At 43.3% G+C, this 60,948-nt stretch overlaps 4 non-coding genes across 4 annotated transcripts; all 4 read right to left on the bottom strand.

Annotated features, from left to right (window-relative positions):
- Positions 1-6,058: 6,058 nt before the first annotated feature.
- TRNAA-UGC (transfer RNA alanine (anticodon UGC)) lies at positions 6,059-6,130 on the bottom strand. The gene has a single exon. It is a non-coding gene; the product is annotated as a tRNA-Ala (tRNA).
- Positions 6,131-8,692: 2,562 nt separating this feature from the next.
- On the bottom strand, positions 8,693-8,764 carry TRNAA-UGC (transfer RNA alanine (anticodon UGC)). The gene has a single exon. It is a non-coding gene; the product is annotated as a tRNA-Ala (tRNA).
- Positions 8,765-21,114: 12,350 nt separating this feature from the next.
- On the bottom strand, positions 21,115-21,186 carry TRNAA-UGC (transfer RNA alanine (anticodon UGC)). The gene has a single exon. It is a non-coding gene; the product is annotated as a tRNA-Ala (tRNA).
- Positions 21,187-21,537: 351 nt separating this feature from the next.
- On the bottom strand, positions 21,538-21,609 carry TRNAA-UGC (transfer RNA alanine (anticodon UGC)). Its single transcript has one exon. It is a non-coding gene; the product is annotated as a tRNA-Ala (tRNA).
- Between the last annotated feature and the right edge of the window lie 39,339 nt (positions 21,610-60,948).

Raw genomic sequence — 60,948 nt, 5'->3', positions numbered from 1 at the left:
AGTGATATAAACACGTTACGACGTGAGCTTTTGTCAGCATCAAGTGAGGACAGTGATGAAGAATCCAATAAGAGAACGTACAAAGACAAGATTGATTTTCATAACCTCACTTCGACGGAAATTCGCGAGTGATTTCGTATTAGCCCAACACAGGCTGACTATATTCTTGAAATGATCGGTCATTTATTGAAACATGCAACAAAAAAAGAAAACAATTCCCTTCCGAAAAAGAACAAATTCTTATAAGTAGAGCCCGGATTTCCATGCAAATGCATGTTTTTAAATAAGCTGTTTACACTTCTCAAACTTTGAAAATATTCGTTTTATGACTTAATGATTCCCAATAACCGTTCTTTTTCCGTGCATATTTGCATGTTTTGATCGTTTTAGGAGAAAATGTATCCATAATGCATATTTTGAAGATTTTGGATTTAATGGCGAATATGTGGACGTTTATATTGCATAATATGGCTTTTCTTCTGTTTTGGCGCATATATAATGTTAAGTTACGCGATAGTGTCCTTTATTAATGTTGATTTTCAAAATTTGGGACCATTTTTCCACGTTACATGTCTATTATTGAGATACGGATAGAAATAGAATGTATTCATTACATCCTACATGACAACCAAAGTTAGTACATACCGTACAGATCCTATAATCCAATTTACCATCAATGAACTTAATGACACTGATTAGGCGTAATATCACTTAGTTGAATTAATTTTTCCTGTTTTAGGTCATAGACAGTGTTCCAGTAGATGCGCAAGTGGAATTCAGCAAAAATCATGAGCAGTAAGACTTAAAGTATAAAGTAAAAAAATAAAATTTTGGGAAATTGCCTGCTGCGATAACAAAGTTGGAAGCTACAGGTCTACCCCTTTTCGAATATTTATCTGTTATTGAAGACATTCAAACGTGTCTACAAGCATCGCATGGAGAAGTAGCTGCGCAGCTAGAGATAAGCTGAACAAAGTGATCCATTTTGATTTCGTCAAGTTCATAAAAGACATTTTGTGTGGTGAAAACGCAAAAGATGTACAATTTGACCTCACATTGTTCCAAATGTTTTCATTTAAGTATGGACCTGTCACTTGTGACGTAGAAAGATCAGTTTTTCTGTGTTTAAGGATGTACTGACAGATAAACGGATGAGCTAAAGTCAAGACAATTTGGAAAAATGAGTTGTTGTTCAATGTTTTAATAGGAACTGAAAATGTAACCATGTTGAACTGAATTTTGATACTGCACGTTATTGTGCATGTTTTGCTATATGATAGTGCATGAATGCATGCATATTTCGAGATTTGTTAGTGCATGGAAGTCCGGGCTCTACTTATATGCTTACATTGGGTAGTAAATGGTGCCCAGCTGCACGGTGTAGCAGCAAGGCATGGAACATCAGAATCAATTATTTGCAGAACTGTTACCAAAGTCGTAGATGTTATAATAAATTTAATATTTCCTAACAGTACGTTGGCCTAATAATCCACATAATATAGCGGCGGGATTTCTAATGAAGGGTGAATTTCCTTGTGTGTGTGGATATGTTGACGGTACTCTTGTTAATATTTATGTTTGTCATCATTTGAGAGGGTTTTTTTAAAGTTGCCAAAAAGGATGTCACGTTTCTCCTTGACAATTTCCAGCACAGCCAGCTTCTTGTAATAACCTTTCTTTCCCATGACAAGAACTTTAACGGAACCACAATTATACCGTCAAGTTCGCCGCGAAAATAAAGCATTAAAATCATAAAGTACCGTATTAGGGCTATACAGTTTGCTCATGGAATAAACTCGATCGGATCTCTCATTCGCAAAGACTTTTCACTTTGCGAAGAAATTGACAAGTACAACCTAGATCATGGTGGAACAGAAAGACTTTGCACTTTGCAAGAATTGTAAAGTGCAAAGTTGAAAAATTTGCAAAGTTCGTTTGTGGAACAGGCCCCTGGTGTAGCAGTGGTTACTAGTAAGACAGCAAATAGTGTCAGTATTCTATGCATTGTTGGGAAAATATCACTGTCGCAAAATGTTAAGGGCAGCAAAGAAGTCCATTGGTTCAGGATGATTGCCTTTCGAAGAAAAATACATATTTATTTATTAATGGAAGCATCAACACATTCTTGGCAAATACGTAGTTCAAAATAAAACCAAAACAATGAGCTACCGGTACCTAAAATCATCATTTATCCCCACCCCCCGCTCTGCGTACGCCCCTGGTTACAATCAGGAAACGGATTACTATGTAAATTCATATTTGTTTAGGAAACTAAAATTAATGGTATTTTGAATTATCTTTACGCATCATGACGTGTGGGGTTGAAAAACGCTGTTGTTGTTTTCCATATTTTTCCATATTTTGGAGTTAAGCACATATGTTCCATATCCTTAGTCATTAAAATCAATAGAGTGCATATTTCGGCTAAAAATATTAAACTCAATTAAATTAACAACAGTCCTATCAATAATGGAAAAACACGTTAACATTTAAACATTCAATATTTTAACTTGTGAGCGGATCAACAATCAGCAGTGTTCCAGTGGTTTTCCGATTATTTCGTAATTTAGGCATTCAATTTCATTCCTTTATCGGCCCTATTAAGTACGTTCCGCATGGCACTGATTCTAAGATCCAGCTCCAATTAAAGGTGCAAAAACAAGTCGTCTGTGACACAAGTGTGAGGAATGACTTAAATTACATTTATCATAACATTCTATTCATCACAAAACGACTCAAACGGCTTCAAACCATGCGTGTGACATTTTCGGAAAGTTTCGAAAATATGAATAATATTGTGGACACGTAGTGGCGATTACGGGGGTGGGGGGGGGAGCAGGGGGCAATCCCCCCCACTTTATGAAGAAAATATTACATTTTTATTCCATTTTTGCCGGCAGAAACTAGGAATTATTAAAAAAGCAATTTGTGTGTGAGCCCTGTTGTCTTATCACCTATTTTTTTCCTTTATATTCTGTAATCATTAACAAAATTATTAGAGGAAATTCGCACAAAATGTCCTTCGTGCCTTCTAACCAGTTTGTATAGCGCCACAGCGAGTAGTGGAGACCTTGCCAGTGCTATGAAGAAGTATAACAAGGCTATCTTTTGTTTCTAAAGTGATGGACGCTAAGGTGTTTCACACCCTTGCCGCACGCATTCGTCAGCCTGGCAGTCCCTTTAGTGTCGGTTAGTTTTTTGGTATATAGTCAAATTCTAAATGATTCTAATTGTATAATCACCGCGTTGTCCGCCTCTGTGGTGTAGTGGTTAGTGTGATTAGCTGCCAACCCCGGAGGTCCGGGCTCGATTCCCGGCTCTGCCACGAAATTTGAAAAGTTGTACGAGGGCTGGAGCGGAGTCCACTCAGCCTAGGGAGGTCAACTGAGTAGAGGTGGGTTCGATTCCCACCTCAGCTATCCTGGAAGTGGTTTTCCGTGTTTTCCCAATTCTCCTCCAGGCAAATGCCGGGATGGTACCTAACTTAAGGCCACGGCCGCTTCCTTCCCACTTCCTTGTCTATCCCTTCCTATCTTCCCCATCCCCCCACAAGGCCCCTGTTCAGCATAGCAGGCGAGGCCGCCTGGGCGGGGTACTGGTCATCCTCCCCAATTGTATCCCCCGACCCAGAGTCTGAAGCTCCAGGACACTGCCCTTGCGGCGGTAGAGGTGGGATCTCTCGCTGAATCCGAGGGAAAAACTGACCCTGGAAGGTAAACAGATTACGATATGATAATCACCGTGTTTCTTCTTTAATAAATGTGTGATGTTACTTCGGTGAAAATTTGATTGTATAGTATTGAATCAAAATCACAAAAACTAGCATTACCGCACTTAAGTTGGTAAACTGTCAATCTTTACCTCTCTATCGAAATTCGCTCAGAGAGCATTAAAGTACACTGACTGACAGAGCAAATGCAACACCAAGAAGGAGAGGTTCGAAAGGGATGAAAGTTGGGGAAAAAACAGAGACGGCACGGACGAATAATTGATGTTTATTTCAAACCGATATGCAGGTTACACAATGCGCACGGCATCGGCTCAGTAGGATGTAGGACCACCGCGAGCGGCGATGCACGCAGAAACACGTCGAGGTACAGAGTCAATAAGAGTGCGGATGGTGTCCTGAGGGATGGTTCTCCATTCTCTGTCAACCATTTGCCACAGCTGGTTGTCTGTACGAGGCTGGGGCAGAGTTTGCAAACGGCGTCCAATGAGATCCCACACGTGTTCGATTGGTGAGAGATCCGGAGAGTACGCTGGCCACGGAAGCATCTGTACACCTCGTAGAGCCTGTTGTGAGATGCGAGCAGTGTGTGGGCGGGCATTATCCTGCTGAAACAGAGCATTGGGCAGCCCCTGAAGGTACGGGAGTGCCACAGGCCGCAGCACATGCTGCACGTAGCGGTGGGCATTTAACGTGCCTTGAATACGCACTAGAGGTGACGTGGAATCATACGCAATAGCGCCCCAAACCATGATGCCGCGTTGTCTAGCGGTAGGGCGCTCCACAGTTACTGCCGGATTTGACCTTTCTCCATGCCGACGCCACACTCGTCTGCGGTGACTATCACTGACAGAACAGAAGCGTGACTCATCGGAGAACACGACGTTCCGCCATTCCCTCATCCAAGTCGCTCTAGCCCGGTACCATGCCAGGCGTGCACGTCTATGCTGTGGAGTCAATGGTAGTCTTCTGAGCGGACGCCGGGAGTGCAGGCCTCCTTCAACCAATCGACGGGAAATTGTTCTGGTCGATATTGGAACAGCCAGGGTGTCTTGCACATGCTGAAGAATGGCGGTTGACGTGGCGTGCGGGGCTGCCACCGCTTGGCGGCGGATGCGACGATCCTCGCGTGCTGACGTCACTCGGGCTGCGCCTGGACCCCTCGCACGTGCCACATGTCCCTGCGCCAACCATCTTCGCCACAGGCGCTGCACCGTGGACACATCCCTATGGGTATCGGCTGCGATTTGACGAAGCGACCAACCTGCCCTTCTCAGCCCGATCACCATACCCCTCGTAAAGTCGTCTGTCTGCTGGAAATGCCTCCGTTGACGGCGGCCTGGCATTCTTAGCTATACACGTGTCCTGTGGCACACGACAACACGTTCTACAATGACTGTCGGTTGAGAAATCACGGTACGAAGTGGGCCATTCGCCAACGCCGTGTCCCATTTATCATTCGCTACGTGCCCAGCACAGCGGCGCATTTCACATCATGAGCATACCTCAGTGACGTCAGTCTACCCTGCAATTGGCATAGAGTTCTGACCACTCCTTCTTGGTGTTGCATTTGCTCTGTCAGTCAGTGTAATTTACCATTTTGTGACCTTTTAATAAAGTTTAGATGTATATAACCATCCCCCCGCCCCACACGGTATATCCCACAAACCCAGGTACTGTTGTTGCATGTATTATTTTGCCCCGCAGTTTTAATTCCCAATTGCCGCTACTGGTTGCGGAAGGGGGGGGGGGTCGGAAGATTGGAAGGGACAGACAAGGAAGATTGAAGGAACCGGCCGTGACCTAATGTTAGGTACCATCCCGGCAATTGCCTGGAAGTGGGAAACCACGGAAACCACTTCGAGGATGGCTGAGGTGGACATCCCAACACCCCAATTCTCAGTTGACCTCTCGAGTCTCAGTGGACGCCGTTCCAGTCCTCGTACGACTTTTCAAATTTCGTGGCAGAGCTGGGATTCGAACCCGAGACTCCGGGTTTCCCCACTTCTCTTCCTGGGAAAAGCCGGGATGATTTCTAATTCAAGGCCACGGCCGCTTCTTTCCTCTTCCTTGACTATCCCTTCCAATCTTCCCATCACCCTTCAAAGGCCCGTGTTCAACATAGCAGGTAAGGCCACCTGGGTGTGGTACTGGTAATCACCACCAGATGTATCCCCCGGATACTGCACGCGAGGAGGTAGATGTGAGATTCCTCGCTGAGTCTGAGAGATAAATCAAGTCTGGATTGTGTACGGATTAAGAAAGAAATTTACTTAGACGCTTGAAGATTCCTTCCATGTGCTTTATGCACTCTGTAACATTTAAAATTCGTGGAGATGCCGGGGATCGAACCAGGGGCCTTTCACATGCAAAGCGAACGCTCTACCACTGAGCTACACCCCCTCACATCATACGAACCAATACTACAAGTCTGTAAACACAAGATAATTATCCCCATTACGTGCAATGTTTTCCAGCTTAGCCAATGAGTTCCGGGTATCGGACAGGCGTTTCTTCTTCTTCTTAATCTGGTTACCCTCCAGGGTCGGTTTTTCCCTCGGACTCAGAGAGGGATCCCACCTCTACTGCCTCATGGGCAGTGTCCTGGAGCTTTAGACTCTGGGTCGGGGGATACAACTGGGGAGATTGACCAGTACTTCGCCCAGGCGGCCTACCCTGCTATGCTGAACAGGGACCTTGTGGGGAGGGGGGGGGAGATTGGAAGGCCTTGGCCTTAAGTTAGGTACCATCCCGGCATTTGCCTGGAGGAGAACTGGGAAAGAACGTAAAACCACTTCCAGGATGGTTGAGGTGGGAATCGAACCCACCTCTACTCAGTTGACCTCCCGAGGCTGAGTGGACCCCGTTCCAGCCTTCGTACCACTTTTGAAATTTTGTGGCAGAGCCGGGAATCGAACCCGGTCCTCCGGGGTTGGCAGTTAATCACACTAATCACTACACAACAGAGGAGGACATTTACAGAAGTAAATTGAATAAGGTCCGCCTGTGTGGTGTAGTGGTTAGTGAGATAGCTGCCACGAAATTTGAAAATTGGTAGGAGGTGCGTGGACGCTAGGTCGCTGGTACCCCTGGCGAGGAGGACCCGTACCTCGGCCAGGCGGCCTCACCTGTTATGCTGAACTGTGGCCTTTGGTGATTGGGGGCGGGGGGATATAAATTGGAAGGTACAGACAAGGATGATGAAAAGAAGCGGCCGTGAAGTTAAGTTAGGAACCATCCCGGCAATTGACTGGAAGAGAAGTGGGATACAATGGAAAACCCCTTCTAGGATGGCTGAGGTGGGCATCCGAACACACCTCTGCTCAGTTGACTTCTCAAGGTTGAGTGGACGCCGTTCCAGTCCGCGTAACTTTCTTTCTTTCTTTCTTTCTTTCTTTCTTAATCTGTTTACCCTCCAGGGCTGGTCTTTCCCTCGGACTCAGCGAGGAATCGCGCCTCTACCGCCTCAAGGGCAGTGTCCTGTAGCATCAGACGTCCGGGCGCGGATACAACTAGGGAGGATTACCAGTACCTCGCCCACACGGCCTCACCTGCTATGCTCAACAGGGACATTGTGGGGGATGGGAAGATTGGAAGGGATAGAGAAGGAAGAAGGAAGGAATGGCAGTGGCATTAATTTAGGTAGGCGGAGTGAAAACCACGGAAATCCACTTCGAGGGTAGCTGAGGTGAAAATCGAACCCACATCTACTCAGTTGACCTCTCGAGGCAGAGTGGACCCCATTTCAGCCCTGGTACCGCTTTTCAAATTTCGTGGTACAGCGAGGAATCGAACCCGGGTACCGGAGATGGCAGGAAATAACACTAACCAATACATGACAAAGGCGTACACTCTTCGTATCTTCTTCTTCTGCTTTATATGTTTACCCACCTGGGTCGGTTTTTCCCTCGGACTCAGCGAGGGATCCCACCTCTACCGCCTCAAGGGCAGTGTCCTGGAGCTTCAGACTCTGGGTCGGGGAATACAACTGGGGAGGATTACCAGTACCTAGCCCAGGCGGCCTCGCCTGCAATGCTGAACAGGGGCCTTTGTGACTGGGGGGTGGGGGATTAGATATTGGAAGGTACAGACAAGGAAGGTGGAAGGAAGCGGCCGTGACGTTAAGTACCATGCCGGCAATTGCCAGGAAGAGAAGTGGGATACAACGGGAAACATCTCTAGGTTGGCTGAGGTGGGCATCCAAACACACCTCTGCCCAGTTGACCTCGCGAGGCTGAGTGGACGCCGTTCCAGACCGCGTAACTTTCTTTCTTTCTTTCTTTCTTTCTTTCTTTCTTAATCTGTTTACCCTCCAGGGTTGGTCTTTCCTTCGGACTCAGCGAGGGATCGCATCTCAACCACCTCAAGGGCAGTGTCCTGGAGCGTCAGACGTCGGGGCGCGTATACAACTAGGAAGCATTACCAGTACCCCGCCCACGCGGCCTCACCTGCTATCTAGAACAGGGACATTGTGGGTGAATAGAAAGATTGGAAGGGATAGAGAAGGAAGAGGGAAGGAAATGGCCGTGGCATTAATTTAGGTAGGAGGAGTGAGAAACCGCGGACAACCACATCGAGGAAGGCTGAGGTGGAAATTGAACCCACCTCTACTCAGTTGAACTCCCGAGGCTGAGTGGACGCCCTTTCGGCCCTCGAACCACTTTTCATATTTCGTGGCAGAGCGGGGAATCGAACCCGGGCCTCCGGAGGTGCCAGCTAATAACGCTAACCACTACACCATAAATGCGGACAGAACTCGTATCACTTTTCAAAATTCGTGGTAGAGCCGGCATTCGAACACGGCCTCCGCCGACCCACAGTCTCACGCTACAGGACACTGCTCTTGAGCCGGGATTCTTCGCTGAATCTGAGAAAAAAATCAACCGTGGAGTGTGAACGGATTAAGAAAGAAACACTTTTTTTGACGCTTGAAGTTTCCTGAAACTCCGTAATATTTAAAATTGTTGGAGATGCCGGGGATCGAACCCGGGGCCTTTCACATGCAAAGCGAACGCTCTACCACTGAGCTACATCCCCATACATGCAGTCTGTTAATACTACAATGTCCTTTTATCCCCGTTACGTGCAACGTTTTCTAGCACAGCCAATGATTTCCCTATATTGGACCGACATTTAGGGAAGTACATTTAATAATGTCCGCCTGTGTGATGTAGTGTTTAGTCAGACTATCTGCCATCGCCGGAGACCCTGGTCTGCCACGAAATTTGAAAACTGGTTCGAGGGCACAGAGAGGTATCAAACCTCTCACTCCTCAAGAGCAGCGTCCTGGTGCGTGAGACTGTGGGTCGGCGGTACAGCTGGGGAGGAGGACCCGTACCTCGGCCAGGCGGTCTCACCTGTTATGCTGAACAGGGGCGTTTTGTTACGGGCATTAGCGGCTATTAGGTTTTGCGAGGGGAGGGTGCACTCGCCCCCCACTTTCTGAAGAAAATATTACTTTTTATTCCATTATAAGAATTAGGAATTATTTAAAAAGTAATTTGTACAGGCCTTTTTTCTTCTTCTTCGTTTTCTCTTCTCAATCTGTTTACCCTCCAGGGTCGGCTTTTCCCTCGGACTCAGCGAGGGATCCCACCTCCACCGCCTCAAGGGCAGTGTCATGGAGCTTCAGACTCTGGGTCCGGGGATTAAAAAGGGGAGGATGACCAGTACCTCGCCAAGGCGGCCTCACCTGCTATGCTGAACAGGAGCCTTGCGAGGGGATGGGAAGATTGGAAGAGATAGACAAGGAAGAGGGAAGGAAGCGGCCGTGACATAAAGTTAGGTACCATCCCGGCAATTGCCTGGAGGAAAAGTGGGAAACCACGGAAAACCACTTCGAGGATGGCTCTTCTCAGTGGACCTCTCGAGTCTTAGTGGACGTCGTTGCAGTCCTCGTACCACTTTTCAAATTTCGTGACAGAGCTGGGATTCGAACCCGAGCCTCCGGGTTTCCCGACTTCTCTTCCTGGGAAAAGCCGGGATGATTTCTAACTGAAGGCCGCGGCCGCTTCTTTCGTCTTCCTTGACTATCCCTTCCAATCTTCCCATCCTCCTTCAAAGGCCCGTGTTCAACATTGCAGGTAAGGCCACCTGTGCGAGGTACTGGTCCTCACCTCCAGACGTATCCCCCCGGACGCAAAGTCTCACGCACCAGGAATATGCACGCGAGGCGGTAGAGTTGGGATTCCTCGCTGAGTCTGAGAGATAAATGAACTCTGGATGGTGAACGGATTAAGAAAGAAAGAAATTTACTTAGACGCTTGAAGATTCCTTCCATGTGCTTTATGCACTCTGTAACATATAAAATTCTTCGAGATACCAGGGATCGAACGAGGGGTCTTTCGCATGCAAAGCGAACGCTCTACCACTGAGCTACACCCCCGCACGTCTCAAGCCCCAATACTATAAGTCTGTAAATCAAGATAATTTTCCCCGTTACGTGCAATGTTTTCCAGCTTAGCCAATGAGTTCCGGGTATCGGACGGGCATTTCTTCTTCTTCTTAATCTGGTTACCCTCCAGGGTCGGTTTTTGCCTCGGACTCAGCGAGGGATCACACTTCCAACGCCTCAAGGGCAGTGTCCTGGAGCTTCAGACTCTGGGTCGGGGGGATAAAACTGGGGAGGATGACCAGTACCTCGCCCAGGCGGCCTCCCCTGCAATGCTGAATAGGGGCCTTGTGGGGAGATGGGAAGTTTAGAAGGGATAGATAAGGAAGTTTGAAGGAAGCGGCCGTGGCCTTGAGTTAGGTACCATCCCGGCATTTGCCTGTAGGAGAAGTGGAAAACCACGCAAAACCACTTCCAGGATTGTTGAGGTGGGAATCGAACCCACCTCTACTCAGTTGACCTCCCGAGGCTGAGTGGACCCCGTTCCAGCCCTCGAACCACTTTTCACATTTCATGGCAGATCTTGGAATCGAACCCGGGCCTCCGGAGTTGGCAGCTGATAACGCTAACCCCTACACCATAAATGCGAACAGCCCTCGTATCACTTTTCAAAATTCGTGTCAGTGCCGGGATTCGAACACGGCCTCCGCCGATCCACAGTCTCACACTCCATGTCACTGCACTTGAGGCGGGATTCTTCGCTGAGTCTGGGAGAAAAATCAACCCTGGAGGGTGAACGGATTAAGAAAGACATGTTTTTGACGCTTGAAGTTTCCTTCAATGGGTCTTATACTCTCTGTAATATTTAAAATTGTTGGAGATGCCGGGGATCGAACCCGGGGCCTTTCACGTGCTGAACCATTCTGTTCATGGCAGAAGAATATTGATTTTAGCATAAATTACAGAAATTGCATGAGACCACCCTGAAAGCGCTTTGTATAGCATTTTATTGTGTAAGAGTATCTGAGGGCGCGCGTTTTTCGTGGGAAAGTGGCATCAGAAGCGAGATGAAGCTTCTAGAGACTCATAAAGAATTTATTACCCAAGCGAAGCCTCTTCACCGGTAGCGTTGGACGCACACCGCTTCGTGCAATCTCGCGGGAATTTTTTATCTTGGAGGGAACAGGAAATTAATTATTATTTCATGTTGCATTAGGAATGCACAGGATTTGATACAAGAACTGCAACCAGGACAAATTCCCGAAAATTTTGATATGCGGCACGACTATAGCTGTAATCGGAAATGATAATCGAGATACTTGACACACATATTGCGGGAGAAATTTCCATACGCGGGCGTGCCAAGGAGAGCCCACCCACGCAGCGCGTGGTAGCGAGGACGCGAGCCTGATTATATATATATGGCTGCCAAACGTGCCAGACTCATTCATCGGGTGTATCGCTGCTACACGAAGGTTGTCACGCCGCCACTCAGCGAAGGGAAGACTGTCTTTATCTACGAGCTGCGTACTCAAAGGTCAACTGAGTCTTGGGAAAACTTTCCCCTACATCATGATTGGACGAGACACTGCTCATCTGTTACGCTGGAGCGGTAACTGGAACTGAAGCTGACAAGCAGTCTCCACGGAATCGAGGGTCGACCCAGGACCATCGGTGACTTCTACTCAGCACGACATCGAAGCGGCGATCATCCAGCCACTGGAACGAGCCACAAGGAACACTACCGCCAGCCAGGATGTCTCCAGACGTCAAACCATGTGTACCACCAGCATCTAAAGTCATCATGATGCAGTAAATCAGAAATGTCCGCAAGGGGAGCTGTTCAGATATGTTCACGGATACAGGTCAGAGCTGTCCATTGTATAAACATGCAGCGCCATAACTGATTCAGAAACAGTAGAGAAATTTGGCCATCAGCCAACATGTAGATAAATTAGGGTAATATAGTCGTGTATATATATATATATATATATATATCTATGCCCCAGGGCTCGAACTCAGTTAGGCTAGCATAGTCGCATGTTGTTAGTTTTTCTTAAGTTTGGTGTTGTCATTCTTGCCTGTGTTATTGCCATGATTGCGAACTTTACTACGTGTATTTCATGTATCGTACCAATACGGGCTCAACGCAGGAACTAAGGCAGGCACTCATGTATTCCCCAGGTGCATGTGTCAGGTTTATCGTAATTATTTGTTGTGTTATGCAGGATGTCTAAGATCTTCAATAATCCCTTAAACTACTCGTGTTGCCATATCATGTTGAACGAGTCACATCCTAAGAGGCCTATAAGAATTCTCTAACAAGCTTACTGTGCTCAAAGAAGTAATATGAGGCCCTATCGAGTATTTATGACAATGATGTATGCATGGCCTATAAGATGGCCAGACTAGGAATGTGCTATAGATAGCACCAATCCTAAATGATGTATAAGACTGTTGTATGTAGCGGGTCTGCGAAAGTATGTTGAATTGGTAATGTAATATGTATTATGGCCTGTGGCCAGTAGATTATAATGATGGCAATAGGCGGGCCAGATTTAAGGGTCGAAGAAGCAGAGAAACACTCCTTTCCCTGTCTGTGTTTACACTACGTCAGCTGGAGAGTTTTCTTTATAGCCAAGGGAAATGGCCGCTCACTTGTTACAAACACGAGGGTTTGAGGGACGATAAGTTTGTGACGTCATGACACGGATGTCTGAAAGTTAAAAGCTGGGTGTTGTCTGTCAAGAATACAGTAGAACAACGACCTTTTATATTACGGTCCTAAAAGATGTTATGTGTCTCGGATTGTAAATGTTATTCATAGAGACCAGCTACTAGTTTGATATATCGGCAGGACACTATATTTGAGTTCCCGTTATTTTAATAATGTTATTCTGCACGTGTTGTTCTTGGTAGGTCTAGGGATCGATTCCCCCGACAGTGGAGTGTAAATAGCATGTTTGTTCGTATTTGTAGGATGTTTTAGAGCACTGAGGCATAGATCTGTGTAGATAAAAGGATGTTAGGGATAGACGTGACTTGCCCATTGTGCAGATTCATGTTTAAATATTCGTTTTATTTACAAAAAATTTGTGATGGTTGTTGCAGTGCTGGAAGTTGTTTGGACGATGATGTCTCCTCGACGTATAGGTCATAAAAAACGACGTCAACAAGACACATTATGAATTATGATTGTCATATCCATCATAATGCCTTGGACATTTGTTCATTATAAAATCCGTATATATTGTAATAAATCTGATTGTTAAAATTGAATGCAGCTAAATTTTGAGTTATTTTTGGTTAGTGTTGGTTCACACCTTGCATTCTTATCAATTTTTTATTATCCTCTTCATTAAAATTCATTGTTGTATCCTTATCTATAACCCAATATCCCTGTTTGATGCTGTTATGCCGGAGCTAATGGAGAGGATACTATTTGCAAGTAAGTTATGTGCCATATTTATTCACTTCTTGTGGCTGTATTGTTCACTATGATGCACTTAGTTCAATCTCGGCATTAGCCTGACGGGAACTAAGACATTATAGAGCACAATGCAAAGCGAACGCTCTACCACTGAGCTACATCCCCACACATGCTGGCTGTTAATACTACATAGTCCTTTTATCCCCATTGCGTGCAACGTTTTCTAGCATAGCCAATGAGTTCCCGATATTGGACTGACATTTAGGGAAGTACATTAATTAATGCCCGCCTGTGTGGTGTAGTGTTCAGTCAGATTATCTGCCATCGCCGGAGACCCTGCTCTGCCACGAAATTTGAAAACTGGTACGAGGGCACAGCGAGGGATCCCACCTCTAATTCCTCAAGAGCAGCGTCCTGGTGCGTGAGCGGCTATTAATATTTGCGAGGGAGGCGGGCACTCGCCCCCCCCCCCCACTTTCTGAAGAAAATATTACATTTTTATTCCATTATAGCGGGCAGGGGGTCCAAGGCAGATGGATGCGCAACAAATAGCCTCTCCAATTGCAAAAGTCAACCTCAACTTCCCGTGGTGCTCCCTGTTATCACAGACGAGGCTCTGGCGACCGAATATATGGCGGAATAACCATATCACAATTAAGGATGTAGTAAATGGCATCCTTTCCACCCGTAACATCTGAGGGGGGAGCAAGTGTCAAGCCTTAAAGGTGGCAGCACCGCCATACACTCGGTGAATGTGGGCTAATAACTCGCAGTCGCTTAAAACTAACTTATTAAAGTAACTAAGAAAAGCAGCCGAACGGAACCTAAGACGATGGCCTTTTGCTTGAAACAGGACATGAAAATTGGATTTTGGAACGTCAGAACACTGTATCAGACTGGGAAACTAACACAACTTGCTACCGAGGCAGAGAGGTATAGACTGGGTATCTTAGGAGTTATTGAAGTAAGGTGGAATACATTTGGAGAGTTAAGAACGTTGATGGGATAAACATTCCTCTACTCTGGTAAGCCAAATAAAGACGACCCACATCAGGAAGGAGTGGGATTTCTTATAAACAAGAGATCAAAGAACAGTCTGATGGATTGGAAACCCATCTCACCAAGGATTATCACCGCAAAGTTCAAGGGGAAGATCAGGAATGTTTCGATTGTCCAATGCTACGCACCCACAGAAGAAGCGGAAGCAGATGATATGGCTACGTTTTATTCAGGACTACAGAGTACCATTCAGGCAATAAAGAAAGGGACTTTGGGATTGTTATGGGAGACTTCAATGCCAAGGTGGGTTCTGAAAATCAGGGTCTTGAACAAGTAACGGGGCGACATGGACTTGGTACTAGGAATGAGAATGGAGAACTTTTGGTAGACTTCTGCGCGAGCAATGAACTTGTTATCGGTGGAACACTATTCCCTCATAAAGAATGCCATAAAGTGACTTGGATTTCACCAGACCAGCGAACTCAAAACCTGATCGATCACCTGGCAATTAGCAGAAGCTGGAGAAGGTCTCTTTTGGATGTCAGAAATCGAAGAGGTAAAGATATAGGCAGCGACCACCATCTAGTGACTGCCAACATCCGAATTAAGACTGAAACTGCAAAGAGGCGATTTGAGCAACAAAAAGTAAAATATTTGATGTTGGAAAGCTAGAGGATGATAGAAGTAAGGAACAGTTCAAGCTTGTCCTCAGTAACAGGTTTACAGCACTACAGTTAGATGAAGATGATGTTGAAGAACACTGGAAAAAAATTAAAACCACTTTGACAGACACAGCAGAGGAGGTACTTGGCTTCATGAACATCTGGAGGAAAGATTGGATGACATCAAATACTTGGGATTGTATTGAACAACGTAGGGATCTGAAACTAAAGGTGAATAATTGCAGGACACGAACCCAGAAGGTTGAACTCCAAGCGGTATACCATGATAAAAATCGGGAAGTTAAGAAGAGTGCGAAAGCAGACCGGAAAAAATGGGTATCAGACCTTGCTGAATTAGCGGAGACTGTAGTAAGAGACAGAAATATGAAAGGCTTGTATGACATCACAAGGAAACTTGCCAAGAAGAAATTTAAACAAAGTAGACCCATCAAGAACAAACAAAGATATACTGTATGCTCACTAGTGATGAAGCTAAGTTGAATAGATGGCGAGAACACTTCATGGAGGTGTTGAACAGAGAAAATGTAGAGAAAGATAGACAAATGGTAGAGGTGAACGAAGTTTGTGAAACTGATGGTATCAGCACTGAACCATCCTCAAGAAATGAGAGAAAAGAAGCGATCAGCCAAATAAAGAATCGGAAGGCCCCAGGAGTGGATAATGTAGCACCTGAGCTTCTAACTGTGTACCCCGATATGACAGCCGATCTGTTGCATCCACTGTTGACAAAAATTTGGAATAAGGAAAGAATGCCAAAGGAATGGAGAGGACTCCTTGTGAAATTACCAAAGAAAGGTGACATGACCAATTGTCACAACTGGAGAGGTATCACCTTGCTCCCGATTCCCAGTAGAGTGATGGCACAGGTGATCCTGAACAGGATAAAAGCAAGGATAGAAAACCAACTGTGCAATGAACAAGCAGGTTTCAGGAATGACCGCTCATGCATAGACCAAATAAACACTCTACTAATTATTATTGAACAGTTTAATGAACACAGTTCTGGCCTATATCTTCTGCTTGTGGACTGCAAGAAGGTTTTCGATTAACTGAAAAGGAACACGATGTGGAGAACGCTAGAGGAGTACTACGTACCAACTAAAATCAGCAAAATCATCAAAGAGACAACGACTTCACGTGCAAAGTAATCCACGAAGGGAAGCTTGCGGAGCCTTTCTCCATAAATTCTGGTGTGCGGCAGGGCTGTGTCCTTTCTGCAACTATCTTTCTCCTTGTTCTGGATGACGTCATGAGGAAAGTTACGGAGGGAAGGTAAAGAGGCACCCAACGGGGATTGTGTGACAGATTGGAGGCTTTGGAGTATGCCGATGACTTACGCATGTTAACTCAAAAACATACTGATATGGAGGGAAATATACAGTATCTGGAGAGAGAGACGGGAGCAGTGGCCCTCAGGATAAATGCCCAGAAAACAAAAGCAATGAATATGAACGTGAAGAGCAAACGGAAATTTAGAGTCAGTGATGAAGACATTAATGAATTCGAAGCGTTTACATATCTTGGAAGTGTGGTTACGCAGGATGGAGGAGCAGCTGCTGATGTCAAAATGAGAATCCACAAAGCAAATGCGGAATTCATACAACTCTATCCGATATGGAAGGCCAGAGAAATATCAATGAAAACCAAACTTCGCATTTTCCGAACAAATGTAAAAAGAGTACTGTTGTATGGTTGTGAAACCTGGAAAGTTACCTCAGAATTTACTCACAAACTACAGGTATTCATAAACCGATGTTTAAGGAGAATTAAAGGTATTTTCTGGCCAAAAGTAATTTCAAACGAAGTTCTTTGAAAAAACCAGAAGAAGAGCCCATTGGCATACAAATAAAGCGGAGGAAGTGGAAATGGATCAGCCACACACTGCGGAAGCAGCAGGATGCAGTGGAGAGAAAGGCTGTGTTTTGGAACCCCCAAGGACAACGGAAGACAGGTAGACCAAGGAAGTCATGGAGACGCAGTGTGATGGAGGAGGCAAAACAAGAAGGGAAGACCTCTGGAGAACTCAAGACCATGGCTCAAAATAGGATACGCTGGCGCTGCTTTGTCGAAGCCCTATGCCCTGCAAAATAGTAGAAGGAAATAAGTCAAGTAAGTCATAGCGGGCAGGAACTAGGAATTATTAAAAAAGCCATTTGTATAAGCCCTGTTGTCTTCTTCCTCTTCTTCATCTTCTCCTTCTTAATATGTTTACCTTCCAGGGTCGTTTTTTCCCTCGGACTCAGCGAGGGGTCCCACATCTACCACCTCAAGGGCAGTGTCCTGTAGCATCAGACGTCGGGGCGCGGATACAACTAGCGAGGATTACCTGTACATCGCCCGCGTGGCCTCACCTGCTATGCTGAACAGAAACATTGTAGGGGGATGGGAAGATTGGAAGGGATAGAGAAGGAAGAGGGAAGGAAATGGCCGTGACATTAATTTAGGTAGGAGAAGCAAGAAACCGCGGAAAACCACTTCGAGGATGGCTGAGGTGGAAATCGAACCCACCTCTACTCAGTTGAACTCCCGAGGCTGGGTGGACCACCTTTCAGCCCTCGAACCACTTTTTACATTTCATGGCAGAGCGCGGAATCGAACCCAGGTCTCCGGAGGTGGCAGCTAATAACGCCAACCTCTACACCATAAATGCGGACAGCCCTCGTATCACTTTTCAAAATTCGTGGCAGAGCCGGGATTCGAACACGGCCTCCGCCGACCCACAGTTCCACGCTCTTGGACACTGCGCTTTAGAGATGGGGAGATTCTGAACGAGTGATTCATAATGAACGAATCATTGCACTGAACGACTGAATCATGATTCAGTGAACGAAATGAATCGACTCGTTTTTGAATCGAAATCTGAATCGAGAGATGGCTGCCACAACTCGTTCCCTGGTTCCTCGTTCCTCGTTCGTTCTGATTCATATCGCCATTCGCCAAATCGGGAATCCATCATTTTTGAATCAATGACAACATGTGAAGAACGACTCTGTTACTTCTTATTTAACCAGAACTAAAAGTCCGGTTCACAAGTCAAACACACCTAACCTAACCTTATAGGATATTTTTTTAAAAATAAGAAGTTATGACGTCGTTTCAAGTCACACACTTCACGGAACTGTATACACTCAACTTGCAGGTCGTTGCGAAATTTTAGGTTAAGTTTACTTCAAGGTTCCCGTTCTCGTTCTCATGAACTACTGTGAACTAACTTGTGGAACATGGAAGCCTCCCCGTTCTCGTTCTCAGCCCTTAGTAAGAATCGATATTGTTTTTAAATCTTGCCATGTCATGAAGTGTATATGCAAGTTGAGGTGAAACAGCTAACCATGATTTCTTTGTAGTATGTAGGCAATACAAGACTATTAAGGTACGAAGGGAGCATATAAAGCAAGGCATAAATCCTGCAAGTGATAGATTCTTCTGAATGTGATATGTAAACCAGCTACTATCTGACACATAACCTCAAGTATTTTTGAGGCATTTTCGTAAATTGTTCCATATTTCCCCCTTTGGCGTTCGCCTTTCTGGTTTCTATGGTTACTCTGAGGAGCGGCAGAATATTAAGGGGCAACCGTACTAATAAAAAAGGACAAGTCACCGAGAAAGTGGCTGTACGGTTTGGTTCACGTACCTGTCAGCTTGCACTCGGGAGATAGTGAGTTTTAATTCCACTGTCGGCAGCCCTGCTTCCTTCCTATTCCTAGCCCTTTCCTATCCCATTGTCGCCATAAGACCTACCTGTGTCGGTGCGACGTAAAGAAGACTGTATTTTTTTAAAGACAGTCAGATGCTTTACTTCGATAATGCAATGCCTTATTGACGGTAATGCACTATTTAATAATAATGTTATTAGCGTTACGTCCCACAAACTACTTTTTCGGTTTTCGGAGACGCCGAGGTACCGGAATTTTGTCCCGCAGGAGTTCTTTCACGAGCCAGTAAAACGACCGACACGAAGCTGATATATTTGAGCACCTTCAAATTCCACCGGACTGAGCTGGATCGAACCTGACAAGTTGGGGTCAGAAGGCCAGCACCTCTACCGTCTGAGCCGCTCAGCCCGGCATAGTCTTCCGGTATTTACTGTTTATGAACCGTTAATCTTGTCAATTTGACCATGATCCATTTGAGGATGACATTACATCCATGTGGGCACAGATTTGTTTCCTGTTATTTCACTGCCTACTACAGAGAGTTGCCTGAAGTTGCTATCTCGTGAGTATAGCTTGCGAACATAATGAAAATTGTAAGGAATGTTAAGAATAATCGAAGTTCAAAAAACCGTAACTTAGCTGTTGTTTTGTCACGGTTGATTATTTCAGTCAGGTCATCTCGTTTTCATTTGGTTTCATCTTTCTTTCTTCTTTCTTTATCCGTTTACCCTCCAGGGTTGGCTTTTCCCTCGGACTCAGCGAGGGATCCCACCTCTAGCGCGAAAAGGGCAGTGTCCTGGAGCTTCAGACTCTGGGTCGGGGGATACAACTGGGGAGGATGACCAGTGTCTCGTCCAGGCGGCCTCACCTGCTGTGCTGAACAGGAGCCTTGCGGGGGCATAGGAAGACTGGAAGGGATAGACAAGGAAGAGGGAAGGAAGCGACCGTGGCCTTAAGTTAGGTACCGGTACCATCCCGGCATTTGCCTGGAGGAGAAGTGGAAAACCACGGAAAACCACTTCCAGGATGGCTGAGGTGAGAATCGAACTCACCTCTACTCAGTTGACCTCTCGAGGCTGAGTGGACCCCGTTCCAGCCCTCGTACCACTTTTCAAATTTCGTGGCAGAGCCGGGAATCGAACCCGAGCCTCCGGGGTGGCAGCTAATCACACTAACCACTACACCACATATATTTTAAAAATTTTTTTTCAGTAAAAAAATAATTAAAAGTAAAGAACTGATGGTGAGCTGCTGTCAATATCCACTTTCGAATTGCCACAAAAATGTTCATATATCTACTATAAATTCCAATTCGATTGTCGTATAATTTCGTATGGTAGCTTTTTAAGTGTCCGCCTCTGTGGTGTAGTGGTTCGCGTGATTAGCTGCCATCCCCGGAGGTCCGGGTTCGATTCCCGGCTCTGCCGCGAAATTTGAAAAGTGGTACGAGGGCTGGAACGGGGTCCATTCAGCCTCGTGAGGTCAACTGAGTAGAGGTGGGTTCGATTCCCACCTCAGCCATCCTGGAAGTGGTTTTCCGTGGTTTCCCACTTCTCCTCCAGGCAAATGCCGGGATGGTACCTCACTTAAGGCCACGGCCGCTTCCTTCCCTCTTCCTTGCCTGTCCCATCCAATCGCCCCATCCCTCCACAAGGCCCCTGTTCAGCATAGCAGGTGAGGCCGCCTGGGCGAGGTACTGGTCATTCTCCCCAGTTGTATCCCCGACCCAAAGTCTGAAACTCCAGGACACTGCCCTTGAGGCGGTAGAGGTGGGATCCCTCGCTTAGTCCGAGAGAAAAACCGACCCTGGAGGATAAACAGATTAAGAAGAAGAAGAAGCTTCTTAAGTTTGGAAAGGATTAGTCGGACAGCAGCTTAGCATTTTTCGACTGCAACCTCCAAAAAGGATATTACTCTAGTTAAAATACTAGCGATTACCTACATTTCACTTCTTTTAACTTGTAAAGCAGTAGCAATTATAAATAACATAACGGAATGGTTCATCTGAGTCCATAGTTTCGCTTTCGGCTCTCGGTCACGTGGTAATGGAATGAACGAATCAAATGAACGAATCAAATGAACGAATCATTTTTGTGAATCGATTCAAAAGAATCGGCTCTTCAAAATTAATCAGATTCCCCATCTCTACTGCGCTTGAGGCGGGATTCTTCGCTGAGTCTGAGAGAAAAATCAACCCTGGAGGGTGAACGGATTAAGAAAGAAAGACTTTTATTGACACTTGAAGTTTCCTAAAGGGGTTTCATACACTCTGTAATACTTAAAATTATTGAAGATGCCAGGGATCGAACCCGGGGCCTTTCACATGCAACGCGAATGCTCTACCACTGAGCTACATCCCCATACATGCAGGCTGTTAATACTACAATGTCCTTTTATCCCCGTAAATAAATAACATAACGGAATGGTTCATCTGAGTCCATAGTTTCGCTTTCGGCTCTCGGTCACATGGTAATGGAATGAACGATCAAATGAACGAATCAAATGAACGAATCATTTTTGTGAATCGATTCAAAAGAATCGGCTCTTCAAAATTAATCAGATTCCCCATCTCTACTGCGCTTGAGGCGGGATTCTTCGCTGAGTCTGAGAGAAAAATCAACCCTGGAGGGTGAACGGATTAAAAAAGAACGACTTTTTTGACGCTTGAAGTTTCCTAAAGGGGTTATACACTCTGTAATATTTAAAATTATTGGAGATGCCGGGGATCGAACCCGGGGCCTTTCACATGCAAAGCGAACGCTCTACCACTGAGCTACATCCCCATACATGCAAGCTGTTAATACTACAATGTCCTTTTATCCCCATTATGTGCAACGTTTATGGGAGTGCATTTAATATTGTCCACCTGTGTGGTGTAGTGTTTAGTCAGATTATCTGCCATCGCCGAAGACCCTGGTCTGCCACGAAATTTGAAAACTGGTACGAGGGCGCAGCGAGGGAACACACCTCCACTCCTCAAGCCAGCGTCCTGGTGCGTGAGACTGTGGGTCGGCGGCAGTGGCGGTGGGCTTTCAGGAGCACATGAGCACGCGAACACCCAGTTAATACATCTTTACGCATTCATGGATAATTTAAAACCTTCCTTTCTCTCGACCTGATTTCGACAATCGATCGAAAGCATTCGACTTATATTGAAGCGCCGTTACACCGACAGTTGTTCGTTTTGACTGACAGTGCAGCGAGCACACTGGAAAATGGGCTATTGTGCTGAAGACTAAACGCATGCTCAAAGCTGATAACGTCATGGTTTATGCACTGATATTCCCATTACCGAGGAGCACGGTAAGGTACATGCCTTGCCGTCTAGAGCAACCTTCAAACCAGTGGCAGTATTACAGTTGACCACAAGGGTCCGCCACCTCCCCTATTATGGTTAGCCACAGCCTCCCAGGAGATACTATTGCATCACATTACCGGCAGATGTCGTTAGTAATTCTGAATAGGCATTTTCTAGTTCGTTGTGAACAGGTGTTCGTAATCGCGGGAAGAAGTTTGCTTTACCTTGTGACTGGAAAATCTGTTCAACCGAAATTTATTTGCGTGTTGTGTTCTGCTTCTCTGTTTGTATGGTTTGTAACCATGGTTTTCTATGTGCAAGAGGAAATGAATTCAGTTCAGGTAATTTTAACCAGCCAAATATTAACCTCAGGATAAGTTAGAAATTAAAGGGCTTGGACGGGACAGACCAGATTTGATTACAGAAAAATTTACAAAAACTGCCAAACGCGAGTAGAGGCGTAAGATTAAGAGAGAAGTGTACGAAACACGCAATTGGCTCTGTAAACGTACATCTAGGAATGCGCTTTTTTGTTTGCCCTGTTTATTGTTCAACAAAGAAAGAAACGTATGGAATTCAGCTAGGTGCACAGACCTTGCTCATTTGTGTGCAAAAATAAATAAACATGAAAATTCTCATGCACGCAAAAACGCGAGTATTGAATCCCCTATGCTAGTGTTGTCTATAATTTCCAAGACGAGAATAAGACGAGAATAATTAACATGTGATACAGTAGAACCCTGATTAACCGAGATAATGTGGAGACTATTGGGATCAATTCAGAAACAATTATTTTAAAAAAAATCGACCTGTAAATGCGGTACACATTATTTCTATGTTTCTCGCCATACCCAGGTGAACTTCGTGCTATTAAAAAAAAACAAGAATTGTGCTCGCATCCTTCAATGTTCGCAGTGCAGTAAAGTTATTATGAATTTTACTGTTGTTCTACACTAACACAACCGACCCCGTAGTGTAAGAGTAGCGCGCCTGCCTCTTACCCGGATATCCCGCGTTCGATTCCCGGCCAGGCAAGGGATTTTTACCTGGACTTGAAGGCTGGATCGAGGTTCACTCAGCCTACGTGATTATTATTGAGGAGCTATCTGACGGTGAGATGGCGGCCCCGGTCTAGAAAGCCAAGAATAAAGGCCGAGAGGATTCGTCGTGCTGACCACACGACACCTCATAATCTGCAGGCCTTCGGCCTGAACAGCGGTCGCTTGGTAGGCCATGGGGGTCGGTTTTGTTCTACACTAACACCCAGGTGAACCTCGTGCTATTTAAAAACCAAGAATAGTACTCGCATCCTTCAATATTCGCAGTGTAGTAAAGTTATTATGAATTTTTCTTTGTTCTACGCTAACAGATTAGTCTAGTATAAAATTTATCCTCGGATACAAGGGTTCTACCATATTATTTGTGAAAAACGAACCGTACAAGGAACTTTTAGTGAAATGATTTATGTACGGTACCTATGTTACTTTTTTGCTGATTTGAGACATGAACAAAAATGTTGCTGTGAACCCCCTAAAAATCTTGTCACGAGCCGCTACTGGTCGGCGGTACAGCTGGGGAGGAAGACCCGTACTTCGGCCAGGCTTCCTCACCTGTTATGCTGAACAGGGGCCCTTTTGTTGCGGGCAGTAGTGGCTATTCGGGTTTGCGAGGGGCGGGCACTCGCCCCCCCCCCACACACTTTTTGAAGAAAGGATTACATTTTTATTCCATTATAGCGGGCAGGAACTAGGAATTATTAAAACAGCCATTTGTACAAGCCCTGTTGTCTTCTTCTTCCTCTTCTTATTCTTCTCCTCCTTAATCTGTTTAACCTCCAGGGTCGTTTTTCCCTCGGACTCGGCGAGGGATCCCACCTCTACCGCCTCAAGGGCAGTGTCCTGGAGCTTCAGACTTTGGGTCGGGGGATAAAACTGGGGAGGATGACCAGTACCTCGCCCAGGCGGCCTCACCTGCTATGCTGAACAGGGGCCTTGCGAGGGGATGGGAAGATTGGAAGAGATGGACAAGGAAGCGGCCGTGGCCTTAAATTAGGTACCATGCAGTGGGAAGTGGGAAACCACGAAAAACCACTTCCAGGTTGGCTGAGGAGGGAATCGAACACCCCTCTACTCAGTTGACCTCCCGAGGCTGAGTGGACTCCGTTCCAGCCCTCGTACTACCTTTCAAATTTCGTGGCAGAGCCAGGAATCGAACCCGGACCTCCGGGGGTGGCAGCTATTCACACTAACCACTACACTATGAAGCGGATCCTGTTGTCTTATCAGATATTTTTTTCCTTTATTTTATGTATTCATTAACAATATAATTCGCGGAAATGCGCACAAAATGTCCTTCGTCCCGGCTATCCAGTTTTTATAGCGCCACAGCAATTAGTGGTGACTTTGCCTGTGCTATGAAGAAGGGTAAAGTGATGTACACTGAGGTATGTTTCACAACCTTGCCGCACGCTTTCGTCAGCCTGGCAGTCACTTTAGTGTCGATTAGTTTTTTTTTAGTGTATAGTCAAATTCTAAATGATTTTAATTGTATAATCACCGTGTTTCTTCTTTCTTTCTTTCTTAATCTGTTTATCCTCTAGGATCGGTTATTCCCTCGGACTCATCGCGGGATCCAACCTCTACCGCCTCAATCGGGGGATACAACTGGGGAGGATGAGCAGTAACTCGCCCAGGCGGCCTCACCTGCTATGCTGAACAGGGGCCTTGCGGAGGGATGAGAAGATTGGAAGGAAGTGGGAAGGAAGCGGCCGTCTCCTTAAGTTAGGTAACATCCCGGCATTTGCCTGGAGGAGAAGTTGGAAACCACGGAAAACCACTTCCAGGATGGCTGAAGTGGGAATCGAACTCACCTCTACTCAGTTGACCTCCCGTGGCTTAGTGGACCCCGTTCCAGAGCCGGGAATCGAAACCGGGCCTCGGGGGTGGCAGCTAATCACACTAACCACCACACCACAGAGGCGGACGTTTCTTCTTTAATAAATGTGTTAAGTTGTTACTTCGGTGAAAATTTTATTGTATAGTATTGAATCAAAGTCACAAAAATTAGTATTACCGCACTTAAGTTGGTAAACTGTCAATCTGTACCTCTCTGTCGAAATTCGCTCAGAGAGCATTAAAGAAACTTACCATTTTGTGACCATTTTTTGAAGTTTTCATGTATATACCCATCATCCCCCTACCGCTATATCCCACAAACCCAGGTACTTTTGTTGCCTGTATATCTTCTTGGCCTTGCACTTTTAATTCCCAATTGCCGCTACTGTGTGGAACAACAGAATCGTTGTAGAGATAAAACGACAGATACAGCAAAAATAAAGATAGACACTGAATTTTCAGAGAACTCTGGAAATGAAGAAATCGGAAATGTTGGTACAACGTGCAACGTTATGTGGAAGCTTAAGTGTGAAATTAACGTTGGACTTATCCCCAGCAGACAGTGCGAAGTTAAAACAAGCCCCGATGACCTCTTCTGTTGAACGCAGTTTCAATCAATACACAGTAAATATGTCCACAGAAAAAACGGAAGATTCACTTTCCATTGTTTTGATAACAGACAACAAAATCCACAGTTCTAGCCCTTCAGGCAAGCAACATCCTAGTTATATGAGCTGCGAATTTTAGGTAAATAAAATATAATAAAGTCTGAGAATATATTCTTTATTTATTCCTAAAAATTGCAATCCTTTTCTTAATCATCGTTATCCGGTCAATTAGATCACGGCCGACTTGATGCGTCGCTCTAGCTAGCTTCTATAAGGTGCGCAGCGAGGGATCCAGTCGGCCGTGATTAGATCATCAGTTTGCCTTTTTCTGCCACTACAAGCGCTAATGTAAGTCAATGCATTGTTTCACTTAAACACCACTACGAGCGCTTTTATGTCAATGCATTGTTTCACTTAAACACCACCACGAGCGCTAATGTAAGTCAATGCATTGTTTCACTTAAACACCACTACGAGCGCTAATGAAAGTCAATGCATTGTTTCACTTAAACACCACTACGAGCGCTAATGTAAGTCAATGCATTGTTTCACTTAAGCACCACTACGAGCGCTAATGTGAGTCAATGCATTGTTTCACTTATGCACCACTGTGTGTTTGAGTCATCAGTGCATAGACCGGTTTATGCAGCTCTCCATACCACCCTATCCTGTGCTTACCTTTTCATTTCTACGTAACTATTGCATCCTACATCTGCTCTAATCTGCTTGTCATATTCATACCTTGGTCTACCCCTACCGTTCTTACCATATACACTTCCTTCAAAAACCAACTGAACGAGTCCTGGGTGTCTTAAGATGTGTCCTATCATTCTATCTCTTCTTCTCGTCAAATTTAGCAAAATCGATCTCCTCTCACCAATTCGATCCAGTATCTCTTCATTCGTGATTCGATCTGTCCATCTCACCTTCAGCATTCTTCTGTAACACCACATTTCAAAAGCTTCTATTCTCTTTCTTTCTAAGCTAGTTATCGTCCATGTTTCACTTCCATACAATGCCACGCTCCACACGAAAGTCTTCAAAAACATCTTTCTAATTCCGATATCAATGTTTGAAGTTAGCAAATTTCTTTTCTTAAGAAAGCTCTTCCTTGCTTGTGCTAGTCTGCATTTTATGTCCTCCTTACTTCTGCCATCGTTAGTTATTTTACTACCCAAGTAACAACATTCATCTACTTCCTTTAAGACTTCATTTCCTAATCTAATATTTCCTACATCACCTGCCTTCGTTCGACTGCACTCCATTACTTTTGTTTTGGACTTATTTATTTTCATATTGTACTCCTTACCCAAGACTTCATCCATACCATTCAGCAACTTCTCAAGATCTTCTGCAGTCTCAGATAAAATAACAATATCATCGGCAAATCTCAATGTTTTGATTTCCTCTCCTTGGACTGTGATTCCCTTTCCAAATTTCTCTTTGATTTCCTTTACTGCCTGTTCTATGTAAACATTGAAAAGGAGAGGGGACAAACTGCAGCCTTGCCTCACTCCTGTCTGGATTGCTGCTTCTTTTTCAAAGCCCTCGATTCTTATCACTGCAGACTGATTTTTATACAGATTGTAGATAATTCTTCGTTCTCGGTATCTGATCCCTATCATCTTCAGAATCATAAATAGCTTGGTCCAATCAACATTATCGAATGCCTTTTCTAGATCTACGAATGCCATGTACGTGGGCTTATCCTTCTTGATTCGATCCTCTAAGATCAGACGTAAAGTCAAGATAGCTTCACGTGTCCCTACATTTCTTCTGAAGCCAAATTGATCTTCTCCCAACTCAGCTTCAACTTGTTTTTCCATTCTTCTGTAAATAATACGTGATAAAATTTTGCAGGCATGAGATACTAAGCTAATGGTGCGGTAGTTTTCACACCTGTCAGCAGCAGCTTTCTTGGGAATAGGTATAACAACATTCTGCCGAAAATCGGATGGGACTTCTCCTGTCTCATACATCTTGCACACTAAATGAAATAACCTTGCCATGCTGGTTTCTCCTAAGGCAGTCAGTAATTCAGAGGGAATGTCATCAATTCCAGGTGCCTTGTTCCTATTGAGGTCACTCACAGCTCTGTCAAACTCTGACCTCAAAATTGGGTCTGCCATTTCATCAGCATCAACAGCCTCTTCATGTTCCAGAACCAAATTATCTACATCTTTACCTTGATACAACTGTTGGATATGCTTCTGCCATATTTCTGCTTTGTCTTCTTTCCCTAAAAGTGTCTTTCCATCTGAGCTCTTAATATTCATACACCTAGATTTCCTTTCTCCAAAGATTTCCTTGATTTTCCTGTATGCAGCATCTTCCTTTTCCAGGACCATACAGCCTTCGACATCCTTGCACTTCTCCTTCATCCATTCTTCCTTAGCTTCCTTGCACTTTCTGTCCACTTCATTCTTTAATCGCCTGTATTCTTTTCTGCCCTCTTCATTTCTAGCATTCTTGTATTTTCTTCGTTCATCAATCAGGTCTAGTATCTCCTGATTTATCCACTGATTCTTAGTTGCTCTTTTCTTCCTTCCTAACATTTCTTCAGCAGCCCTACTGACTTCATTTTTCATGACTCTCCACTCTTCCTCTGTAGTGTTTCCTTCAGCCTTTTCTGCTCCTGGGAAAGTTTTGCAATCCAACACCTCGTTTCTGAATCCCTGCCTAATCATAATGAAGTCTATTTCATACCTTCCAGTGTCTCCAGGTCTCGTCCACGTATACAGCCGTCGTTTGTGGTGTTTGAACCAAGTATTGGCAAGGACTAAATTATGATCAGTGCAGAATTCAACCAGCCGACTTCCTCTTTCGTTCCTTTGTCCCAATCCAAATTCTCCTACTGTACTACCTTCTCTTCCTTGGCCTACCACTGCATTCCAGTCTCCCATCACAATTAGATTCTCGTCACCTTTTACATATTGTATTAAATCTTCTATCTCCTCGTACATTCTTTCGATTTCTTCATCATCCGCTGAACTAGTAGGCATATAGACCTGCACTATTGTGGTGGGCATTGGTTTGGTGTCTATCTTGACGACAATAATTCTTTCACTATGCTGCCTATTTTCTTATGCATTATTAAACCAACTCCTGCATTTCCCTGTTTGATTTTGTGTTGATAATTCGGTAGTCACCTGACCAAAAATCTTGTTCTTCCTGCCAACGTACTTCACTTATACCAACTACATCTAACTTTAGCCTCCCTTTTCAGATTCTCTAACCTACCACAACGATTCAAACTTCTAACATTCCACGCTCCGACTCGCAGAATGTCAGTATTCGTCTTCCTGATGATCGCCCCCCTCTCGTGTAGTCCCCGCCCGGAGATCCGAATGGGGGACTAGTTTACCTCCGGAATATTTTACCCGGGAGGAAGCCATCGTCAGTACATCATTCACACAGAGAGAGCTGCATGTCCTCGAGAGTTAGTTACAGCTGTAGTTTCCCGTTGCTTTCAGCCGTGGAGCAGTATCAACACATCTAAGCCATGTTGAGTATTATTACAAGGCCGTATCAGTCAATCATCTAGACTGCCGCCCTTGCAACTAAAGAAAGGCTGCTACCCCCCTTTCGATGAACCTTTCGTTAGTCTGGTCTCTCAACAGATACCCATCCGATATGGTTGCACCTGCGGCTCGGCTATCTGCATCATTGGGACACGCAAGCCTCCACACCGCGGCAAGGTCACATGGTACGAGCGCTAATGTGCGTCAATGCATTGTTTCACTTAAGCATCACTACGAGCGCTAATGTAAGTCAATGCATTGTTTCACTTAAACACCACTACGAGCGCTAATGTTAGTCAATGCATTGTTTCACTTAAACACCACTACGAGCGCTAATGTAAATCAATGCATTGTTTCACTTAAGCGCCACTACGAGCGCCAATGTGAGTCAATGCATTGTTTCACTTAAACACCACTACGAGCGCTAATGTAAGTCAATGCATTGTTTCACTTAAGTACCACTACGAGCGCTAATATAAGTCAATGCATTGTTTCACTTAAGCACCACTACGAGCGCTAATGTGAGTCAATGCATTGTTTCACTTAAGCACCACTACGAGCGTTAATGTGAGTCAATGCAGAGTTGCACTTTAGCCCTTATAACCACATTCAGTGTGGACATTCTTCAAAAAATCGAAAAATGCCTGAGGGTATTAAACCAAGAAACACCTTACAGAAAGAATTATGTAAATAACTTAATTTGGCTATATTTGAATTCAAAAGAAAACGAAAAAAAAAAGCGATTTTAGGCTGCTTTTCCGGAAATTCATTTAGGCCGGAAGTGATTTTCGAAATTTGTACTCTTAGTTTCATAGAGCTATCCAAGACTCACAATCTGAAACTTTTCCGCTCCCTTTAGCCCTCCAACTTTCGGCAGAATTGAGGAGATTGCTTACTTTAAAGCATTTCGTAGTACGGGTACCCCTACCTTGTCTGCTAAGAAAGGTTTCAACATTTAAAATCACGTGTTCTTGGAAGTTCATATTAAAATAAGAAGTGCAACATTATGCTCCACACAGTCTAGGCCTACTTCGCTTAGCTTCAATGAACTGTAATATGAAAGGAAATGTTATTTTTCATTTTTCCCTCCAGGGTTGGTTTTCCCTCGGACTCAGCGAGGGACCCACCTCTACCGCCTCAAGGGCAATGTCCTGGAGCGTGAGGCGTTGGGTCGAGGGATACAACTAGGAAGGATGACCAGTATCTCGCCCAGGCGGCCTCACCTGCTATGTTGAACAGGGGCTTTGGTGGGGGATGGGAAGATGGGAAGGGATAGACAAGGAAGAGGGAAGGAAGCGTCCGTGGCTTTAAGTTGGGTACCATCCCGGCATTTGCATGGAGGAGAAGTGGGAAACCACGGAAAACCACTTCCAGAATGGCTGAGGTGAGAATCGAACCCACCTCTACTCAGTTGACCTCCCGAGGCTGAGTGGACCCCGTTCCAGCCCTCGTAACACTTTTCAAATTTCGTGGCAGAGCCGGAAATCGAACCCGGGCCTCCGGGGGTGGCAGCTGATCACACTAACCACTACACCACAGAGGCGGACAATGTTATTTCTTTTTGTAATGTTAAGTCCATATATAATTAAATATATATGTATATATTTTATTAATTATTAGTACATATATATTTCATTAATTATTAGTACACATACATCCCTTTGTTGTGGGTACCCACAAGGTTTGAATCTGCATGAGAGGTGAATTTATACGTTGAAATGAAATGGCGTATGCCTTTTAGTGTCGGGAGTGTCCGAGGACAAGTTCGGCTCGCCTGATGCAGGTCTTTGGATTTGACGCCCGACCTGTACGTCGTGATGAGGAAGAAATGATGATGAAGACGACACATTCACCCAGCCCCCGTGTCAGCGAATTATTGTTAAAATTCCCGACCCTGCCAGGAATCTAACCCGGGACCCCTGTGACCAAAGACCAGCACGCTAAACATTTAGCTATGGAGCCGGACAATTTATAGTTGATAAAAAATTAAAATTAAATCTGATACAATATTTAATACGAGGAACAAAAATACATAAGCTATCTGTTTCTTTGAGCGGCTATATACTGATAATAAAATCATTAATAGAAGACTTGCTGATGTCTCATTATTGTTTTCTAATAATAATAATAATAATAATAATAATAATAATAATAATAATAATAATAATAATAAATATGTCAACCTCCTGCCGGTAGATTTAGTGGGACGTAAAAGAACTCCTGCGAAACAACATTGCGGCACATCGGCAGCTCTGAAAGGGATACAAATTTAGTTAGTGGGACAAAAAGCCAGTAACATTATTACTGTAATGTTAATAATAATAATACACTGACTTAGCAAATGTCATGGGATAGTCACCTAATAGCGTGTGGGGCCTCCTCTGGCCCTGCGAACTTCAGTGAGACGCCGTGGAATTAAGTCGACAAGTCCCTGGTAGTCCTCTGGACGCAGCTGACACCAAATCGTTTGCAGAGCGGCCGCCAATGCTGGTCTGTTCGCGGGTGCAGGATCTATTCCAGGACATCCCAGATATGCTCGATAGGATTCATATCGGGGCTCCTGGGTGGCCAAGGCAGTCGTTGGACCTCCACTGCATGTTCCTGAAACCATTCCCGGGCGGCGTGGGAGCGATGTGGCGGCGCGTTATCATCTTTAAATACCGCAGAACCGCCTGGGCGCTGGAAGGCCTAAAATGGGTGGAGATGGTCTCCGAGCAGCTCAACATACCGCATACCATTCAAAGTCTCTTCCAGAACAACTAGAGGGCCCATTCCATACCAAGAAAATGCACCCCAGACTATAACAGAGACACCAGCGCCCTGGACCACATCTTCGAGGCAGGCGGGTTCCATCGCTTCATGTGGTCTGCACCATACACGGTGCCTCCCATCGGCATGGTGCAGTTGAAATCGTGATTCGTCCGACCATATCACGTTACGCCATTCTTCCAGTGTGCATCCCTGGTGACTGGCGACAAATGCGCATCGTTGTGCCCGATGACGTTGGGTTAACAGTGGCATCCGTGTACGGCGCCGGCTCCCATACCCCATAGAACCCATGTTCCTACGGACTGTCCACTGGGAGACGTGTTTAGCACGGTCTGTGTTGAACTGAGCCGTGATATGTTGCACGGTTGCCCGTCTGTCACTATTGACAATCCGTCTCAGATGTCGCCGGTCACGGTCATCGAGTGTGGCTGGACGGCCGGTCGTTCGTCTGTTGTGGACGGTGACACCCGCATTCAACCATTCACGATACACCCTGGACACGGTTGATCGTGTGAAGCCGAATTCCCGCACCACTTCCGAAATCGCACTTCCCATCCGTCGGGCACTGACCACCATACCCCGTTCGAACGGTGTTCGCTCACGACGACGTTCCATGTTACACCTGTCACATGCACAGCCACTGCTCACAAGGTCTCCTATACAACTGCCGCTGGTACAGGGGGCGTGTGGTGCGCAGACAACACACCTGCGCATCAGTGTTCCGCTATCCCATGACATTTGCTCAGTCAGTGTAATATCATTGGTTTTACAAGTTAAAATTACTAAGAATGTTCGTTACGAGTAATATGATTACTTTTATTTAATTACATCCCAACCTTGGGCGGATCCTGCGTGAAAATGGGAAACCACCAAAATTCCATCATGAGGGCTACCGACTGTGGAATTTGAACCCATCATCTTCCGAATGACAAAGAAAGAAAGAAAGAAAGAAAGAAAGAAAGAAAGAAAGAAAGAAAGAATGAAAGAATGAAAGAATAGTTAATCGTGTCTGAATTGCGGCGACGTTAAACCACTAGCAAAATAAAAAGGCGTCTTGACTGAATGGTCAGCGTTGCGACCTTCAGTTCGGAGGTTCTGAATTCGATTTCGGACGGGGACAGAGTTTTACCCACGTCTGGCTGTGGCTGTGGCTCGGGAACTGAGTGTTTGTAATACTAAAAATAATATGATTGGTTATATGTCCCACTAACTACTTTTATGGATTTCGGGGACACCGAGGTGCCGGAATGTTGTCCCGCAGTAGTTCTGTAACATGCCAGTACATCTATCAACGCGAGGCTGACGTATTTGAGCACTTTCAAATACCATCGGACTAACCTGGGATCGAACCTGCCAAGTTGAGCTCTACCATCTGAGCTACCCAGCCTGGCTGGGTGTTTGCGTTTGTCTCAGTAAACACTTCTTCATTTACCTACAACACACCACACTACCAACCACCCACCACCGCAGCGACGTGCATCACTTTACATGGAGTTGGTGCCAGGAAGGGCATAAGTCAGATCTAAGTCCAAACGTGGGGCTCAGTTCGCACTCATAACCTCGCCAGGATATGGGAAAAAACGGCGAAAGAAGTAGGTGATGGTGTGCGAATTTCGAACAACGTGTCCTAAACTTTCTAACTTTACATTGTCAAGGCATCTGTAACGATTCCTATTTTTTCTTGGATTGTTATTTTAAGGCAGTGTCCGACTAGGCGACAGAGGCAAAGTGACATAGCGTTTGAAATTTGAGTTGCAAAGGGCTATACTTTCGGAGTTTCTGAGATTTCAGAACAAGAAGCCGAAGCAAGCAATGCCCAAGTTGGTAGGCTCGATCCTAGCTCAGTCTGGTGGTATTTGAAGGTGCTCCAATACGCCAGTTCCGAGTCGGTACATTCACAGGCATGTAAAATAGTTCCTGCGGGACAAAAAACCGGCATCTCAGCTTCTCCGAAAACTACAAAGGTAGCATAAAATATAGATCATTTTCGAGTAAAGAAAGTTTGGATTGGTACCAAATTAACTAGTAAAATTACACCAGCTTTCAGTACTCGCGATTGAAGGTGGGTGTAGTGATAAATTTGGCCCGTACATCGCATCAACAACATTCCATTTAAAAAGAAATGCCTCTTCCCTTTGGTTTAAAATGGATTTCAACGACAAGCTCCCGGCACATTATTTTGCTGCCTCGCAGCTGACCAGTGCGAAGTGGTGCACTCACGGTTCATTTATTATCGGAATATTGGACATGGGCGGGGAGCCGAATCTCCGCTGCGGGCGAGACATACCTAGAGGCATGATTTTTTCGCATTAACGATAAGCGCGGCAAGAAATATTTTGAAGCGATTTTTTGAGATACCTCAACGAATCATATGATTTTGGTTAAGGTATTAGTGATTTTGTTTTCGCGAATTACAGCAAATTAAAGCGACAAGGCCAGTTTAAAGCGAAATTTACTTATTTTGCGATAAGTGCGAAAATGCAGCGAAATTCACGGAAAATGAGTGCGAAAATGCAGCGAAATTCACGGAAAATAACGATCTTGAAATTGTATTCCAATATGACGAGTGTGAAGGGAAACAGAAGACAGAATAATGATTTCTCATTTCGACGGAAGTATCCCTTCGTACTAATATTCCATGAATTCCCTTAATAGTATGGCCATATAGGAGAAATCTACGGCCATGTAGGGGGAAAGGGTAATTTGTTATGTAATCTTGATTAGGGCTATATTATAGTTCTAATCAAGATTACATAAAGAACAACGAATGATTATTAATATTGTTTATCTTTATTTATCTATCTTTAACATCCACAAATCTCACAAATTAAACTTTTTATGAATCATTTTAGGAAATTATTAACGCGAAATAACGCGAAAAATTGCTTCCCTTTCGCGAAATCGAACATAAATCAAAGCGAAAAAATCATGCCCCTACCTCACAGAAAGAACCTTACGCTGTAAAGGACTCGCTCTCAGCTCAATTGAAAAGAATACCCACTTTCATTCAAAGTGAAATTTCATTGTTCACTGAAATCATTTAAGAAAAGACTACCGGCAAGTAACCGTGCGGTTAGGAGCGCACAGCTGTGAACTTGCATTCGGGAGATAGTGGTTTCGAACCTCACTGTCGGCAGGCCTGAAGATGGTTTTCTGTGGTTTCCCCATTTTCACACCAGGCAAATGCTGGGGCTGTACCTTAATTAAGGCCACGGCCGCTTCCTTCCCACGCCTAGTAGGCCTTTCTCATCCCATCGTCATAAGACCTATCTGTATCGCTGCGACGTAAAATAATTGTAAAAAAATCAAATTAAGCAAACAATTGATAGGGACAGCCCTAATTTAAATCATTGATGGTTGTGTGTACAGATATTTTTTCATCTAATTCTATAAACCTTAACCCTCTACTGCCCAAATTATTTTGTTGTGTTTTAAAAAATTTTCTCTGCCATATACTAAGTAAATATGTTGTAAACTACACATCAATGCAGTTTTTATTGAATTTTCATTTTTGATTTTCAAAAATTAGGTTTGTGACTTCCAGGTCACACTGGGCAGTAATGTTCTGATATGTGAAAATTGACTAATTTATAAAATAACAGTCTCATAAAATATTCAAGATGCTTACCTTTGGTTTCTATATTTTTTATGCATATAATTTGTTAGTAATAACACAAAACATAATTGTAAAACTAGCTATCCGCCATGTGCCTGGGAAATGCTCCCAACTATACATTTGGCGCTTCCTGGTGGCTTATGCATATAACTATTAAACTATAAACAGTTGAAAATCACACAGCCATACTGTAACTTGAAAGTTACACTGGGAAGTAGTGGCTCAATTGCATTCTAACAGTAGGAAATGTGTACAGAATGATGTGTGACTTCAAAGTCACATTGGGCAGTAGAGGGTTAAAAATGGAGTTGTCACTGTAACATCAAAACTTGATGCGAAGAGGTGGCAGCAGGAGAAACCTGAATCTTAACGTTTGATGGTGCATAGGAAAGCAGTTCATGCAATGAAGACAAGATGGCAGCAGCGAGCATTGAATACTGTTGCCGCTTTCTATCAGTACACACTACAGAATACACAAATGTAATAAGAGCGGTGATTCTAATGAGCTGTCGGTAGATGCAGAGTGGTGAGTGGGTCTCGGCCCACAAACAAGAGTCTAGCTCGTTGCTTACGCTATTATATAAGGCTGGGAAATGAGCAATGAGAAGTAGGTTGGCCCAATTTAGTTTTCAGCTCTCCCGCTAGGATCCCCTTGCTTAGACTTTGAATGAATGTCTTCTTATGTTCAGCACGGATCTTGTGACCAGTGCTTGTGAAAATTCGCTAATGCATAGCTGCTTATGATACTTACGGAGAAACCACGTGTTCTAAATGTTGCTCATGATTCATTTTTGTTGTAGTGCAAATAATCATGAAACAGTTCAAGAAAATTTGTAGTTTCATTGAAGCTATTCCTGACACCGATTGCTTCTGGGCTTACTTTCTCCAAACTTCTTGCGTGTCGAGGATATTACTTTAGCCCTTGAAATTTTCATCTTTTCAAAATTTGTAGGGTCGGTATATTATTTTTCTAGTTAATTTCCGCACAGGTTTCACTGCCAATCATTTTTGCAGCTTTTTCGCATGATCTGCAGTTATCACGTTACCATTTACTTCAAAATTTTTGCTCAAGTGTTGTGATCTTACACTTTTTAATATGTGCTAGGGTCAAAACTCAAAAATGTAGGCCTGATGGAATCTAATAGGTGCTGAATTTGATGTACAAGGAGTGGAACATGGCCACATTCACCTAATTCGGACGACTTGGAACATACAGTCTTCAACAACCTGTAAGGCCTCGCGTGTTAATGTGGCTAGTAGATCTCCTGTCAGTTTGTGTGTAATACAATAGGACATAGGAATCCTGTAGTGTGTGGAAAGACCTTTGAACAGAATACAGAGCAATTTCTTAGCAAGCTTGTCTTCAATACCGACATCATCTCTCTCTACATCAGTCATTCCAAGAAGCATATCCGAATTCCTGTCATAGACCAGCCTTGATTTTATTGCCATCTCATCTATGGTGAGAGAACCTACCTTTCTATTATCGTGCTCTAAGGATTTCTTTTCTGCATTCAGACGAGCTCGTACCAAGGAAGTAATTCCAATCTCTTCTCTGGAATGGCCAATGTAAGTTCTTAAGGCTTTTTGGTGTGGTAGGTGCAAAATATTACGATATCTTAGGAACCTGTAGCCTATGGATGTCCTGTTGGACAGTAATATGCAGACCTTTATTGTATTCTCTTTGAAGTTACACTTTTGTTTACAAAAAGCTTGAATCTGCTCAATCAGGAAATTTGCTTACAAATCACCTTGTTCAGCGAGTCCGGTAATTTTGTTTAGTCGGCTGTCAAATCCATGTTGATTTTTTCATTTTTGATTTGATGCATCCCTTCTTTTAAAGTGGTAATAATATTTTTCTGCTTCTTACAAGTGCTCTTTCTTTCCTACATTTACCGACTATTCTTTTCAGTTTCAAAACTACTTTAGTGCTGTATAGATTAAGTTTAATAGAACACTGTGTGCCTGTGGTTGTATACAATGGTTCACTAATAATTACAGGTGGAGGGTCATTCTCTTCACTGGCTGTAGGTGTGGTTGGTTTAACATGAAGTTCAATTTTCTTGTAGGGTTTAGCTTCATTTCCCAATTCTGTAGCCTTGCTCTTATGTAGTCTTCCTGTATGTGACTGTGTTTGTTTGTGTCCAGGAAAATCTTGAAATACGGATGGAATGACGTTCGGGAGTAGGATTTTTAGTGCTGTGCTTACACTATAATCGTCTTTGCCTTCTTTACCTGTTTACCCTCCAGGGTCGGTTTTTCCCTCAGACTCAGCGAGGGATCCCAACTCTACCGCCTCAAGGGCAGTGTCTTGGAGCTTCAGACTCTCGGTCGGGGGATACAACTGAGGAGGATGACCAGTACCTCGCTCAGGCGGCCTCACCTGCTATGCTGAACAGGGGCCTTGCGGAGGGATGGGAAGATTGGAAGGGATAGACAAGGAAGAGGGAAGGAAGTGGCCGTGGCCTTAAGTTAGGTACCATCCCGGCATTTGCCTGGAGGAGAAGTGAGAAACCACTGAAAACAACTTCCAGGATGGCTGAGGCAGGAATCGAACCCACCTCCACACACTATATTCTGAGTCCTTAAAATTCCTACTGCAAACACTGGAATGTACACTAGTTTTCCACAGAGATCCCAGTCTATTTCCTGGACAAGAAATTGCCAATCACCATTTAGTTTTAAAAGCCTCGTCTTTCGGAAATCTGTTAAAATAAATATCACATCCTTTTGACGTCTTTGAATTACAATAAGGCACACTACATTACACCATGCTTTTTAAGTTTATCCGATGTTCGCATTACGTAAATACGTCATTAATTTCAATCACTAAATAATAATCACCCGCACTAGCACAAGAAACCTCATTAAGTACAAAAATACGTCTTGACACGCTCGTGAATGTTTGAATGTGTACTTAGCCCGCGCAATTTTATGACTAAGAAGCGCGCACCTAGCGGCAAAACGATGCGTTTCACGAACCCGAGCGTCAACCAGTTTAATGACCAGCGAGGCCTTACATTTCCCAGCCTTGTATAATAGCCACTGCCTGCTCGATCTGCATCCCATGGCTACTTATACTGCCTGCTCATTACAACATTTTAACATGGCACTAAATGAAACAGTCCGTTTACAAATACCCACAGCGGCCATCGGGTGCAGATCGAGCAGGCAGTGATAATAGCGTAAGCGACGGTCCAGCTCCTGAGAGAGTTTCATGTTTCGCCGTAAAGCGCTGCAAGAATATAATCGGAGCAAGGTCTGTCTAGGGAGGTCTGGTCACGCTACCACAATTCTTTGCGGTGGCGGCCATATTGGGTCTCAAATATCGTTATGTGGGCGTGCCCGATGTAATGATGTGAGTTATTACTTGTATTTTGAAGGAAAATGGGATATTGCTCCGCACCAAATTGTCAAAATAAGACAACTGACGGAATTAAAGTGTGTCGCTTCCCGAGAGATAAGCAAAGGAGAGCTCAATGGGTACAAAACTGAGTTAACCTAGGTTAGGCTATTTTAGGGATTACATTAGGATATTATGTTAGGCTACAGATAATTCCGTCTTGTGCGAAGTTAGTGAAGTTATACATTTGTATTATTCCTGAATAATAGTATGTTTATATGAAAGATGTTTTATATTTATAGGTCTTATTGTGTATTTTCTTCTAGCATCATTTTAAAGAATCGCAATTTGAACTAAAGAGGGCAGATGGACGGAAACTACTCAAGTGGAATTCCATCCCAACAATTTTCAACCACCCAAAGAAAGAGAATTGTCTTTCAAAACAAGCAAGAAAAGTAACAGGAAATGTGTAATAGTAGTATTGATGTTTATGAACATTTCCTTTTCATGTGTCTGGCTTCATGGCTAAATGGTTAGCGTGCTGGCCTTTGGTCACTGGGGTACCGGGTTCGATTCCCGGCAAGTTCAGGAATTTTAACCATAATTGGTCAATTTCGCTGGCACGGGGGCTAGGTGTATGTGTCATCTTCATCATCATTTCATCCTTATCACGACGCGCAGGTCACCTACGGGAGTCAAATCAAAAGACCTGCACCCGACGGGCCGAACTTGTCCTCAGACGCTCCCGGCACTAAAAGGCATACGCCATTTCATTCCATTCCTTTTCATGTAAACTACAGACAGTATCTTTCTGAACCTGCAAGCATGGTTGTTCCTGTTCATTTACCAATTACAATCACAACAAACAATAGGCCTATCACTTCAAACCAACAATTTATGTCCAGATTGCCATCATTACAACAATTTCATTGATAATAGCAGCCTTACACTGTACTGTAGTTATTATTTACAGCTAAATTTAATTAATCTTAAATGCTCTATAGAGTACATTATATGGCTGGACAAATACTTCAAGATCACAACACTCGCTTCACTCGCACTAACCAACTACTGTAATTTAACGTACCGTAGCCTAACATAATATCCTAATGTAATCCCTAAAATAGCCTAACCTAGGTTAACTGAATTTCTATTATGGAATCGTGTCTACCAATGGCTTTAATTTTCTTAAGCATTATTATTATTATTATTATTATTATTATTATTATTATTATTATTATTGTATGCATGAATATTAGGACTCAGTTACGAGCTCCGTGGTCGCCAACCCACGCTCCCTAGTTAGGAGTTCCTGGCGCCTCCTTTCAGTCGCCTCTTATGACAGACAGGGGATTCCGTGGGTGTTGATCTATTGAGCCCACCCACAGGGGGAAAATCTATTTTGGGTTGTGACTACGAGGCCCCTAGCTGAGTCTTGACATTGCTTTCACTATTCTAGCCCATCCGACCTCCCCTGGTCAACACTTGTTCTTTTCCGACCGCGACGGCATTAGTGCATCCGAGGGCTAGGAAGTTTTTCATTTCCACGCACTTTGTGGCCTTCATCTTTCTTTTGCCGATACCTTCATTTTTGAAGTGTTGGACCCCTTCCATTTGTTTTCTTCCGGCTAGTGTTTATAGAGGATGGTTGTTCAGTTGTACTTCCTCTTAAAACAATAATCACCACGACCACTTTATACTATATAGCTGCATGGGTTATCAGTAAACTAGTGAAGAGTAGCTAAAAACATCACTCTTGTTGCACATGTGCAGAGTATTTTTGCCTTAGAACCCAAAGAGATACCACATGAATGGATAACAACAGTTACCATACATAATTTAATGCACTCAACTCAAGAGGCATTCAGTGTTTGTCAACATATTGGGGTAACCTTTTAGAAACGAAGTATCGGTAATTACTTTCTTAATAAAGAAAACGCTGAAGGTAATTTATTACAACTGTCTTTTAGTACTTTAAATACAGTACTTCAAGTTCAGTATATCATGTACCGGTAATCATGATATGACACAGGTACTGTAGAGATTTCTATGTTTCTGTCTTACGTATTTGACAGATGATATTAATAAGAAACACAGTACGACCAAGTTGTAAGGAAGTAAAAGAGAAGAACATGTGCTTTTCTGTTGATTCTTGTTTCTCAAAAAAGAAAGAAATAGAATTTCAGGCTCTGTTAATTATCTTCCTATTAATAGCTGTGAATGTATTCATACAATTTAAGTGTTATACAGTTATATCTATATGACCAGTAGATGCCCAATTAAGTTCTTTATGAAAAATAGTTGGTATTTTGTTTTTATTTCAATGTACGGCACCGAAATCCTCTAAATTCGAATACACTTGCCTTTGGTTACGCTCGCTTAAAGACCCAATATGGCGGCTCCATAAGTAGCATTCGTGACTTGACCTCCCTAGACAGACCTTGTTTGGACTAGAGATTTGAGGGCGTATTTTTTCATGAAAATATCTCGTAATTTATCACCAAGAACTTCAGAAGAATTTATGATAATTGGTGTTATGTCCATAAACTCAACATATTGTAAAAGGAGCGAAGTAGTGGGCAGAAATCTTAGTGTTTAAGACACTCCCCACTTAAATGACAACTTAAAAAAGAAGTATCCTGGCTACAGTCTCAGTTAACGGAAATGACGCAGTATGATGATCAAATGTCAAACGAGTTATGTACGACTATTTGCAATCGTTGGGTGTTTACGCAAGTGTTTGATTTTTGTCCATAAATATGAAAAAAATATTGAACAATACTTTATTAGGGACGTGAAGTATAATAATAATAATAATAATAATAATAATAATAATAATAATAATAATATATATTGTATTATGATCATGCAAGTACTTGAGGATGCAACACGCACGGAGATAATGTGATTCCGGCAACGTGGGGCCTTTTAGCATGAGCCAGGAGCCAACAGAGCTAACACTGTCGTCCCACCAAGCCAACCACTCGCTACTCCCCAAGACAAATATCGGCGTAAGGCTACTCCAAGACCGACAAGAGTCAGCATCCAAAAAGTGACACACTCCACAGCCCGTGACCTTCAGAAACTCCAAGCATGCGGAAGAATGCAACTTGTCACGGCGGCCTGGTGTCCCGAGTTCATGACTTGTCTGTGGCATCAACCACTCAAAAATCTCGCCCCGTCACGACTTAGGAGTAGAGATGGTCGATAAATCACAGCCAGTTACTTGCTCACCGATATTTTTCTGTCACCGATATATCAGATATGCGTATCTGTGACAAAATATCGTATAAGTTGTGTACTTGGATCACGCTCACAGGGCTATATTATCCGCTGAAGCTCAAGGTCTATATCCGTTTTTCATTTACCAGTTACCCACGGCGATATTAAAGTTGTTAAATCATACATTTTATCATCATCATCATCATCTGTTTACCCTCCAGGGTCGGCTTTTCCCTCGGACACAGCGAGGGATCCCACCTCTACCACCTCAAGGGCAGTGTCCTGGAGCTTCAGACTCTTGGTCGGGGATACAACTGGGGAGAATGACCAGTACCTCGCCCAGGCGGCCTCACCTGCTATGCTGAACAGGGGCCTTGCAGAGGGATGGGAAGATTGGAAGGGATAGGCAAGGAAGAGGGAAGGAAGCGGCCGTGGCCTTATGTTAGGTACCATCCCGGCATTCGCCTGGAGGAGAAGTGGGAAACCACGGAAAACCACTTCGAGGATGGCTGAGGTGGGAATCGAACCCACCTCTACTCAGTTGACCTCCCGAGGCTGAGTGGACCCCGTTCCAGCCCTCATACCACTTTTCAAATTTCGTGGCAGAGCCGGGAATCGAACCCGGGCCTCCGGGGGTGGCAGCTAATCACACTAACCACTACACCACAGAGGCGGACTCATACATTTTATAATAGTGTATTTATGAGCACCACAGAAGGAATACCTGTCAAGCAACTCAATATGTCAATAGCTAGCTCATGTTCCATACGTAGCGCGAATCGAACAGATTAGTCGTTAGCTGGCAAATGATGCATGTTTGAATACATAATACTTTTTCCAGAAGTACTTGTCCGATTTTCAAAAAAATCACGGTGCTGAACTTGTAATGTTTGTAGATTTAAGGGTGTGTGTACAAAAAATGCGGTACCGTTTAAAAAAAGGCGAAGTTAGTAGCATGATCCCAGATAACATTAACGTCATGACACAGTACTTACTTTAAGTCCGGTTATAATCGCCCTTTGGTACTATTACTGAAAGTGAAAACAAAATACCAATATCTTTAACCGTTCACGAGTTATTTGAGGTGGACTACATTCCTGAATAGTCCTGTATATGGGAGCAATCTTTGTATTAAGTTCATAAATTTATTATTTTTCGTCATTTTGTTTTTAAACCTACATTAAGTACTGTAAATAATTGGTATCCAGGAGACACGACACGGGTAATCACATTCCGCTTGTTAATTTATTGCGCATAATGTTAACAACCTTATCCCTATGCATTACTAAAACTTCAAATTATAAATGTGAATATTATTTTTCCCACTTCTAATGTCCGGAATCTTCCGAAAAATCCTACCAGACTTTGTCATCATATCAACTAGAAGTATTTCCATACTGGTCGTGTTTCCTGCGACTGTATCACAGATAACAGTCACAGATATTTTTGTGTCACAGATGCGCCAGTCACCGATATTCTGAAATATCAGTTAAGCTCATCTCTACAAGTGACCGCGGATGGTTCGTGGTCTAACAGCTCTGTACTCCGACAGTCCAACTGAGCAGAGGAGGGGTGGCCGCGAGTCTACCGTGGCTTTACGCCTTTTTATATGGCAGACAGAAAGGGGCTGGCTGACCCTCGCCATCGGTTGTCCTGAATATATTATGGTTTCATGTGGTTTTCCATTCTGCTGCACAAAGGCGAATGCCTCGACAGTTCCTAGTACAAATGAAATGAAATGGCGTATGGCTTTTAGGGCCGGGAGTGTCCGAGGACATGTTCGGCTCTCCAGGTGCAGGTCTTTCGATTTGACACCCGGAGGTGACCTGCGCGTCGTGATGAGGATGAAATGATGATGAAGACGACACATACACCCAGCCCCAATGCAAGTGAAATTAACCAATGATGGTTAAAATTCCCGACCCTGCCGGGAATCGAACCCGGGACCCCTTTGACCAAAGGCCAGCACGCTAACCATTTAGCTATGGAGCCGGACTAGTTCCTAGTACAAGCCACGGCTAACAACTCCCTCGCCTTCCCCGCACATCACCTCCGATACAAATTTCCTGACCTGAAGGACGACGTTCCATACAATGATCTCGTTGACAGTCTGGCCGAACAAGGCGTGCGCACTTGCTTCTTTCTTTCATTACTTCTCCTCTGTACTGATTTTTATGTAACCAGCAGAAGGAAAACGTATGTTGAACGGACAGCTCTATGGAACAGGACAACTCAACACAAAGGACGATACTATGCCTGCATTCAGCCAGCTATCCCGCACCAACCATGGTATCAAGACGTCAGATGAGCCAGGGCCCGAGTAACAACCATCATTCAGATTCATTTTTTTTTTTTTTTTTTACTATTTGCTTTACGTCGCACCGACACAGATAGGTCTTATGGCGATGATGGGATAGTAAAGGCCTAGGAATGGGACGGGAGAGGCCGTGGCCTTAATTAAGATACAGCCCCAACAATTACGTGGTGTGAAAATGGGAAACCATACTTCATTCCCCGCTCACCTCAAGAGGATTGGAGTCCTCCAATCAGCTCAATGTCCGTGTAGCGCAAGAAACACGGGATATGTGAACCACAACATCTTCGAGTGCAGTAGAACTGTAACCATTCGCACAGAATTATTCGCTACCCTTGTGCACCTTAGTGTTCCCCTACCCACACATATTCAGCTATTACTGGCAACTAGAAACGTACGTGTGTGTGCAGTTCAACTGCAACATACTTGACAAAAACAGGTGTAAATATCTAAAGAAACAAGTGTCTTTATTTCAAGGGTGTATTGCTTTCGTTTTGCTCTGTTCTAGGTCCATTCTGTTATTTTATATGTCTTTTAACTTGTTGTCCCTTTTTTCTTTCTATTTTCTGTAGCATTCTTATCATTGTACAAATTGACCAAATGTCGTAAGGACGAAGGTCATAATAAAGAAAGGAAAAAAAGAGGGACGGCGTCACCGTCTAGGAGGCCCGCCTCCCCCTTCAGGGGAGGAATGAAAGCATTTAGTAGTAGTGACCTCGGGATCCGAAGCCAGACACTCTACTGCTAACTCACAGAGGATTACAGTAAGTACTCTGAAATGCAGATAGGCTTTAGTATTATTAATTCTTTAGGCGTTTAAGAATGTTCCCCTCCCCACGTATTGCATTAGAACATCCTGCTTGCATTACTGTTTCTCTTATTTTCTTATTTAAGCTTATTAAAAACAAATGTATAGTCACGGTCTTCATCACCTTCCCCCTTAACTTCGCATGAAGGAAGTGTGTAATAAAAGCGATACAGTGGCAGTCATTCTCCGCATGGGAGCAAGTGTTCATTACATATGATTGAAAGAGTTTGTAATTTGGAAATGTTTACCATAGGTTATTTGTAGAACATTGTCTACGAAAGGACAAAACTCAGAGATCTATATAATTTCTCCGTTTTCAGCTTTTACTTGGTAAGTTGTGAAAATTATCTTATAAATAAAATTCTAGGGGGTCCGTGGACTGTAATGTCATTTATTTAGCCAAATTCTGATATATTTATCCGTTTCAGGTCAATTCAAGATCGAATCAGTAGTGTTTAGCTTTCTTGTTTCTTTCTTTGCGTGACTGTTCGTTCCACCATCACCTGTAAACAGCTGAATATATTTCAACCAAACTTCATATTTAGAGTCTATTCATCCAGAAGAATTTAATTTAAAAATCAATGAAGAGACTGGGGGGTTTATAGCAAGACCGGAAGAGTATTTTTTCAATTTTTTCTTACACCATTGATTATATTTCGACCAAACTTCATAATATAGTCTACTCATCTAAAAGCAGTTTTTGATATGCATGTCATTTTTATTTTTTAATTTTTTTTTTTGCTATTGGCTTTACGTCGCACCGACACAGATATGTCTTATGGCGACGATGGGACAGGAAGGGGCTGGGAGTGGGAAGGAAGCGGCCGTGGCCTTAATTAAGGTACAGCCCCAGTATTTGCCTGGTGTGAAAATGGGAAACCACGGAAAATCATCTTCAGGGCTGCCGACAGTGGGGCTCGAACCCACTATCTCCCGAATACTGGATACTGGCCGCACTTAAGCGATTGCAGCTATCGAGCGTGGTGCATGTCATTTAAAAATCACGTAATACACTGGGGGTTTGTAGGAAGACCAGAAGAGTTTATGTCCCATTTTCTCTTACACTATTTAGGATAGTGGAGCAGTGGACCTTAGAACGTGGCTTTCGGTTTTCCAGCGCAAAGACCTCTGTAGTCCACTTTTGTCTTCAACGTACTCTTCATCCTCCTCCTGAACTTTATCTAGGTAATGTCGCTCTTCCCGTAATTGACACTTACCGATTTATTTATTTATTTATTTTTTATTTTTTTGCTATTTGCTTTACGTCGCACCGACACAGATAAGTCTTACGGCGACGATACTTACCGATTTCTTGGGCTCCTTTTCGACAGTAAATTATCGTGGGAGCCACACGTGCGGCAGATAAAAGTGCAATGCACCAAGAGGCTTAATCTATTGAAGTTTCTTAGCAGCACTTATTGGGGAGCGGATCGCACGGTGCTCCTACGATTCTATCGGGCACATATTTTATCCCGGTTAGACTACGCCATTGCAGCATATGACTCAGCAAGACCAAATGTCCTTTCAAAACTGAACAGTATCCACCACAGTGGCCACCTTTACACCTGAGGCGCCAGCAGCTCCTTCTGGCGTATGCTGCTAATTTGCGACAGGTGCCACTTCACCCAAGCTATCCTTGCGTATTCAACAATAGAAACCGTTGGTTGTACGCCGCTTATCCTCGAGCAACGCGGCCGGTTGGAATACGCTTGGATAGCAGTCACGGATTGTTTCACGTACCTTCGGTTCCTTGGCTTGTCAGACAACCAAGTGGGGTACCTCCGTGGGTAGTACGACGACCTGAAATAATCCTGGATCTGCACACTGGCCCGAAGGAAAACACGGACCCTTCGATTTATCGGAGGCTCTTCCTGTCCGTTGTTGGCCGGTATCCAGGTTCAGTCGTCGTTTACACGGATTCAAGGACAGAAACTTAGGTGAGCTGTGCGTTTGTTGTCGACAATGATAGGTTTCTTTTTGCTCTCCCGGAAATCTGCAGTGTGTACACAGCAGAGCTCTATGCTATCTGTGAAGCTCTGCGGTACGCACTGTCCGATGAGCGCCGACACTTTCTTCTGTGTACTGACTCCTTGAGCTCGCTACGGTCTATTGATACCGGTTTCCCTCGGCACCCTCTGGTGCAGCGGGTCCAGGACCTGCTGGTCGGGTGTTCGGATGCCGGCACCAGAATCACGTTTATGTGGCTCCCAAGCCACACGGGTGTAGAGGGAAATGAATTAGCAGATAAGGCTGCCAAGGAGGCAGTTACACTGCCCCCCCCGTTGCCTTACAAGGTTCCAGCAAGTGATATTCGCACTCAGCTGAGACATCTTGTTATTTTCCATTGGGAGCTGGAGTGGCAGGCCATTCCACTTCAAAATTAACTGAGAGCGACAAAAGGAACAACGAAGGTATGGAGGACTTCCGTTCGGGCTTCTCTCAGGGAACCAGTGGTATTATGTCGTCTTTAGATCGGGCATGATATCCTGACGCACTCCCATCTATTGAAAGGAGAACTCCCTCCGGTGTGTACTTGCGACGACCATCTTACTGTGGTACACATCCTTACGGAGTGTGTGGACCTGGTCGATCTGCGCCGTTGGCATAACCTCCCGAGTACAATCTCCCTCATCCTGCGAGATGACGAGCAATCAGCAGACCTCTTCATCCGTTTTATGAGGGATAGTGGTCTTTTTTATCGTGTGTAATGATGTCCTTTGTCCTAGTGTATTTGTGTTAACTGCGCTTTTATCCCATTGGCTTTATTTTAGTTTGTGTTGCGTATTATAATTTGTTATTTTAACGTCTAACGTGAATTATATATATATATATATATATATATATATATATATATTGAACCCATAATTCTACGATGAGAAAAATATTTGTTATTTTTCTCAATATTTATTTCAAACAACATGCTACTTCTATTTTTGAGAGCGGCCATGTTGCGCTTCCAGGGCCTCGCTGTCGCGTGGGAGCGAACTCACCTACGGCAAGCTCGTGAAATACCGTGACACCTCGGTGGACTTCGAGTGCCCAACAATTCTTCAAATTCACGGAATTCTGTGTAACGAGAGATTTTGGCAACACAGTAAATACAGAAATAAATAATCTAAATTATTCTTAAACCCTACGTGAAGACAGAACCTCTAGGGTAAAATATAAATGCAGTTAAGCCTAAGTACGAATCAGCGTCAGATCAGTGGACTAGCTCCACGTGCCAAGGTCAATGGATGAAGAAAACCCGCGAAACGCCCGGGCAGAAATAATTTATTTCACCTGTTGCGAGTGTGGTAAAATTATGAGATTAACATCTAAATAAATCACAAGTCTGTCCGGAATTCTAGAACGAGTTTCATGAAAATCGGTCTGTTGGACGCGAAATTAGCAGATTACGTAATCAAGCTTAGTGGTGTGAGTAGTGTCATACCTAAGACTATAAAAGAAACCACCCTCTGCATATTTCTCAGTTTCGATCTGGGTTCTGAAGCAGCGGAAGCTTACGCCCGTCGCCAGCAGAAAATTGTATAAGATTAATCTACAAATAACTTAGTACATGTTCGTAGCTGAGGTCCATATCTTCTGTTAGAAAGGGAAGGTGATAGAAATTTTTCTGAACTTTTGCCGACAAACTGTGAAAGCATAGGCGTCTGTTAAAGTACATAGCAGATTTTTATTGTATCGCCTCATGTGTGTTGGGAAGTGTCAAGGGAGTTGGGGAAGCTAGTCAGAGTACTTCTGATTTCGTTATCTGTTGAACACCTGTTGTATTAGGGTGACAGAAACCCGACTCTGGGGAGAAGGGAGACAGTCGCAGTTGACTGCAGAATGAAGGAGGTTTGCTGTACAAATTATAACGAAGAAAGTGCGTGATTTGTGTTGTCATTTAATAACGTGTGAAAAGGCAGTATTTGTAAGATAGATATGTTTGAGAAGATGATGTTTCCTGTACCAATGTGCGGCTAAGCACGAGGTCAGCTGGCAAATGTAGCCAGAATACTGGAGATGACGTCAATTGCAGGTCTGTCTATATTTTGTATGATGTTGTAGTTAGACTTTTTTTTGTTTGTCCCAACCAATTTTTTCAAGACGTGCGTCGGGTTGATATTTGTAGTTATCAGGCGAGAAGTGTTATAATTTTGGTCAGCGTGTGAAAATTTTAGTTTTGTAAATTTCACGTCAAGAAACTGTAAAATGCGACGTTTAAATCTGGTGTTAATGTTCTATGAGAGATTGTCCAAAGTAAGGAAAATTAGGAAAGCGATAATAGTAAAATAGTCGTGGCGAATGTCTTAATTTCAAATATCGTTTGAATTCAGAAATTTGTGTCGAAATCAATAATAATAATAATAATAATAATAATAATAATAATAATAATAATAATAATAATAATAATAATAATAATAATAATAATGTCTACCGCGGGATAAAAATTTTCCTATGTTAAAAGTGCATTTAACAAGTATGTTTTACAAGGATCGCAGGCATTTAGAAAATTCCAGTGAAATTCGACAGTTATGTTTTATTCATGGGAAGTAAAATTTTGTGACATCGTGTATGTCGTTGATACGGAAATTTGCGGTGTATTCTTGTAATCTCGAGGTCCGAAAGGTGTAGTAACAGTAAAATAAAGAGGTGTATTTTATAATGGTTATTGTTTTCACAAGAGAATTGAAATGTGAAAAGGGTCTTGGAAATATAAGAAAAATGGATTGAGAGCGAAGAATTTATATATGTGGAGATGAGAGTGATAGGAATACTGAAGGCGAAAGGGAGCCTGGATTTTAAGTAATACCGCTGGGATAAGGCGAGGAAAATGAGTTTTGAGACAGGCTATGTTTGCCGAGGAAGGATTTGTGTGACAGGCTGTATTGTGGCAGGCTGTAGTGTTTTCCGCTAACATCCGAAAATTGAGACGACTACTGTGTGAGGCACCGTAGATTTCTAGTAAGATCCCAAGTGAAAACGATTCTAGTAAAGATTAAAAATCTTGGTAGTAAAAGTCAAGTGACTAGTTACGTAAAGTCAGTATGAATATTAAGATAATGTGACCTCAAGGATAAAAGAGCATTTAGAATACACGGTTGGTGTTGTATTGAATTTCGTTTCACTGGATAGTCATAGATATAAATATTTGAAATTGACGGTAGGCGATTTGAGGGTTTCCAATGCGGTAGTGATGATTATTATTTTTGAATACATCCACTAAATGGTAGACGTGTGTTGGGAATTATTATATTTCTTCCCTAAAACTTCATTGCGCATGCTGAGATCGTGTTTGAGTTGGGGGATTGTTCGTCACGTATATTTATTTTCGAGCTCACGTTTTGTAACGAGATAGAGACTTACTGCATTTTCCGACTTGCGTTTGTTTAATAGTAAGAGACGTTGTTCCGTTGTGTGTTATTAGTCTGACCAGGTTCACAGTTGAAATGTCAGAGTTTGTTTGAAATTGCTAGTTCGCCTGATATGCCAGGGGAAGCGTCATACGACTCATTTTCCGCCCGACAATAGATTTAGGACGTCACATGTTATCCTTGGAGTATACTGATGATGAGACGTCCTAGTTCACGCTCGACGATAGAATTAGGAAGGTATTGTGTACATAGAGATTAGTGTTAGGATGTACAGATTTTAAGTGAGCCCGACGATAGGTCTGGGATGTCAGCTGTACATACTCAAGTCTCAGATTAGACTTTTTTTGTTTTTTTTGTTTTTGAGAAGTGACCTGGGCGAAGGTAGCATCTACAGTAAAATATGAAATCTGAAGAGGGTTAGATCGGTAATAATGAGGCCAACTTGTGCGCAGCTCCAACAGCTGGAAGGTGCTCCCTAAGATATGGGACCGTTATCGGCGAATGAGGGTTGCCCAACATTGGATTTCTTCTGAATGATGATGGTATATTTTACTGTAATTCTCCATGCGTGTTGAGTTTAAATGATTTCGATATTTTATTTTACTTTACGGACTTAATTGTTTTGTCGTTCTGACGTCCGTTTCGTTTTGATAGTGTGCATATTGACACTCAATGTATTAGTGTGAGACTTGAGCCGCGAATGTGGTTTCGATTCGCCAGCCAGTAATATTATTTTAATTTCAATCTTTATCGTTCTTTCATTTATATACGTAGTTGAGTTCGATTAAATGATAACATTGTAGTTAGTGTGTTGGGACAAACAATAAGTAGATGGATCTGTAATGGTAGTCATTGTTTTAAAAGGAAAGAATTCCTTAAGTTTGTTGTATTTTTCAATGTGGACTGGTAATTTATTAAGCGTAACATAACCATTTCTAACCTAAAAATCGGTTTGATAATATACTTTTCAAGTGATTTACCACTTTTTAATCAACTTCAGTGTTTGGCATTTCTTCTAAATGCGTGATGAATAAGTGTTTCCTGCATTTCGCACTTTTGTTCCTTCAGAACGACGTAACGTAAGATCCTCGCGGATCATGTTGTTGTTGGTTCCTTCCGAACAGTTGTTTGGGTGATGCACATTTAGCATCGGGATTATTTTATCACTTAAGGGTGTCATGAAATGACAAAAACATGGAGGAATTTTATTTCAATTGTGAATGATGCTGTTAACTCGTAGTGAACACCATGCTTTCCCATAGTATTTCGCAACCTATCCAAAGCAACTGATAGTCAATTTGGTTCGATTAAGGGTCCATTCGGCGGGTGTTCCGTATCCGTAAGTGTATTCGACTGGTGGATAACCTTAATTGAGAGGAAATCAGGCGTTCTACTTGTTGAAAGTCAGATTTTCCACGGATCGTGTGGATTAATTCTCAGTTCTCGTTTGGAGTAATAGGTGCCCGGTTTTGAGGTCTTTCCTTTTTCAGTTTTTCAGTTTCGCTGTCCACTAATTTATTATTTTCTCCGAAGCAACTCTTCGATATTGTGAGAAATAAAGCAACGCTATGCAATGTGACTGCGTTTGAAACATTCAATAATAAATTATTTATAATTTTTTTCTTCAAGGATTTATATTAAATCAATAATGTTGTCGTGCCATTTCGAATTTAATAAAAGTTAGTAAGCACATATTTGCTCCTCATTTCAAGTAGTTAGGCTCTCTTCTGAACCCCATCGTTTGGTTAAGATCGTGACCGAATTTCTTCCCGCAACGACCCATGATTTAAGAGTTCTATATTGCTCTACTGTAGCAGCTGTGGCCGACCAACGATGGAATGGTAAGTTCAAGAGTTCAATATATATCTGTACTTCCAGGCAATGCCTTATTCCTTTGTTACCTGTGAAAATGGAAACCTACAACCTGTTTTCCAGTCAATGACCGGGTCAGGGATGTAATGAATGAAGCAGATATAGGCTATTAGTACGATGGGGTCGCCACTCCCAAAGTGATTTATTAATGACTGATATGTGCTATGAAATGAGAATGGAGAGTGTTGCTGGAATGAAAGATGACAGGGAAAACCGGAGTACCCGGAGAAAAACCTGTCCCGCCTCCGCATTGTCCAGCACACATCTCACATGGGGTGACCGGGATTTGAACCACGGTATCCAGCGGTGAGAGGCCGACGCGCTGCCGTCTGAGCCACGGAGGCTATTTTGTTACCTGTATTTTCTATTATTTTATTAGAAAATAAGGCAATACGAATTAGATCCACTGATTGTTTTAATCTCATAATCATTTCTCTTCATCACCAGTTTTTTTAACTCTAGTCAGTGGATACATTTTAAAATTTTATTTATCATATATCATGTGGTCCATCTCGTTCCATTAGGGGCCGATGACCTTCGACGTTAGGCCCTTTTAATCAACAAGCATCAACATCATCATCTTACACTATTGATTATATCTTGCACAAACTTCATATTTATAGTCTACTTATCTAAGTGCAAGTTTGGATATGCATATCATTTAAAAATCACTGAACAGACTGTAATTCTATAGGAAGAGCGGAAGAGTTCTTCAATTTTCTCTTCCATTATTGATTATATCGTCCCTGTTATGCCAAAACGGCGAATGTTACAATGCTCTTCCTATCCATTATTTCCCTTAAGACTGGTCACGCCTTCCAGCCACATATTGATACGCGGTCCATCAGAACAATTTCCGTTGAGTTCATTTTCCTATGTGCGTGTCTCATCCATGGCTGTGACAATATGGAAGCTGCTGGGGTATGGGTGGTGCTGATTAATGACATTCAGAGCACAACCAGTGCGTCTGAGTGTCATGAGAGGTGTTGCTCATAGGGTTAGTTGTGCTACAATAGCACTGTCTGGCCCAGTGAGGAAAGCAATGGCAAACTACCTCACTCCTCATCTTGCCTAGCACGCCTCATTTTGGTACTGCCATTGGTTTTTGTGGTTTCCCTATAACTGCATAGCCTTTGGTGATGCTATTTGAGGATCCAACCAGCCTCTGGGCTGATGACCTAACAGACAGACAAGAAAGAGATAAAAAGTAAGCCAATTTGCTTTGCAATCAATATTCATTTAACAAGGTACGTACATATTGCTCGAGATAAAAGTTACGACAGAGGGATCCAGAGAACATGTTTACACATATGAGCATTCAAAGTGATGTTGCCCAAAAATAACATTACCAGATAAAAGATTAAAACATACTGCAAATTCTATTGGCTTAGGAATATTGCAGATGGGCATAATTTCTTGCAAAACTTTTGCGAACAGATTGGAATGGACAATTAAGCACAAAACACAGTACTTTATTTTCAATTCACAATTTAGTTTAGAGCTTGCGGCCAATGATCCTAAATATGTCACGCCCTTCAAATACACGCGGTATATTGTGATTCATTGAATGCAGCAAAATAAAAGAACTAACGATTTTCCAAGTGGGAGTATAACCCATTTCTCTGCACCATCTTAGAAAGATGTTAGATGATGAGTAGATCAGTCATAATGCAAGAAGGATTTATATTAATTGGTTTCTGAACTTGAAGTCTTACAAGACTGGTATTGAGAAAATTTGTAACTTTCCAAGGTTGCCTGTTTAGACATCATTACGTTTATCATAGAACGGTGATTCTTAACAGTTACACTGTGTAATTTGCAGGTGACTGGGTGAAGAGATAAGTCGGAATCTCATTCTGATAAAAATGTTGGTTATCATTCATTGCCTTTCTTATTCGGTTTTAATTGCACCAGACTCGATTCCCATCACCCGCGCTTCTATTAACGTGTTTTTGTTTTGGCTTATGTATTGAAATGGTTTATTCATTAGCATTATAAAATGTTTTAAAATTAAGAAAATACACGTATTTTAACTACCTCTTTTCATTCCAGCATCTACAAGCTATCTGACAAGGCAGCAGTCGTCTTGGCAGGCACTGTTGCGCCACGAAGGTTTGTATATTTTTAAATAATGGAACGAGCATGTTCTTTTGAACAAAATTCATAAGTTGAGTCAGAATTATCACGCATGCTAAACAATTCCTCTAAGGTGACAGGGTTACGTGCCCTCCGATTATTCATTAAAAATGTAATGTTTACTTTTCATCCATACATGTAAACTGCGAAATCTGGCTTCGTGGTTGGAGCGTAAAATCATATGGAATATGAGAAGTTTTTGAAGACTTTCGTCTGGAGCGTGGCACTGTATGGAAGTGAATCATGGACGATAACTCGCTCAGAAAGACAGAGAGTGGTAGATTTGAAATGTGGTGTTACAGAAGAATGCTGAAGGTGAGATGGGTAGATCGAATCTTGAATGAAGAGATACTGAATCGAATTGGTGAGAGGAGATCGTTATGGCTCAATTTGACGAGAAGAAGAGATAGAATGATAGGACGCATCTTAAGACACATAGGACCTGTTCATGGTTTTTTTTAGGGAATTGTAGGGGTTAAGATCAATCAATCAATCAATCAATCAATACTGATCTGTTTTTAGGGCAGTCTCCCAGGTGGCAGATTCCCTATCTGTTGTTTTCCTAGCCTTTTCCTAAATGATTTCAAAGAAATTGGAAATTTATTGAACATCTCCCTTGGTAAGTTATTCCAATCCCTAAGTCCCCTTCCTATAAATGAATATTTGCCCCAGTTTGTCCTCTTGAATTCCAACTTTATCTTCATATTGTGATCTTTCCTACTTTTATAAACGCCACTCAAACTTATTCGTCTACTAATGTCATTCCACGCCATTTCTCCGCGGACAGCTCGGAACATACCACTTAGTCGAGCAGCTCTCCTTCTTTCTCTCAATTCTTCCCAGCCCAAACTTTGCAAACATTTTTGTAATGCTACTCTTTTGTCGGAAATCACCCGGAACAAATCGAGCTACTTTTCTTTGAGTTTTTTCCAGTTCTTGAATCAGGTGATCCTGGTGAGGGTCACATACACTGGAACCATACTCTAGTTGGGGTCTTACGGTAAGGGTAAACCAAGGTATGAATATGACAAGCAGATTAGAGCAGACGTAGGATGCAGTAATTATGTAGAAATGAAAAGGTTAACACAGGATATGGTGGCATTGGAGAGCTGCATCAAACCAGTCTATGGACTGATGACGCAAACACACATTTGTATCATCTCCCGGTCACAACCCCCAAGTGACCGTAGAACAGACCTTTAGAGTACAGTGAAAATCCACGTCCTGTTTCCACACATTCGACCGGGTCAGGAATGAAAAGAATGAAGTCCCATTTAGCGGCGAGGATAAGAACTGTGCCGGCTGCCGAGGCCTCTCGCACTCGTCTGGGGCAATGATAAATGACTGATTGACAGGTAAAATTATATTGGAGGGTGTTGTTGGAAGGAAAGATGACAGGGCATACCGGAGGACCCGGAGAAAATCTGCCGCACCTCCGCTTAGTCGAGCACAGATCTCACATGGAGTGACCGGGATTTGAAACACGGAACCCTGCGGTGAGAGACCAGCGCGCTGTCGCCTAAGCCACAGAAGCTCTAGAGTACACATAGTCTCTAAATACTGCCGCTGGCCATGTTTCTTGTAGACGAGAACTGCTGTAGTGGTAGAGCCTCGCATGTGTGTATGTTGGGTATTCAACCCGAAGGCTGGTTTAATCCTCTGCAGCTCCGCCAACAGCTGTCATAAATAGCCTAGGCGTCACTGAAGAGGCGTACTAGGGAAATGAGGAGTGAGGTAGTTTCCCGTTGCTTTCCTCACCGAGCCAGCCGTTGCTATTACATATCAGTCTTCCAAGCCCACTGAAATGCATGCACCAACCGACCCCATGAGCGATACTTTCACACCATTCATAACAGGGACTGGCTGCATAAGGAATGGTATTACTAGCATCACTCATACCTCAGTCACTTTCATATTGTCAAAGCCAAGGATGAGACTGAGACAGGTCAATGAAAGTAACAAATTTGATATAGCCCATACCAGAAGACATAGTGCACTGTAAACACTACATCTCGCCAGCAAAGGCATAGAGCCTCGCATACATGTACAAAATGTGTTGTTTTGAATAAGACAGAAAAAGTAATCTTTACACCTTTCTAGCTTTTTTTTTTCTGACTGAAGAGGTCAACAATATAAGAAAACTCGACATTATTTGCCAATTCGTTCTCTGTGGCGAAACTTGTCAGATGTTTTAGGCGATAGTAGTCCGTTGTGCTTCTCTGCGGGTCTTTGAGAGATTTGGCCAGTCTGCTGAAGTCAGCAGTAGATACCGTTACTGTAACTGCGTGAAAAAGCGTAATTCCCGGAAGGGCAATCGGTGAGGTTAAGTTTACACTCTTACCTTAAGCCAAAACTCAGTCCCTAACGTTCTCTAAACTTTTGCCAAAATGCAGAGGAGGGCAGCCAGGAGTAAAAACAGCAGCCGGGAATGGCAGCTGGTTAGGATAACGCCGCACTCTTAGCTAATGTTAAGTAAGGTCAGATACTTTTCTGCTAACCCTCGAAGATGACACTTTGCAAATAACTTTCGCAGTTGACATCAAGAGTTTTAAATCACCCGAACTGTGACGTCATAGTCACACCCCATAGTCGCGTGATTGCCACTCAATCAATCAATCAATCAATCAATCAATCAATCAATCAATCAATCAATCAATCAATCAATCAATCAATCAATCAATCAATCAATCAATCAATCAAAGCTTCGCTTGACTTAGCCGAGCGATCCTGATCCAGCCGCCAAACTCCCAACTTTTCACTACTGAAGTGATAGGATGTGCCAATTGCTTCGGCAACTACTTTTGATTCCTGAAAAATGATTTCCTACGAGTCTCGTAAGTGCTGCATCTTGTTAAGTAACTCTTTAATGAATTGCTTTGCTCTGAATGATGACATTGTTCTGGTCATCATCATCATGAAAAGTTTTCATTCCTCTCCCTGAGGGGGAGGAGCGGGCCACCTAGAGAGTAACGCCTTCTCTCTGGCCAGGAGTTTCGGAGGGGTTGTGGGTTTAATGGAGTAGGAGGATGGGCTAGGGTGATTTGGCATAGTGGAGAAGGTGGGGGGGGGGGGGCGGAATTTTTCTCTGCCTCTGTTCTTTATTTACAACTTGGGTCTTTTACATTTTTATCAGACTTTTCATTTACTATTTACAAACTACGATTTGCAACTGGTGAATTCAGGTGATGGTGTATACAATGATGTGAGATAAAAGTTTTCGCATATATGTAGAACAGATTTTGAATAATTACATGAATACTGTATGTACAATTATAAGAGGTGATAGGAATTTACATTATATAAGTAGAACCCATGTTGTAATGGGACTAGTTACAATGTGATACCAATTAAAGAGTTATATTTACATGAATACAGTATATACAATGAGATGGGATGAACGTCGTTTTACAATAAGTTAGGATAAATATTGTATTTGGACTATTTACAATATTGCACCAACGAGATAGTTATAACTACATGTATACGGTGAATACAATCACGTGAGCTGACTGGAATTTTACAGTAAATGATGTAGAATAGAAAAGATGGCAATAGTAATGTTAATTGGATTATTTACAACATCTTCCAGCTAGATAATAGTCCTTACATACATAAGGTCTGTACAGTCGACATCTTTATCTGGTCGGTTAGGGAGTGGGGAGGGCGTTTACGAGGGCCCACCGGGATGTTTGTTCTGGTCAACAGAAGACAGAACATCGTGCTAAAATCACCGTTGTATGACAGAGAGTACTTCTTTAGTCCCAAGACGGTGTTTCGTGCTAATGGGGTCAAAACAATTTACGCTGTCTTCCAGGAGCAGGTCTAGAAATTTGAGAATCCTAAGATAATGCTTTACTATAGGGCACACAATTTGTAGTCTTTCACTGTAACGGATCTCAGAATGGCTTTGCAGAGATAATGTGACGTGTCGCTTCAACAATTCTCAGCGTCCAGGGCTGCTATAAAACAAAGAGTACAAACTTTCAATGTTTCCAATGAATGTCTGTACATCATGATTTAGCAGCATTGACACCAGCTCTGTTCAAGGAGTGTATTCCGCAAGGGGAAACAATGGTAAATTAGTTTTTACATGTGTTCTTGATTGAAATCCAGTAATATTAGTCCGCGTATTCGAACCGTTGTCGTAACACTGCACAAGACAGTCTGCAAGCGGCACTTGAAAAGTTTCCACCGTGGGCAGTTTTTGCCCCTCCCTGTTTTTCTACTAAAGTACTTAAATTCAATCAATCTCTCACAAAAGTCAAATAATTTTCTTTTATTTTGAAAAAATAATGCAGAATGAGAACATTCTGTTCTTGGTGACAGACCCTAGGTATCGCATCAACAATGATCCTTTGAAATTGCCTCTTATCTAGGATTAAAAATGGGTTTCAAATGGTTTTCAACTCATAGGGAAATAAATTCATTTTGAGTGTACCATGATAAATAGTGAGCTCTGCCTCTCATTCTTTTCTCTTTTAGTTGGTTTCCTTATACTTTGGCAAAATGGTCACGAGTTACGTCATCTATTTGGCAACCAGTTACATTATTCCCAAAAATTGTCATTGCAAATATGACCAATTTAAGTAGTTTCCCCCTGAGAACTGAAAACAACTAAAAACTAAAACAAACTTTTAAAAGTTCCGGGCTGTGCGCCGGGCCCCTACATGATCCGGACCCGGGAGCTGGAGGTACTTTTCCACACTCACCCCTCCTCCCACCTTGAGGTTTCCATATTCAGAAACCAACTAATCTAAATCCCTCTTGCCTTGTGATTGATCTACTTATGATGATCTAATATCTTTCTTACTTGTTGCTCATGTTAAAGGGCAATACTCCCACTTGTAAAAACATAATGTCTTTGCTTTCTCCATTCAGTGAATCACGATACACCACGTGTATTTGAAGGGCGTGACATCTCCAAGATAATCTGGCCGTAGGCTCTAAACCAAATCGTAACCTGAAGAAAAAGCACACTACTATGATTGGTGCTTTAGTATTGTCTGTGGCCAGCCAAATGATTAGCGTGCTGGCCTTTGGTCCCAGTGGCCCGGGTTCGATTCCCGGCAGGGTCGGGGATTTCAACCATAATTGGTTAACTCCGCTGGTACGGGGGCTGGGTGTATGTGTCGTTTTCATCGACATTTCATCCTCATCACAAAGCGGGTTGCCTACGGGCGCCAAATCAAAAGATCCGCATCTGGCGAGTCGAACTTGTCCTCGGACACTCTCGGCACAAAAATCCACACTCCATTTATTTTTTAATATATTCTGGTCCAATCTGCTCGCAATAGCATTGCAAGGAATGACGTCGATCTGCAATATTTCTAAGCCAGTAGAATTTGCAGTCTGAAGATGGTTTTCCGTGGTTTCCCATTTTCACACCAGGCAATTGCTGGGGCTGTACCTTAATTAAGGCCACGGCCGCTTCCTTCCAACTCCTAGGCCATTCCTATCCCATCGTCGCCATAAGACCTATCTGTGTCGGTGCGACGGAAAGCCCCTAGCAAAAAAAAAAAAGAATTTGCAGTATGTTTTAATATTTTATTTGGTAATGTTATTTTTATGCAACATCGCGTTGAATGCTCATATGTGTAAACATGTTGTCTGGATCCCTCTGTCGTAAATTGGTCTCGAGCAACTACTACTGAACTGTTTTCATTCCTCCCCTGAAGGGGGAGGCGGGCCTCTTAGACGGTGACACCGTCTCTCAGGCTGGTAGACTTGTTACGGGGAAGGAGATGCTCGGAGAAGGTGAGGGTGTTCGCGGCCGTGGCCTATACAAGGAACTCTCCCGGCATTCGCCTTAGTACAAGAGAATGGAAAACCACGGAAAACCATTCTCAGGACAGCCGACGGTTGGGGCCAGCCGTGAGGTCCTGCCCTGTCCCGTCTCTCGAATGTAGAGGCGTAGAGCTACGGTACAACCGTGGCCACCCCTCCTCTGCTCGGTTGGCAGGTCAGAGTGCATAGCTGTTGGATCACGGACCAGCCGTGGCCACATATGAGCCGAGACCCACTCTGCATCTCCCGACCTTTCGAGCAACATGTGCGTACTTTTTAATATAAATATTGGTTGCAAAGCAAATTGGCTTTCTTATTAACTCTTTCTTATTTAAAAATCCTTCCTCCAGGGACGCACCACCCGCCCAAGAATTATTTTAACGCTGAAAACATTTCGTAGCAGACAAAGTAGGGGTCCCCATACCACGAATGGGCTACGAAGTTTAGGTAAATAAAATATAATAAAATATGAAAATATATTCTTTATTTACTTCTAAAAGTTACAATCTTTTCTTAAACGTGGTTATCTGGTCGATTAGATTAGCAGTTTGCTTTTTCTATCACTACGAGCGTTAAT

The sequence above is a fragment of the Anabrus simplex genome, chromosome 2 (genome assembly GCF_040414725.1).
Source record: "Anabrus simplex isolate iqAnaSimp1 chromosome 2, ASM4041472v1, whole genome shotgun sequence".
In the NCBI taxonomy this organism is placed as follows: domain Eukaryota; kingdom Metazoa; phylum Arthropoda; class Insecta; order Orthoptera; family Tettigoniidae; genus Anabrus; species Anabrus simplex.
The sequence above is the reverse complement of the archived record's forward strand: the minus strand, read 5'-3'. Positions and strand labels throughout refer to the sequence as shown.